Source organism: Scyliorhinus torazame, chromosome 24, assembly GCF_047496885.1.
Source record: "Scyliorhinus torazame isolate Kashiwa2021f chromosome 24, sScyTor2.1, whole genome shotgun sequence".
Classification (NCBI taxonomy): Eukaryota; Metazoa; Chordata; class Chondrichthyes; order Carcharhiniformes; family Scyliorhinidae; genus Scyliorhinus; species Scyliorhinus torazame.
The window spans coordinates 50888823-50960911 of record NC_092730.1 but is presented as its reverse complement, the minus strand read 5'-3'; the positions used below and the strand labels follow the sequence as shown (position 1 = coordinate 50960911).

The 72089-nt window shown below is 45.3% G+C and overlaps 7 non-coding genes across 7 annotated transcripts; 2 read left to right on the top strand and 5 right to left on the bottom strand.

Annotated features, from left to right (window-relative positions):
* Positions 1-2986: 2986 nt before the first annotated feature.
* Positions 2987-3068, bottom strand: trnas-gcu (transfer RNA serine (anticodon GCU)). Its single transcript has one exon. It is a non-coding gene; the product is annotated as a tRNA-Ser (tRNA).
* Positions 3069-11863: 8795 nt separating this feature from the next.
* Positions 11864-11945, bottom strand: trnas-uga (transfer RNA serine (anticodon UGA)). Its single transcript has one exon. It is a non-coding gene; the product is annotated as a tRNA-Ser (tRNA).
* Positions 11946-12643: 698 nt separating this feature from the next.
* trnak-cuu (transfer RNA lysine (anticodon CUU)) lies at positions 12644-12716 on the top strand. Its single transcript has one exon. It is a non-coding gene; the product is annotated as a tRNA-Lys (tRNA).
* Positions 12717-32414: 19698 nt separating this feature from the next.
* Positions 32415-32505, top strand: trnap-agg (transfer RNA proline (anticodon AGG)). Its single transcript is given in 2 exon segments — positions 32415-32450; positions 32470-32505. It is a non-coding gene; the product is annotated as a tRNA-Pro (tRNA).
* Positions 32506-36645: 4140 nt separating this feature from the next.
* trnas-uga (transfer RNA serine (anticodon UGA)) lies at positions 36646-36727 on the bottom strand. Its single transcript has one exon. It is a non-coding gene; the product is annotated as a tRNA-Ser (tRNA).
* A 23288-nt stretch (positions 36728-60015) lies between these two features.
* Positions 60016-60105, bottom strand: trnas-gcu (transfer RNA serine (anticodon GCU)). The gene has a single exon. It is a non-coding gene; the product is annotated as a tRNA-Ser (tRNA).
* Positions 60106-62116: 2011 nt separating this feature from the next.
* Positions 62117-62198, bottom strand: trnas-gcu (transfer RNA serine (anticodon GCU)). Its single transcript has one exon. It is a non-coding gene; the product is annotated as a tRNA-Ser (tRNA).
* Between the last annotated feature and the right edge of the window lie 9891 nt (positions 62199-72089).

The following is a 72089-nucleotide window of genomic DNA, read 5'->3' as shown; positions in this document are numbered from 1 at the left end:
ATATTGCCCCTCCTCTGGTCGGACAATCTACATATTGTGTTAGAAAAGCTTCCTGGACACACTGCACAAACACCACCCCATTCAAACTATTTTGATCTAAAGAGTTTCCACATAATGTTTGGGAAGTTGAAGTCACCCATGACTACTACCCTGTGACTTCTGCACCTTTCCAAAATCTGTTTCCCAATCTGTTCCTCCACATCTCTGCTACTATTGGGGGGCCTATAGAAAACTCCTAACAAGGTGACTGCTCCTTTCCTATTTCTGAATTCAACCCATGCTACCTCAGTAGGCTGATACTCCTCGAACTGCCTTTCTGCAGCTGTTATACTATCTCTAATTAACAATGCCACCCCCAACACCACCTCTTTTACAACCCTCCCTAATCTTATTGAAACATCTATAACCAGGGACCTCCAACAACCATTTACGCCCCTCTTCTATCCAAGTTTCCGTTATGGCCACCACATCGTAGTCCCGAGTACCGATCCATGCCATAAGTTCACCCACCTTATTCCTGATGCTTCTTGCGTTGAAGTATACACACTTCAACCCATCTCCGTGCCTTCAAGTACTCTCCTTTGTCAGTGTTCCCTTCCCCACTGCCTCATGACACGCTTTGGCGTCCTGAATATCGGCTACCTTAGTTGCTGGACTACAAATCCGGTTGTCATTACCCTGCTAAATTAGTTTAAACCCTCCCGAAGAGTACTAGAAAATCTCCCTCCCAGGATATTAGTGCCCCTCTGGTTCAGATGCAACCCGTCCTGCTTGTACAGGTCCCACCTTCCCCAGAATGCGCTCCAATTATCCAAATACCTGAAGTCCTCCCTCCTACACCATTCCTGCAGCCACGTGTTCAGCTGCACCCTCTCCCTGTTCCTAGCCTCGCTATCACGTGGCACCGGCAACAAACCAGAGATGACAACTCTGTCTGTCCTGGCTTTTAACTTCCACCCTAACTCCCTAAACTCATTTATTGCCTCCACACCCCTTTTCCTACCTATGTCGTTGGTACCAATTTGCACCACGACTTCTGGCTGCTCCCCCTCCCCCTTACGGATCCTGAAGACACGATCCGAGACATCCCTGGCCCTGGTACCCGGGAGGCAACATACCTTCTGCGAGTCTCGCTCGCGACCACAGAATCTCCTATCTATTCCACTAACCATTGAATCTCCTACAACTATTGCTTTTCTATTCTTCCCCCTTCCCTTCTGAGCCCCAGAGCCAGACTCAGTGCCAGAGACCTGGCCGCTAGGGCCTTCCCCCGTTTGGTCATCCCCGCCAACAGCGTCCAAAACGGTATACTTGTTTTGAAGGGGAACGGCCACGAGGAATCCCTGCACTGTCTGCTTTTTTTTTTCTTTCCCCTGACTCTAACCCAGCTATTCTTGTCCTGTACATTGGGTGTGGTTACCTCCATGTAACTCTTCTCTATCACCCCCTCTGCCTCTCGGATGATCCGAAGTTCATCCAGCTTCAGCTCCAGTTCCCTAACACGGTCTTTGAGGAGCTGGAGTTGGGTGCACTTCCCGCAGGTATAGTCAGCAGGGACACCGGTGGTATCGCTCACCACCCACATCCTACAGGAGGAGCATGCAACTGGCCTAGCCTCCATCCCCTCTTACCTTACAGAATATAGCTGCCCTGTGGACCAACTGGATCTCCGCCCTCCGACTCCCAGTCAGCTGCACTCTCTGTAAACTCCTGGCTCTCTTCCAACTCTTTGTGGAAATGTAGGAAAGAAAATGAAAGGAGCACCTTACTCCCTCCTCACCTATCTCCCTCAGTCACCAAACTCTCACTCTAGCACTCAAATGCACCAAATTCAGCACTTACTCAGTCACCAAACTCTCACTATAGCACTCAAATGCACCAAATTCAGCACTCAGTGCAAACAAAGTCTGCACTGTAGGGGATCACTTTTATACTGTGAATCTAGCCTCTAAAGGCTTGTGATTCTGTGGAATTCGCTACCCCAGAGTGCGGTGGATGCAGGTACAGTGAATAAATTTAAGGAGGAGGTCGAGAGATTTTTGTTGGTATTGAGTGGAAGAGTTATGGAGAACGGGTGGAGTTGCGGCCAGTATGGGATTAGCCAAGATCTCATGGAAGGTGTTAGGCTCAGGAGGCTAAATTGCCTTCTCCCGCTCCTAGGTGATGTGTTGTCGTGAGGACGTATTCTAACTGAGATCAATCGCCCTCTTCATCTGTAACACTGTAGGTAACAGATGAGGAACACATCAACCGTGATAGAATGGCGGGGCAGACTCGATGGGTCTAATGGCTTAATTCTGCTCCTATATTTTATGAACTTACGTTTTGCGCGACTTCGTGAGTTTCAAACTGAGGGGAAGGAACATTTTCCACTACGAATTTATGCGCAATTAGGGCAGGGAGTGAAAAGTAACTTTCTCAGCTTTTTATTATTTGGTTTCACCATGGACAGTGTTCGACTGTTCACCGCCCGCCAAGCCCTGAAACAAAAGCTAAAACTCACAGCCTTTTTTCTATATCCTCATGAAGTGGACGAAACAGAGATACAACAGACACGTTACAGACAAGAATAGGATTTGATTCCACGTGTGCAGAGTACAATGGATTATTGTGCATCACCTTAACCACGTGGTACAACCCCTTTACTTCATGTAACTTTAATATCTGATCTTGTCACAGATAAGTAGCCGAAGCACCCCACCAATGTACAATCAGGAGGACGTTCATCCACGAGAGGTGGCAGAAGGTAATAATGGGAGAAGTGAATTCGGTAACCTCGACTGCACAGTGGGTAGCCGAAGAAGAATTGGTGGCAATGTGGGGTTAAGCCCCAAACACGTCTGCCTCCGTTCGTACTTCCGTTCGTCCCTCCTCTAACCCAACTCGATGCAAGTGGCCTGACAACTTGGAATAGTTTGTCACATCAGTGATTGCAGATCCATCGTGTAAAATGAATCCCACTTCCGAGAAACAATGGGCGAAAAATCGACGAAGATAGGATTCGAACCCACGTGTGCAGAGCACAATGGATTAGCAGTCCATCGCCTTAACCACTCGGCCACCTCGTCGCACAATTTTTTACGGCAATACGTCTTAATTCGTTTTGCACCCATGAACTGATGGAAATTATTTGCCTCTTTCTATTCAACCAGGTGTTCAACAGTGGGAATTGCAGTGGTGGTGGTATAGTGGTGAGCATCACTTCTTTTGAAACCGTTGACTCCGTTTCGATTCCCGGCCATCGCAGTAGTAGTTGAATCGGATGTTTTTGCGCGACATCCTGAGTTTCAAACTGAGGAAGACTGGTCAACTGTTTCTCATTCAGAATTTATACGGATTATCTAAGTGAGGTGTTTAACTTGCGAAAAGGTGTAGATATTGTAGACGTGGAGTTGATGTTACCTGTTGTGGGTCAGTCTAAAACGAGAGGTCATCATCTTAGAATATGAGGCTGCAAATTTACAAAAGATTTAAAGAAAAACTACTTCTCCCAAAGGGTTTTAATTCTGTGGAATTCACTTCCTCAGAGTGTGGTGGATGTAGGGACAGTGAGAAAGTTAAGGAGGACTTAGAGAGACATTTATTGGTAATGAGTTGAAGGGTTCAGGAGAACGGGCAGGACGGTGGTTTTGAGGCCATTATGTTTGATCAGGCAAGATCACATGGAAGGTTTTACGCCCAAGAGGCTAAATTGCACATCCCAGCTCCAATGTTATGTGTTCTCGGGAGCGAGGTGTTCTGGCTGATATCTCAATCGACCTCTTGTTCCGTAACATTTCAGGTAGCAGATGATGAACATTTCAGTCATGATCGAATGGCGGGCAGACTCGATGGGTCGAATGGCGTAACACTGCTCACATATCTGAAGAATCTATCGTTTGCGCGGCTTCATGACTTTCTAACTGAGGGAAAGAAATAGTTTCCAGCTCAGAATGTGTGCGCAATTATGGGGGGGAGTGAATTAAGTAACTTTCTCGTCATTTTCTAAAGTGGTTTCAATATGCAAAGTGTTCGATTATTCACAACCCCAAGTCCCAAACACTAAAAATCACAGCATTTTTCCGTCACCCTCATGAAGTGGATCAAACAGAGACACAACAGATACGTTACAGATGAGGATTGGATTCGAACTCAAGTGCGCAGAGCACAAAGGTTTCTTGTGCATCCCCTTAACCACGTGGTACAACTCCTTACTTCATGGAACTTTAATGTCTGACCTTCTCACAGACAAGTGACCGAAGCAACCCTCCAGTGCACAAACAGGAGGATGTTCATCCAGGAGAGGTGGCAGAAGGTAATTATGGGAGAAGTCAACCCGGTATCCTCGACTGTACTGTGGATAGCCGAAGAAGAACTGGTGTCAAATAACGGTTAAGCCCCAAACCCGTCTGCCTTCGTTCCTCCGTCCTCTAACCCAACTCGCTGCAATCTGGCCTGACAACTTGGAATAGATTGTCACATCAGTGATTGCAGATCCATCTAGGAAAAATAAGGCCCACGTCCGAGAAAAGTGGATTTAAAATCAACGAGAATGGAATTCGAATACACGTATGTAGAGTACAATGGATTAGCAGCCCATCGCCTTAACCACTCGGCCACCTCGTCCCACAACTGCACATGTCAACAGGTTTTAATTCGTTTTGCATCCATGAACTGATGGAATGTATCTGCTTCCTTCTATTCACCTGGTGTTCAAAATTGGAAATGCAGCGATGGTGGGAGAGTGGTGAGCAAAGTTTTCTTCCAAGCAGTTGTCCCAGTTCGATTCCTGGTCATCGATCTAATAGTTGAATCGGATGTTATTGTGCGACATCGTGAGTTTTAAACTGAGGAAGACTGGTCCACAGTTTCTCACTCAGAATGTATGCGTAATTATCTAATTGAGATGTTCAAGGTACCAAAAGGTATGTAAAAAGTTGACATGGGGCTGTTGCTTCCTCTTGTGGGGCATTCTAAAACGAGAGGTCATGCTCTTAGAATAACAGATTGCAATTTTAAAAAAGAATTGAGGAAAAACTACTTATCCCAAAGGGTTTATGATTCCGTGGAATTCGGTACCACAGATTGCGTTGGATGGAGGGAGAGTGAGTAAGTTTAAGGAGGAGGTAGAGAGATTTTATTGGTAAGGAGTTCAAGGGATACGGAGAACGGGAAGACGGTGGAGTTGAGGCCAGGATGGGATCAGCCAACATCACATGGGAGGTGTTAGGCTCAGGAGGCTAAATTGCCGACTCCCGCTCCGAGGTCATGCGTTCTAGGGAGAAGGTGTTCCTGCTGATAACGCAATCGACCTCTTCGTCTGTAACATTGTAGGTCGCAGATGGGGAATGTATCAGCCATAATAGAATGGCTGGGCAGACTCGATGGGTCTAATGGCTGAAGACTGCTTCTTTATTTTATGAACTTACTTTTTGCGCGACTTTGTGAGTTTCAAACTGAGAGGACGGAACTGTTTCTAACTCAGAATTTATACGCAATTAGGTCAGGGAGTGAAATAAGTAGCTTTCTAACCTTTTTATAATGTGGTTTCAACATGGACAGTGTTCGTCGAATTCACCACCCGCCAAGCCCGTGAACCAAAGCAAAAAATCACAGCATTTGTACTTCATGCTCATGAAGTGGACCAAACAGAGACACAACAGACACATTACAGACGAGGATGGGATTTGAATCCACGTGTGCAGAGTACAATGGATTATTGTGCGTCTCCTTAACCACATGATACAACTCATTTACTTCAATGGAATTTTAATATGCGATCTTATTACAGGCAAGTAGCCAAAGAACCCCTCCAGTCTACAAACAGGCGGAAGTTCATTCTGGAGAGGTGGGTGAGGAGAATTATGGGAGACGTCATCCCGGTAACCTCAACTGTACTGTGGGTCGCCGAAGAACTGGTGTCACGGTGCGGTTCCATTGACAACGTATCCAGAGGCACATATAGTGACGAAGACTGACAGGTTCAGAATGTCTCTTACACTCTCACACATTACCCGAGAGTGACAGGAATCCCCCATTTACAAACGGGACCAGAGAAGGGCAGAGAGAATGCACGTCACTCCCACATACAACATGTTGACGGATTCAACACAACCAAAATATAAGAAAAGATCATCACCACATATTATCTTCTTCGAAATCCCGCCGTCCCAACTTTAATATAATAAAAACAATTTTTATCAGTTGTGTCTCACTCTAATCTGTGAACTTTGCTCTACCACAGTGTGTTGACAGCTACTGGCCACGACACAGAACCGCAACAGAGCGCGGGAGATTCACATGAACTGTCGGTGATAGAATGTGATCGGGTGGACGGAGAGGTGTTCGGAGTATGTAAAATTTAAACAATCTATATTCATGCATTTCCCAATGGAATTGGTGGAATTTGGAAGTGTTTATCTTGAGGATCAATTGAGCAGAGACTTTAAAGCATTTTATCTGTGGTTCCCTCTGTGTGAGCTATGCAACATTGTACTGTGTCATGCTGTCTCCTTCATTCCTAGGACGAGACTGCAAGAAGGATTCTGAAAGGTATTTGCTGCAAAGCAAACAGGAACGTGCGTGATGTTTACTTTTGCTGTGAGGTAGAATGTAAATAGCAGAGAATAGCCTCGATTCCTCGACCTCGGGCTAATGGCCCAGCACGCTTCCGCTGCGGCACTCTGCTCCTTAAACCAGGAGCTACAACATTACTGCCTGGCTGTAGCCACACAACTATTCACTTCCGCATTTGTTCTTTCAACAAGAATACACGTTTGAGCACACTGATTCTGGTCAGCATAGTTCAGTTAATTTACTTTCGTGCTGAACGGTTGTTCTGTGAAGGGGATGTGATTTATTCTGTGACGTTGTTCTGATGAGAAACTGGGGAATGACTGGAATCATCTTCATAGAAGGAAGTTCGGGACGGCAGTTTCACCTCTCTGGGAACATTGATCACGCTCTTACTGATTTCTTCAAGCTTTGCTTCAAGTCCGACCCCAGAGAAGACAACTACGAGCAAAGTGGCGCAGCGGACGTGTGCTGGATCCCAAACCCAGAGGTCGATGGATCTAAACCATCCTCTGCTATTTATATTCTCACTCACACGAAACGGAAACAAGTTGCTATATGTCAGCAGCACATCTGCCTTTTTCTTTATTAGTATCAAAGTTTTGCTTTCAGTCTGATCCGCTCTTTGGCACCGGTTCTTCAGCTACCCACAGTACAGTCGAGGAGACTAAGTTGAGTTCTCCCAGAACATTCTTCTGGCTCCTCTAGTGGATGAACGTTCACCTGATTGGACACTGGAGGGGTTCTTCGGCTACTTGTCCGTGAAAGCAGTACCGGAAGCAGCTGTGGAGAGAGATTGCAGTCGCCAGAATGCAACTCTCCATTTGTACACTTCACGTCGCTCAGATCTTAGACTCTCAATAGCTTCGTGTGAGGAAGAGGTAGAGCGGGAATTCGGTTCTTGTTGATTGGAGCAAACTGTTCAATGCAGCAATGAGAAGCTCCTTCACCCCCAGCGGGTTGGATAAGGATGGCACTCAGATAAGGGCTCTGGCTAGGGATTAAAAGTAGGGAAAGCATCTATTGTTTGAAATGAAATGACGATGAAGATAGAATTTATGTCGCTTTGCGAGTGGATCTTAGTTTGGACGACAGCCGAGTGGTCTAAGTTGCTGCGTTTAGATCGAAGTCTCTACTAGAGGCGTGGGTTTGACTCCCACAACTGATATTGCCTTTTTTCTCCGTGAGGTTAAATTTCTCCAGCAAGATTTTCAACATCAGGAAGATCCAATACCTCCCTTTCAGTGGAAAAGCGTTGGTCTCAGGACATGAGATTCTTGTTTAAATACGCACAGCAAGACCACACAGGCAAAAGCGCAGTTAATGCCTCGATAATCTGCTTCAGTGACTCTGGTTGAGGAATTAATATTGAGCACAGGACTCCGGGTAAAATTCGTCTTATCTTCTTGTAAATAGTCTGGCTGGTTGGAGTGATTACATCCGTCTGAGAGGGGAAGTTGGAAACTCGGTTTCTATTGTGATTTACTGCTGGATAAAACTTTATTTCCTTATTGGCCCCCTGTGAGGTATTACTGGATATCGTTATTTCTCTATATTGCCCCTCTGTTGGGTACTATTGGATAACGTTTCCAGTCCAGCTTTGACAAATGGTCACCTGGACTCGAAACGTTTGCTCTTTCCTCTCCCTACAGATGATGTCAGATCTGCTGAGACTTTAAGGCATTTTCTCTGTGGTTCCCTATGTGTGAGCTTTACAATGTTGTACTGCGTCATGCTGTCTCCTTCATTCTTGGGACTAATGTCGGGATGAGACTGCAAGAATGTTTCTGATAGGTATTTGCTGCAAAGCAAACAGGAACGTGTGTTATGTTTTCTTTTTGTGTCAGGGAGAATGTAAATAGCAGAGAACTACCTCGATTCCTCGACCTCGGGCTAATGGCCCAGCACGCTTCCGCTGCGGCACTCTGCTCCTTAAACCAGGAGCTACGATTTTACTGCCCTGCGGTAGCCACACAGGTATTCACTTCCTCATTTTTTTTCTTTCAACTAGAACACACGTTTGAGCACAGTAATTCTGGTCAGCATATTTCAGATAATTTACTTGCGTTCTGAATGTTGTTCTGTGAAGGTGATGTGATTTCTTGTGTGACGTTGTTCTGATGATAAAGTGGGGAGTGACTGGAATCACCTTCATAGAATGAAGTTCGGGGCGGCAGTTTCACCTCTCTGGGAACATTGATCACGCTGTTATTGATTTCTTCAAACATTGCCTCAAGTCCGACCCCGGACAGGGTCAAGCACGAGCAGCGTGGAGCAGCGGCCCATAACCCAGTGGTCGATGGATCGAAACCACTCTCTGCTATATATATTCTCAATCACACCAAACGAAAACAAGTCGCTATTAGTCAGCAGCACATCTACCTTTTTCTTTATTAGTATCAACGTTTTGCTTACAGTCTGATCCGCTCTTTGACACCTGTTCTTCAGCTACCCACAGTATAGTCGAGGTGACAAAGTTGACTTCTCCCAGAACACTCTTCTGGCGCCTCTCCTGGATGAACGTTCTCCTGTTTGGAAAAAGGAGGGATTCTTCGGCTACTTGTCTGTGAAAGCAGCACCGGGAGCAGCTGTGGAGAGAGAATGCAGTCGTCAGGAAGCAACTCTCCAATTGGATACTTCACGTCGCTCAGATCTTAGGCTTTCAATATCTTCGAGTGAGGAACAGGTAGAGCGGGAATTCGTTCCTGGTTGATTGGAGCAAACTGATCAATGCAGCAATGAGGAGCTCCTTAACCCTCAGCGGCCTGGACAAGGATGACACTCAGATACAGGACTCTGGCTGGTGTTCAAAAGTAGGATAAGCATATCTTGTTTGAAATGGAATGACGATGAAGATAGAATTTGAGCCGATGTGTGCACGGATCTTAGTTTCGGCGACAACGCATCAGGGTGACCGAGCGGTCAAAGGTTCAGGTCGCAGTCCCTTCTGGAAGCGTGGGTGCGAATCCCACTCCTGATATTGACCTTTCCCCCACGAGGTTAATTTTCTCCAGCGAGATTTTCAACCTCACGAATGTCCAATACCTTCCTTTCAATGATAAAGCGTTGGTCTCAGGACATGAGATTCCCGCTTAAATACGCACAGCAAGACCACACAGGCAAAAGCGCAGTTAATGACTCGATAATCTGCTTCAGTGACTTTGGTTGAGGAATTAATATTGATCCCAGGACTCCGGGTAAAATTCGTCTTCTCTTGGAAATAGTCAGGCAGGTTCGATTGTTCATATCCGCCCGAGAGGGGAAGATGGGAACTTAGTTTCTATTGTGATTTGTTGCTCGATAAAGCTTTATTTCCTTATATGCCCCATGTGAGTTATTAATGGATATCGTTATATATCTATATTGCCCCTTTGTGGGGTACTACTGGATATCGTATCCGGTCCAGCTTTGACAAAGTGTCATCTGGACTCGAAACGTTAACTCTTTTCTCTCCCGACAGATCTGGTCAGTCTTGCTGAGACTTGAAAGCATTTTCTCTGTGGTTCCCTCTGTGTGAGCTTTACAATGTTGTAATGTGTCATGCTGCCTGCTTTATCCTGGGTTTAATGTCGGGATGAGACTGCAAGAAAGTTTCTGATCGGTATTTGCTGCAAAGCAAACAGGAACGTGCGTTATTTTTACTTTACGTGTCAGGGAGGATGTAAATAGCAGAGAATAGCCTCGATTCCTCGACCTCGGGCTAATGACCCAACACGCATCCGCTGCGGCACTCTGCTCCTTAAACCAGGAGCTACAACATTACTGCCCTGCGGTAGCCACACAGCTATTCACTTCCTCATTTTTTCTTTCAACAAGAACACACGTTTGAGCACACTGATTCTGGTCAGCATAGTTCAGATAATTTACTTTCGTGCTGAATGGTTATTCTGTGAAGGGGATGTGATTTCTTCTGTGACGTTGTTCTGATGGGAAAGTGGGGAGTGACTGGAATCACCTTCATAAAATGAAGTTCGGGGCGGCAGTTTCATCTCTCCGGGAACATTGATTACTCTGTTACTGATTTCTTCAAGCTTTGCCTGTATTTATAGAACGAATACACAAACAATGAAGCGGGAGAATGTATTAAATCAGAGATTGGATATTCTTGTAACCAATACGGCTGTAATGGGAATCCTTCATTTTCCGATAAATCGGGATGAACAGATCGCTCAGTCGGAAATCAGATATCTGGGGATTTTAATGTGATTACTACAGTGATAATATTAACCATGTTAATGTTATTTTGCTCCAATTGAAACGTATCACGAATACCTCGTTAACTTGTTGCACAACTTGCTTTCAGCCAGGAGATGGCAGCAGTGCGCAATAGTTTGGGTCTCCTGATTGTGTCCACAGATCTCGATAGGAATGGAGCTGCTGCTTCCCGGGGAGCTGCCAAGCAAGAGGCACAGATACTGACCAACTGCACCCGCTCCAAATAGATTCCCCAAATTACTGAACAAAACAAAAACAAGCACAAATCATATTTTAAGAAACTATGACAGTGACTCTGAAAACAATACACCATGACCTCTGAAAGAATCGATTTGCTGTAACTAATTAAAGATGAACCGTTTCAATATCAGCCGTAATTCCTTACCAGTTCTCAGACAGGCACCGACTAGTTAGAAGTTTGCTTCACTTTTCAAGGTCTGGCTCAATTAAATCAATCACAGGCCCATGATCTGCTTTCCTCCTGTTCTCAGACACATCCACTTTGTACAAGGGCGCACTAACTGGTTTTCAGAGTAAGAGTCAGACTGCAGTCACTTCGTTCTCTCTCGATCCCTTTATCCCAGAACCACCTCACAACCAGGAATGGAACTTCTCACAGAGCCAAGAATGGAATAGTTTGTCGATTCTTCCACTGATTCAGGACCGCCCATCGCCAGGATGTATTCGTCCAAAAGAGTTGGGATGAAATAGGGCTGAGTTTCACTGTGTATCCAATCAGTCTCCGGAGAAGCACAAAAACAGTGAGTGAGGGAGAGAGAAAGAAACAAAGAAACAGATAGAGAGATAAAATATGTTCAATTTCTAACACGATCTTTTTACCCAAAAAAACATTCAGCTGAATGAAACCGAACCACGTTTCCATTCGCTGCCGTTGCTGCTTCTCCTTCCAAACGTTGCAGGAAACGTTATTATTTATTGATTGTTGTTTTGAGTGCGAGCTTCTTTATATTTCGTTCAGTTTCCAAAACAAATGCTGAACATCTGACTGACTCAAACCGTTCATTTACAAACATTCCAATTCATTCTCGAGTCAGTGGCTTGCGCGGGGAGTTCAGCAAACACTTCGAAACACAGTCGCTGCGAGCAGAGTTCGAACCAGCGTGGGGAAGCCCCACGGGATTTCAAGTCTAACGCCTTAACCACTCGGCCATCGCAGCTGCGTCTAGTGTGCCATTCATTAGTAATTTGGTCGATAGAATACATTCTAAAACCAGCCTGGAATCACTCCAGGAAGTTATTGCATTCAAACGATCAACGGGGCCCCGATGTTTATGTGAGGAGAGGTTGAATCTTCGTGGAAAATGACCATTGGATTTGGAGAGAGGCCTTGAGAGACTCGAAAACCTCAGCTCCCTAAACGCACAATTCCACCGATTAAATAGATTGTGGAACAACATCAGTTACATTGGAAATATATTAGAAATTCAAATGGAACAGGACCACACTTTACAGTCTGGAAGAAAATTTAAATGATGAAATCTAGAAATTACAGCACAGAAGGAGACCTGTGCAGGCCGAACGGTCACCTGATGACGCAACTAAAATGGTCACGTGTCGGGATTCCGGCAGTTCCCCGGATCGCGGTCAGAGCACAAGCCAGGAGGTGCTGCTCAATTATTAAGTCAGTTATTTTTTATTACATGTCATTGGTCGTCAGTCATTGAGAGACCAGCATTCCTACATGGTATCAGGAGTGGGCAGAACGTCTTCACCGCATCAACATGCTTGTATCACAGAATCGTAGAATATCCAGCTCAGAAGTAGGCCATTCGGCCCAACAAGTCAGCACTGACCTTCCGAATGAGCACCGCAGCAACTCTCTTCAAGAAGAGGTTTAATAGACAGTGCACCAGCAGCCCGGCTAGCTCAGTCGGTAGAGCATGGGACTCTTAATCCCAGGGTCGTGGGTTCGAGCCCCACGTTGGGCGCTTTCTTGTTATTATCTGAAAATATTGATGCTGAATGAACTGTCTTCATAACAGGAACACAAGGTTATGTCCCTTGACTGGGAATCCAGAGGTCGAAACGAACCTCGTGACAAAATTTAATAAATATGTAATTAAAATTTCGTCTCAGAAACGGCGCAGAAAGGTTCTGCTTCCGACGGATCTTACTTCCACAACTGGGAACACATTACACAACAGATAATGATTTGACACAACTACAGTGAAGATCTGTCACCGGCAGTGTCACGGTTCCATGGCAGAGAGCACGGCTACACAGCAGAGAGCTCAGTTACACAGCAAGATATAATTTTACAAACAGGGTCTCTCTGTGTGCAGCAGAAAACACATTTTCCTAAAAAAACAGTTTCTCCATCTCGGCACCTTTTCTGTGTGTGTGTCATTGTATGTGTGTCCTGATAGTCTCTTCGTGATTTTTTGTGTATCTTTCTCTGTCTGTTACAGCAGTGCTGCTGTTATGTATTAATCTCACTTTTCCCAAACAGTAATTGTGATTGATAGATACAGAAACATTTCCAAACTGACATTCAGTACCAATGTCTGATAGAGACTGAAACCCACCCTCACATACAGTCCCAGACATTGACTCATAATGAAGGAATCCTGCTCTCACAAACTATTGAGACTGAGGTGCAGAGTGTTCCCTCCACTCGCGAATACTACCTGTGATTTACAGAGACAGAACACATCTCAGTCAGGTGAGTAGCAGAGTTTGATGGGTACAACATGTATTCCACAATCACCTTCTCTGCGCCAGATAATCAGATGCAGACGACATGCGGCGTCTGTGTTGGTTTAACAAGGGTTTTACCCAAGAACAGGAACAGATTTACACAATATCAGGGTATAAGACGTAGGAGCAGAAGTATGCCATTCAGCCCATCGAATATGCTCCGCATTTCAATGAGATCATGCTTGATCTGATATATGACGTGTTATGGCCTTATACGGTGGCATATTATCACAGTGGTTACCTCACAGAGCCAGCGATCCGGGTTCAATTCCAGCTTTTGGTCACTGACTGTGTGGAGTTTGCACTTTCTCTCCGTGTCTGTGTGGGTTCCCTCCGGGTGCTGCGATTTCCTCGCACAGTCCAAATGTGTGCGCGTTAGGTAGACTGTCCATGCTAAATTGCCCCTTAGTGTTCAGAAAGTTGGGTGGTGTTACAGGGATGTGATGGAGACACAGAGGCTCTTTCAGAATATCGTTGCCGAGTCCATTGGAAGAATGGCCTCCTTTTACATTTTAATGATCTCATGATAATACTCATGTCCACTTTCCCGGCATTTTATCTCTAGATTTCACGATGAACCTTTAAAACCAGCAATCCCACCAAGCCTCAGGTAGCGGTAACTCCTCAATGGTCGTTAATTTCCCGGATGTCAGTCATTTGGCCAGTCTTGAGTGAAGTCACATCCTGGAAATGACATACATTGATCCAGTTCTAAAATAAATTAAGTCGCTCTAGTCCCTGATGACCATAGGCCCTTTGAGTCTAAGATCTGACTGGTGGTGATTTAACCTGAGGATCACCATACTTCAGGCGAGGATCAATAATAATAATACTAATAATCTCTTATTGTCACAAGTAGGCTTCAATCAAGTTACTGTGAAAAGCCCGGAGTCGCCACATTCCGGCGCCGGTTCGGGGAGGCTGGAACGGGAATTGTGAGATGGCGGGGTTTTCATGTTTCAAGTCGAGTATAACCGTGTGATCTCTATCTAATTAATTTGGTTTTGCTTCTGCTAATCTTGTCTCACAGTGAGGCAAACCTCACTGATTTGATAGACGAGTGATCGTTCTTCAGTCTTGTCATTGTCGGACCCGCTGAATATGGAGGCATATCCTGTGTGGCAGGATTTAGCTCCAACTCAAGCTATAAGTTTGTGGATGATACCACTGCGGTAGGTCGTATCGCAAACAATGACGAATCAGATGCAGGAGGTAGATAAATCACATGGTTGCATAGTGCACTGTCATGTGAGTGTACATTTAAGACATGTAAGTTTAAGCAATGCACATTTAAGAAAACAGTGATGTCAGAGAGTGGGTGGAGCTGGGCTTTAGGTCAGCCATTTTGCAGCTTTTTACTTTCAGTTTAAAAAGCAGTTTGTGTGTGTCTGTGTGTTTCCAGAGAGCTGCAAGTTTGAAAAGAGATTGGGAGTGTCTTCGTTTGCAGGGTGCTGGATCTCTGACATAAAAGACCATCTCTGGATCATTTGGGTGATTTAAACTGATAATTGTAAAGCCTTCAACCTGATGTGATTCTGTTTAAAGGTGTTAAGTCTCTTGGAAGTTTGAAGGAACATTTTAAGGAATTGTTTCTGTTGCGATATTTTCTGAGTTATCTTTGAAGTAAGGGGCGTTAAGAGATCCAATGTTTATTTAAGATGTTAAGTTGAGTTCATGGAATAAACAGTGCTTTGTGTTTAAAAGCCCACGAGTCCATAATTGTATAATAATAATACACCAAGGGAAAAAGCCGTGTGCCAGGAAAAGCAACAAATCCATTAAAGGGAGAGGTTGGTTGAACTCCATGATACATTTTGGGGTTCTGAAAACGCCTCACCCATAGAAATTGGGGGCTCGTCCAGGATAAAAGTCTATCTATTGGATTGGCTTTTGTGAACTTAAAGACAGTGAAGGATTGTTCCTTTTCCGGTGTGGTATTTTAGTTTACGTGGGGAGAGTGTTGTGAACAATGGTTCTTTCAGAGGCTCAGAAGTTTTTGTGGGTGGAGAATGTCACACGAAGTACTTTACGGGCAGAAACGAACAGCAGACTGTTAGATTTGGCAAGAACATTGCAGTTAACCTTACCTGACAAAATGCGAAAAGATGAAGTAATTATGGCGGTGGTTAAGCATTTAAAGTTGCATGCGATAGAGTTTGACTCATTGGAAATGGCAAAAATTCAGTTGCAAATTTAACAAATGGAACATGAGAAAGAATGAAAGCGGCTTGAATACGAGAGGGAGAGAGAGGAAAAAGAAAGAGAAAGAGAGAGAGAGAGGAAAAAGAAAAGTAGAGAGCAGAAAGGCGAAAAGAAAGAATAGTCCTAGCAGAAGAAAAAGAAAAAGAAATGGAAATACAGAGGAGGGAAAAAGATAAAGAGAGCGAGTTTGAACTTCAGAAAATGGCCATGAAACATGACAATCAGTTAACATTGGCAGACGTAAAGGGAAACGTACAGCTGGATGATAGTGATGAGGATAGTGTGAAAGCGCGTCATAGTCGAAGGCTTGGTGGGAAACTATTTAAATATGTCCAAGCACTGCCACGGTTTGACGAGAAGGAAGTGGAAGCCTTTTTCATTTCATTTCAGAAGGTAGCTAAACAAATGAAATGGCCACAGGACATGTGGGCGTTACTGATTCAAACAAAGCTGGTAGGTAGAGCTAGTGAAGTGTTTGCATCACGACCGGAGGTGGAATCTGGAACGTATGAGCAGGTGAAGAAACCCATCTTAAGGCAGCTGAGCGAGTGCCTGAAGCTTACAGACTAAGGTTTAGAAATTTAAGGAAAGAATTTGGTCAAACATACATGGAGTTTGAAAGGCTGAAAGAGAGTAATTTTGATAGGTGGATAAGGGCTTTGAAAATAGACCAAATGTATTAAGTTCTCAGAAAATTATACTTTTGGAGGAGTTTAAAAATTCAATTCCTGATGTAGTGAGAACTCATGTGGAAGAACAGAAGGTTAGAGCTGCGAAATTAGTATCGGAAATGGCAGATGATTATGAATACGTTCATAAATCAAAGATTGTTTTCCGACATCAGTTTCAGCCGATGAGGGATAGAAACTGGGGACATGAGAAATACTCAAGTGGTAAAGGTAAAGGTGATATGATGGGAGACAATAAAGGGAGTGTACCTCTGATTAAAAAAGAAATCCAGGAGGGTGGAAAAGAAATGAAAACTTTCAAATGTTTTCACTGTAATAAACTAGGCCATTAAAGTCACAGTGTTGGTGGTTGAAGACAAGCACTGAGAAGGGTGATGTGGTAAAACAGGATAAGACGGTGGGGTTTGTAAGAGTGGTAAAGGAAATCCCAAGGGACGCGAAGGAGGTGCAAACAATTGTGCAGCCTGTTCAAGAAGTAATTGTTAAGAAGGTGCCAGATGTATTTAAAGAATTTACTTGCGTGGGTAGAATTTACTTATGTGTATCAAGAGGAGCAGGTGAAGAAGTCACAATGTTTTGAGATACAGTGGCTAGTCAATCTTTAATGGTAAAAATGAGGAATTATGTAGTTTGGGAAGAATGTTGCCAGAAATGGTGGTGATATGTGGAATTCAGGGTGAGAGGAGTCGCGTTCCATTGTATAAGGTGAAGTTGGAAAGTCCAGTGAAGAATGGTGAAGAGGTAGTAGGAGTAATAGATAAACTATCTTGTCCAGGAATACAGTTTATCTTGGGTAATGATATACCTGCATCGCAGGTGGGAGTGATGCCTACTGTGGTTGATAAGGCAGTGGAAAATCAGTCAACTGAAGTGTTGAAGGACGAATATCCTGGGATTTTTCCGGTTTGTGTCGTAACAAGGTCGCAAAGTTACAGGTGAAGACAAGAGGAGAAATCAAAGAGTAAAGGTGAAGTTGAAGTGCAATTATCAGCAACAATTTTTGATCAGATGGTTGAAAAAGAACAAGAACAGGTGGAGGATGAGGCGGATATTTTTAGTTCAGGAATATTTGCGGAGTTATAACAGAAAGATGTAGAAATAAAACGGATATATCAGAAAGCATACACGGAAGAGGAATCTGAGAGTATACCAGTGTGTTATTACCGTAAACATGATGGCCTGATGAGAAAATGGAGACCTGTACATATGCAGGCGGATGAAAAGTGGGCAGAAGATCATCAAGTAGAATTGCCGATAGGGTATAGAAAGGAGGTGTTGCGAGTTGCACATGAGATACCAGTGGGAGGTCATTTGGAAATAAGGAAAACACAAGCTAAAATCCAAAATTGTTTTACTCGCCTGGACTACATAAAGATGTAGTTAGATTTTATAAATCATGTCGCACATGTCAAGTGATAGGGAAACCTCAAGCAATGATAAAACCAGCGCCCTTAACACCCATTCCAGCATTTAAGGAACCTTTTACAAGGGCCCTAATCGATTGTGTAGGACCGCTTTCTAAAACAAAAAGTCGGAATCAATATATTTTGACTGTAATGGATGTGTCTACTAGGTTTCCAGCGGCCATTCCAGTACGTAATATTACAGCTAAAAGGATTGTGGAGGAGTTACTTCATTTCTTTACTAGATATGGACTACCACCAGAAATTCAATCCGATCAAGGAACTAATTTTACTTCAAAGTTATTCAAAGAAGTTATGGATAGCTTAGGAATAAAACAATTTAAATCAACTGCGTCCCATCCAGAATCGCAGGGAGCGTCAGAAAGTTTGCATCAGACATTAAAGCCAATGTTGAGGCCGTATTGTCAAGATTAACCAGAGGATTGGGATAAATGAATCCCATTCGTATTGTTTGCAATTAGGGATGCACCTAATGAGTCTACCAAATTTAGTCCTTTAGTCCGCCTAATTTGATTAAGGAAAAATTGGTGGGTGCGAAATCGGAAATTACACTATTGGATTACGTGTCAAATTTTAGGAAACGATTAAATAGAGCAGGTGAATTGGCTAGACAACATTTGAAAGTTGTACAAAATGGAATGAAATGGTTAGCGGACAAGAAATCCAAAGTTCGTAGTTTTGCCAGTGGGGATAAAGTTGTTACCAGTTGCAGGGGAGCCATTAAAAGCTAGGTTTTGTGGACAGTATCAGATTGAAAGGAAATTAAATGAGGTGAATTAAGTGGTAAAAACACCAGATAGAAGGAAGACTCACCGAGTGTGTCATGTGAATATGCTTAAAAGGTACTTTGAAAGGGAAGGAGAGAAAAAGGAGGTTTTAATGGTTCTAACTCAAAGTGACGAACCAAATCCAGATGACTGTGAATTTGACATCCTCAAATTAAATTGGATAGTGAGGATGTTCTTAAAATTTGGTATGAATTGTTAAGTTACCTTCCAGAGGAAAAACGAACTGACCAGAGAGAGTTATTGAAATCACATGGGCAAGTTTGTAGTGATAAATTGGGGAGTATTAAAATGGCTATACATGATGTAGATGTAGGAAATGCTGTTCCTATAAAACAACATTCATATAGACTTAATCCTTTAAAATTGGCACAGGTTAACAAAGAGATTGAGAGTATGCTTAAAATGGCATAATTGAAGTGGGTAGCAGCCAATGGAGCTCACCCATAGTGATGGTACCTAAACCAGACGGTACCCAACGGTTGTATGTGGACTATAGAAAGATGAATGCAGTTACAAGAACTGACTCTTACCCTATCCCACGTTTGAATGATTGCATTGAGAAAGTAGGACAATCTGCTTTTATTTCCAACTTCCAGATATGGAAAGAACATTTAAAGCATCGTATGGAGTTCTTCGATCGACTTCAGGTGGCGGGGTTGGTAATGAAACTAGCCGAAAGTGAATTTGCAGGAGCCCGAGTCACTTTCCTTGAGGAGTTTCTGATACCCTCAAGAGGAAGGGAAATAATGCGATTTCTTAGAATGAGTGGATTTAATCGAACTTTAGTGCAAACGTTTTGTGGCGTGATTACTCCACTGATGGAATTGCTGAAGAAACGTAAAAATATTCAATGGACAGCGTACTTTCAACAGGCATTTGACTGCCTGAAAGCTGTGATCACCAATGTCCCTGTATTGGAGAATTGCAAAGGGCTATGTGGTCAGATTGAACTAAAGTATCTGATTCCACAGAGAAATGCAGAGTAGTAACGGAATGGATGGATCATTATCATAGAATTTACAGAGCAGAAGGAGGCCATTCAGCCCATCGAGTCTGCACCGGTTCTTGGAAAGAGCACCCTACCCAAGGTCAACACCGCCACCCTATCCCCATAACCCAGTAACCGCACGGGCAATTTTGGACACTAAGGGCAATTTATCATGGCCAATCCACCTAACGCGCACATCGTTGAACTGTGGGAGGAAACCAGAGCACCCGGAGAAAACCCACGCAGACACGGGGAGGATGTGCAGACTCCGCACAGACAGTGACCCAAGCCAGAATCGAACCTGGGACCCTGGAGCGGTGAAGCAATTGTGCTATCCACAAGGCTACCGTGCTGCCCCCGTGCAGAGATCTCGTGCAGAGATTTTGTTCAAAGAGACTGTCAATCGAGAAGGATTTCGGTTGGAGGAAGAATAACAAAGAAAAAATGGACTATATTATTATACCTGTTTGCATGTGTTGGTTTTTTTTAAGCGAAAGTGTATATTTACTGTGTATATTTCTTAGTGAATGGTGCAAAAGTGAAAAATGAAACCATCTTGAAATTGAAGTTTTTTTTTCTTGGGTGGAGTTGTCATGTAAGAGTACCTTTAAGACATGGATATTTGAGCAATGTACCTTTAAGAAAACAGTGATGCCAGAGAGTGGGTGGAGCTGGGCTTTAGGTCAGCCATTTTTCAGGTTTTTACTTTCAGTTTAAAAAGCACCTTGTGTGTGTCTGTGTGTTTCCAGGGAGCTGCAAGTTTGAAAAGAGCTTGGGAGTGTCTGTGTAAGCAGGGAGCTGGATCTCTGACATAAAAGACCATCTTTGGATCATTTGGGTGATTTAAACTGATGATTGTAAAGCCTTTATCCTGATGTGATTCTGTTTCAAGGTGTTAAGTCCCTTGGAAGTTTGAAGGAATAGTTTAAGGAATTATTTACTGTTGCAATATTTTCTGAGTTATCTTTGAAGTAAGCTGTGGTAAGAGATCCAATGTTTATTTAAGATGTTCAGTTGAGTTCATGGAATAAACAATGTTTTGTGTTTAAAAACCCACGTGTCCATAATTGTAATCCCACACCTAGGGAAAAAGCCATGTGCTAGGAAAAACAACAAATCCATTAAAGGGAGAGATCGGTTCGGAAAACGCCTCGCCCATAACAGTACCTAAAACAGCCTGTCTCTAAATATCGGAAAGACCAAGGAACTGATAATCGACGCCATGAAGCGTTGCACAACACACACACCCGTCTGCATCAATGGGTGCGAAGTGGAGATGGTCGATAGCTTTACAACTCTGGGGGTCGCCATCACCAACAGTCTGTCCTGGTCCACTCACGTTGATGCAACAATCTAGAAAGCCCAACATCCTTTCTACCTCCGAAGGAAGGACAAGAAATTCGTCATGTCTGCTTCGACTCTCACAAACTTGTACAGATGCGCCATAGAAAGCATCCTATCGGGCTGCATCACAGCTTGGTATGGCAACTGCTCGGTCCAACTTCGCAAGAAACTGCAATGTGGTGAACTCAGCCCAACCCATCACACAAGCATGCCACCCGAACAGTGATTCTGCCTACAACTCCCGCTGCCGCAGGACAGCAGACAACATTATCAGAGACCCCTCCCCCCCCCCCCCCCCCCCCCCCCCAGGTTTTGACTTTTTACAGACTATTTCATCAGCCAGAAGGCACTGAAGTCTGAAGACCCGCACATCCAGACATAGGAACAGCTTCTTCCCCACAGCTACTAGACTCCTCAACAACTCTCCCTCGGACTGATCTGTTCCGTGTAAGAACACTATTCACGCCGCCCTATGCTGCTCTTGCTCATGGATTTACTTTGTTTGTCCACTTGTTCCGCACTGTAACCAATCACTGTTTGTCGATGTACCATTTGGCAATGCACTGTGTCGATTACTCTTTTTTGCCCACTCTGTATGTAATGTGTATGTGCCTTGGTAGCAGAAAAATACTTTTCACTGTACTTCAGTACATGTGACAGTAAGTCAAATCAAAGTCGTTCCTCTCTCCCTACCCGATCAATTCATCTCAATCAGAACAAGACTGAATTTTGAATTCTCGCTTTTCCAACACAGCTCGATGCAATCCGGCCTCACAACCTGGAATGGATTTGCACGTCAGTGATTGCAGATCCATCATCGGAAAAAGAGTCCCACTTCCGAGAAAACAGCGTATGAAAAATCGACGAGGATGGGATTCGAACGCCGTTACAGAGCGCAATGGACTAGCAGTACATCGCCTTCACCACTCGGCCACCTCAACCGACAAGTGCATGCGTCGAAACGTCTTAATTCGTTTTGCATCCATGAACTGATGGAAAATATCCGCCCAGAGTCCAAAGATGTGCAGGTTAGGTGGATTGGCCATGATAAATTGCTCTTAGTGTCCAAAATTGCCCTGAGTGTTGGGTGGGGTTAGTGGGTTATGGGGATAGGGTGGGGGTGTTGACGTTAGGTAGGATGCTCTTTCCAAGAGCCGGTGCAGACTCGAAGGGCCGAATGGCCTCCTTCTGCACTGTAAATTCTATGATCTTTGACTCCAGCCCCGTGTTCAATGTTGGAAATGCAGTGTTTTTCAATAAAATGAATTCCCATCACTTTCAGGGACTTTTATGAATGGACTGATGTGAAACACTTCAATATTATTTCCAAGATGTTTCCACACAGTGTGAAAGGCCCCCGCTGAAAGACTGGAATCAACCAGCATTTGACAGCAAAAACAAACGCTCCCGGCTTCACAGAGGAATCCGTCGATCATCGGAACGCACATTTCACGATGGACATTTTCTGATCATTCAGTTACAGGTTTCTACTCCTGCCTGGCTTTATTCCCCAGGAAATAGGGATTATATTCTTTCAGCGAGTCGAGAAAGTATACTTGGAGCAGATTAATGATAAATTATTGTGGTACGATGAGACTATTGCTGGTTGAATGGTAAATTTTCCAGAAAGTGCCTTCATATTGTGGTTGATAGCAAATCGGCACCACATTTAAAAAAAACACAGCTTAACTCGTAAACTTAAATTAAACTAATTAATTAATTAGCGATGGCTGGTCAGGTGATGTGCTTGAGCTGCTTGATGTGGGAGCTGGCAGATCGCATTGCGAGCTGCAGCGACCACATCTGCAGTAAGTGTTGGCTGCTCGAAGAGTTCCGGCTCAGAGTTGATGAGCTGGAGTCTGAGCTTCAAACACTGAGGCACATCCGGGAGGGGGAGACTTAGCTGGACACTGTGTTTCAGGAGGCAGTCAGAGTAACTAGTTTAAATCCTGCCAGTGGCCAGGGACAGCAGGGTGTGACTGCAGGTCAGGCAGTTAAAGGGAACCAGCAGTAAGGAACTCAGGAGCCTCAGCCCTTGACCCTGTCCAACAGGTATGAGGCACTTGCTCCCTGTGTGGATGGCGAACAGGGCTGCAGGAAGGATGAGTCAGCTGACCAAGGCACCATGGTTCAGCAGGCCATTCAAGGGGAGGGAGTAAATAGGCAAGTTGTAGTTGCAGGGGATTCTATTATCAGGGGGATAGATAGTATCCTTTGTGAGCAGGATAAAGAGTCCCGCATGGTACGTTGCCTGGTATATCTGACCGGCTTGAAAGGATACTGGAGAGGGAGGGGAGGATCCAGTTGTTGTGGTCCATGTCGGTACCAACAACACAGGCAAGTCTAGAAAAGATGACCTGTTTAGAGATTATAAAGAGCTAGGATTCAAATTTAAAAACAGGTCCTCAAGGGTCATAATCTCCGGATTACTGCCCGAGCCACGTGCAAATTGGCATCGGGAGGCAAGAATAAGGGAAGTTAACACGTGGCTGAAAGACTGGTGTGGGAAAGAGGGGATCCTTTTCATGGGACACTGGTATCAGTTTTGGGACAGGGGGGACCTATACCGTTGGGATGGTCTCCACCTGAACCGAGCTGGGACCAGTGTTCTGGCGAAAAGAGTAAATAGGGTGGTCAATAGGACTTTCAACTAAAGATTGGGGGGGAAGGGAAAGTCAGGGAACCAAGAGGTGAAGTAATCAGTGGGAAGCGTAGCAGCTTAGGAATACAAAAAAGCACGAAAAGACAAAACTCAGGAGAGGTTACGATAGTCCCCATCCCACAAAATATGACACAGTGTATGGAAAGGCTCAGTAAGCCAAGGTCCACCACACTAAGAAAACTAAAAGGGACGGTCAATAGAGAATTAAAGGTGCTATATTTAAATGCGCGCAGTGTACGGAACAAGGTAGATGAGCTTGTGGCCCAGATTATGACTGGCAGGTATGATGTGGTAGGCATCACAGAGACGTGGTTGCAGGGGGTTCAGGACTAGCATTTAAACATCCAGCGATTCACAACCTATCGAAAAGACAGAGAGGTGGGCAGAGGGGGCGGGGTTGCCTTGTTAATTAGAAATGAAATTAAATCAATAGCACTAAACGACATAGGGTCAGATGATGTGGAGTCTGTGTGGGTAGAGTTGAGGAATCACAAAGGCAAAAAAAACATAATGGGAGATATGTACAGGCCTCCAAACAGTGGTCAGGACCGGGGGCACAAAATGCACCACGAAATAGAAAGTGCATGTCAGAAAGGCAAGTTCACAGTGATCATGGGGGACTTCAATATGCAGGTGGACTGGGTAAATAATGCTGCCAGTGGACCCAAGGAAAGGGAATTCATTGAATGTTTAAAGGAGGGCTTTTTGGAACAGCTTGTGATGGAGCCCACGAGGGAACAGGCCATACTGAACTTAGTGTTATGTAATGAGCCAGACTTGATTAAAGATCTTAAAGTAAGGGAGCACTTAGGAGGCAGTGATCAAAACATGGTAGAATTCAATCTCCAATTTGAAAGAAAGAAGGTAGAATCAGATGTAAAGGTGTTACAGTTAAATAAAGGTAACTACAGGGGCATGAGGGCGGAACTGACGAAAATCGACTTGGAGCAGAGCCTAGTGGGAATGACAGTAGAACAGCAATGGCAGGAGTTTCTGGGAGTAATTGAGGACACAGTACAGAGGTTCATCCCAAAGAAAAGAAAGATTATCAGAGGGGGGATTCGGCAGCCATGACTGACAAAGGGAGTTAGGGAATGCATCAAAGCAAAAGAGAAAGCCTATAATGTGGCAAAGAGTAGTGGGAAGTCAGAAGATTGGGAAGGCTACAAAAACAAAGAGAGGATAACAAAGAGAGAAATAAGGAAAGAGAGGATCAAATATGAAGGTAGGCTAGCCAGTAACATTAAGAATGATAGTAAAAGTTTCTTTAAATACAATAAAAACAAACGGGAGGCAAAAGTTGACATTGGGCCGCTCCAAAATGACACTGGCAATCGAGTGATGGGAGACAAGAAAATAGCTGAGGAACTAAATAAGTACTTTGCGTCAGTCTTCACTGTAGAAGACATGAGTAAAAGCCCAACAATTCCGGAGAGTCAGGGGGCAGAGTTGAATATGGTAGCCATCACAAAGGAGAAAGTGCCAGAGAAACTAAGAGGTCTAAAAATTGATAAATCACCGGGCCCAGATGGGCTACATCCCAGAGTTCTAAAGGAGATAGCTGAAGAAATAGTGGAGGCGTTAGTTATGATCTTTCAAAAGTCACTGGAGTCAGGGAAAGTCCCAGAGGATTGGAAAATCGCTGTTGTAACCCCCTGTTCAAGAAGGGAGCAAGGATAAAGATGGAGAACTATAGGCCAATTAGCCTAACCTCGGTTGTTGGCAAGATTCTAGAATCCATTGTTAAGGATGAGATTTCTAAATTCTTTGAAGTGCAGGGTCGGATTAGGACAAGTCAGCATGGATTTAGTAAGGGGAGGTCGTGCCTGACAAACCTGTTAGAGTTCTTTGGAGGGATAATACATAGGTTAGACCAAGGAGAGCCAATGGATGTTATCTATCTTGACTTCCAAAAGGCCTTTGATAAGGTGCCTCACGGGAGACTGCTGAGTAAAATAAGGGCCCATGGTATTCAAGGCAAGGTACTAACATGGATTGACGATTGGCTGTCAGGCAGAAGGCAGAGAGTTGGGATAAAAGGTTCTTTTTCGGAATGGCAACCGGTGACGAGTGGTGTCCCGCAGGGTTCAGTGTTGGGGCCACAGCTGTTCTCTTTATATATTAACGATCTAGATGACGGGATTGGGGGCATTCTGGCTAAGTTTGCCGATGATACAAAGATAGGTAGAGGGGCAGGTAGTATGGAGGAGGTGGGGAGGCTGCAGAAAGATTTAGACAGTTTAGGAGAGTGGTCCAAGAAATGGCTGATGAAATTCAACGTGGGCAAGTGCGAGGTCTTGCACTTTGGAAAAAAGAATAGAGGCATGGACTATTTTCTAAACGGTGACAAAATTCATAATGCTGAAGTGCAAAGGGACTTGGGAGTCCTAGTCCAGGATTCTCTAAAGATAAACTTGCAGGTTGAGTCCGTAATTAAGAAAGCAAATGCAATGTTGTCATTCATCTCAAGAGGCTTGGAATATAAAAGCAGGGATGTACTTCCGAAGCTTTATAAAGCATTAGTTAGGCCCCATTTAGAATGCTGTGAGCAATTTTGGGCACCACGCCTCAGGAAGGACATACTGGCACTGGAGCGGGTCCAGCGGAGATTCACACGGATGATCCCAGGAATGGTAGGCCTAACATACGATGAACGTCTGAGGATCCTGGGATTATATTCATTCGAGTTTCGGAGGTTGTTGGGAGATCTAATAGAAACTTACAAGATAATGAATGGCTTAGATAGGGTGGATGTAGGGAAGTTGTTTCCATTAGCAGGGGAGACTAGGACACGGGGGCACAGCCGTAGAATAAATGGGAGTCACTTTAGAACAGAGATGAGGAGAAATTTCTTCAGTCAGAGAGTGGTGGGTCTGTGGAATTCATTGCCACAGAGGGCGGTGGAGGCCGTGACGTTGAGTGTCTTTAAGACAGAAGTTGATAAATTCTTGATTTCTCGAGGAATTAAGGGCTGTGGAGAGAGAGCGGGTAAATGGAGTTGAAATCAACCATGATTGAATGGTGGAGTGGACTCGATGGGCCGAATGGCCTTACTTCCGCTCCTATTTCTTATGGTCTTATGGTCTTATATTTAGCGGATTCGTCCATGACAAGACTGAAGAACGATCACTCGTCTATCCAATCGGTGAGGTCTGCCTCAGCGTGAGACAATATTAACAGAGTGAGAACCAGGTTAATTAGATTCAGATCACACGGTTACAATAGAACTGAATCAGGAAAACCCCGCCTTCACAGCCTTGCCGCTCGCCTGAGGTATCGTGATCCTCAGGGTAAATCACCATCAGTCAGGTCTCACCGTCAACGGGGAAAGCAGCCTATGGTTATCATGGACTAAAACGACTTAATTTACTTTAGAACTGGATCAATTTATGATGTTTCCAGGATGCGACTTCCCTCAGACTGATCAAATGATTGGCAACCGGAAAATTAGCGCCCATTGAGGAGTTACTGGTCCCTGAGGCTTGGTTGGAGTATTGGTTTTAAAGGTTAATTATGAAATCTAGAGATGAAAAGCCGGGAAAGTGGGCATGAGGATCATCATGAAATCATTAAAATGTAAAAGGTGGCCATTCCGCCCATCGACTCTGCACCGACCCTCTGAAAGAGTCCCAATGCCCCAACCACATCCCTGTAACGCACTACCCAACTTTATAAACACAAAGGGGCAATTTAGCATGGGCATTCCACCTAACCCACACACATTTGGACGCGCGAGGAAATCGCAGCACCCGGAGGAAACCCATAGACACAGAAAAAAAGTGCAAACTCCATACAGTCAGTGACCAAAGGCTGGAATTGAACCCGGATCGCGGGCGCTGCGAGGTAGCCACTGTGACAACGTGCCACCGTATGAGGTCATAACACGTCATATATCAGATCAGGCATGATCTCATTGAAATACAGAGCACATTCAATAAGCTGAATGGTCTACTTCTGCTCCTCCGTCTTATACCCTGATATTGTGTAAATGTGTTCCGGTTCTTGTGTAAAACTCTTGTTAAAACAACACAGACACCGTATGTCGACTGCGTCTGGTTATCTGGCGCAGAGAAGGCGATTGTGGAATACATGTCGTACCCATCAAACTCTGCTACTCACCTGACTGAGATTTGTTCTGTATCTGTAAATCACAGGTAGTGTTCGCGAGTGGAGGGAACACTCTTCACCTCAGTCTCTGGAACAGGTTGTGAGAGCAGGATGCCTTCATTATGAGTCAATGTCTGGTACTTTTTGTGAGAGTGGAATTCAGTCTCTATCAGACATTGGTACTGAATGTCAGTGTGAAAATATTTCTGTATCTGTCAATCACAATTACTGTTTGGGAAAAGTGAGATGAATCCGTAACATCATCACGGCTGTGACAGACAGAGAAAGACACAGAGAAATGCAGGAAGAGACTATCAGGACACACACACAATGACACACAGAAAAGGTGCCGATATGAAGAAACTGTTTTTTTCGGAAAATGTGTTTTCTGCTGCACACAGAGAGGCCCTGTTTGTAAATGTATATCCTGCTGTGTAACTGTGCTCTCTGCTGTGTAACTGAGCTCTCTGCTGTGTAACCGTGCTCTCTGCTGTGTAACTGTGCTCTTTCTGTCGGAACCGTCACTCTGCTGGTGACAGATCTTCACTGTGGTTGCGTCAAATCGTTCCCAGTTGTGGAAATTGATCCGCCTGAAGCAGAACCTTTCTGCGCCATTACTGAGGCGAAATTTCAATTCCAGATTTGTTAAACCTTGTCACCAAGGGTTAGTTCAGACCTCTGGATTCCCAGTCCAGCGACATAACCTTGCCTTCTTGTTGTGAAGACAGTTCATTCAGCATCAATCTTTTCCGATAATAGTAAGGAAGCGCTCAACATGGGGCTCGAACCCACGACTCTGGGAGTAAGAGTTCCATGCTCGACCGACTGAGCTAGCCGAGGTGGTGCTGCATTGCCCATTAAACCTCTTCTTGTGGAGAGTGGCTGCGGTGCTCATTCGGAGGGTAAGTAATGACTTGTTGGGCCGAATGGCTTTCTGCGCTGGAGAATCTACGATTCTATGAAGCAAGGAGGTTGATGCGTTCAAATGCTTCTGCTATAATGTCCACTCCTGACACCATGTAGAAATGTTCGTCTTTGAATGACTGGAAACCAAGGAGTTGTAATTAAAAAAAATAATTGATTTAATAATTGAGCTGCTCCTCCTGGCTTGTGCTCTGACCGCGATCCGGGGAGAATTGCAGGAATCCAGACACGTGATCATTTTAGTTGCGTCATCACGTGACCATTCGGTCTCCACTGGTCTCCCTCGGTGCTCTAATTTCTAGATTCATCATTTTAATTTTCATCCAGACTGGGAAGTTTAGTGCTGCTGCATTTGAAAAGGAACATGAATTTCTAATATTTTTCCAATGTAACTGATGTTGTTACACAAACTATTTAATCAGTGGAATTGTGCGTTTAGGGAACTCAGATTTTCGAATATCTGAAGGCTTCTTTCCAAATCGAATGGTTATTTTCCCACAAGATTCAACCCCTCCTCACATAAACCCCGGGGCCGCTTTGATCGCTTGAATGCAATGACTTCCTGGAGTGATTCCAGGCCGGTTTTAGAATGTATTCTATCGACCAAATTACTGTTGAATGATGCAGCTGTGATAGCCGAGTGGGCAAGTCGTTGGACTTCAAATCCAATAGCGTTTCCCCCCCTCAAATTCGAAATGTTTGTTCAACTCCCCGGAAAAGCTGCCGGCTCGACAATGAATCGGAATTTCGGTTGGTTGTCTGTTAACGGTAGTAACATTTATCGAATTCAGTTTTTTAGAAAAACGTTCTTTTTGGAAACTAAACGAAACATAAAGATAAATAAGGAGTTCACACTCAAAGCAACAATCAATAAATAATAAAGTTTCTTGCAACGTTCGGAAGGAGAAGCAGCAACGGCAGCGAATGGAAACGTGGTTCGGTTTCATTCAGGTGAATGTATTTCTGTGTAAAAAGATCGTGGCAGAAATGGAACATTTAAAAAAAATATTTTCTTGTTCTCTTTCTGTTGTCTCTCTATATGTTTCTTTCTCTCTCCCTCACTCACTGTTTTTGTGCTTCTCCGGGGACTGATTGGATACACAGTGAAACTCAGCCCCATCTCATCCCAACTCTTTTGGACGAATACGTCCTGGTGATGGACGGTCGTGAATCAGTGGAAGAATCGACAAACTATTCCATTCTTGCTCTGTAAGAAGTTCCATTCCTGGTTGTGAGGTGGCTCTGGGATAAAGGGATCGAGAGAGAACGAGTCTGACTCTTACTCTTCAAATCATTTCGTGCGCACTTGTAGAAAGTGGATGTGTCTGAGAACAGGAGAAAAGCAGATCATGGGGGTGTGATTGATTTTACTGAGCCGGACCTAGAAAAGTGACGGAAACTTCGAAACAGTCAGCTTCTGTCTGAGAGCTGGTAAGGAATTACGGCTGACATTGAGGCAGTTCATAGTGAATTCCTACAGCAGATCGAATCTTGAAGCGGTGTTGGCATATTGTTTTCGTAGAGACTGACATAGTTTCTGAAAAGATCAGTTGTGCTTGTTTTTGTTTTGCCCAGTAGTTTGGGGAATCTATTTGGAGCGGGTGCAGTAGGTCAATATCTGTGCTTCTTGCTTGCCCAGCTCACCGGGCAGCAGCAGCTCCATTCCTCGCCAAATTAGTGGGCACAAACGACAAACCCACATTATTGTATCCCCGTGGAAGTTCGAACCCCGCTCGCAGCGGCTCTGCTCCGGAATATTTACTCGGCTCCATAAACAAACCACTGGCCACACAAATGATCGGCGCTCCCTTTGCCTCTCATTGATGGTTTTCACCCAATTTGGCTGTTTCGGGAATGAAAGTAAAAATTTATCGCGTCTGGTAATTAGTATTTTTAAATAAACTAAACTAAACATATGAAACAATACTTAATAAATGATAATTAACGAATATTAATCAATATTTAAAAAGTGTTTTGCAACGATTGGAAGGAAATGCCCATCCCATCAGGGCAGGATATGTTGGGAATGGACCGGAGTGAAACATTCCCAGACCATGTCCAACATGTTTCACTTCAGCATGAAAACTCCCTGCGGAAAGACTGAAACAGACACTCATTTGATCACATCATGATTAACATCACTCACACCTTAGCCATGAGGCCACTGATGAAGTCATGAATTTCGAACAGAAACTTCTAGCTAATTTCCGCATACATGAGTACGGCCTCAACCGGGACCTTGGATTCATGTCGCATTACATTTATCCCCCACCATCTGGCCTGGGCTTGCGAAATCCTACCAACTGTCCTAGTGTGAGCCAATTCACACCCCTCTAACAGGGCTAAATCGCTGGCTTTAAAAGCCGACTGAGTCAGATCGGAAGCATGGTTCAATTCCCGGATCAGCCTCCCCGAACAGGCGACGGAACGTGGCTTTTCACGGTAGCTTAATTTGAAACCTACTTGTGACAATAAGCGATTTTCATTTTCATTTTCATTTCATCTCTGGACCTGTAAAGACTTAATTACCTGCAAATGCTGGCATTCAAAGCATTGTCTTGCATTTTTGACTTTGTCTATATATATGTTTTCGGAACATACCTCTTCATTCACCTGAGGAACGAGCAGTGCTCCGAAAGCTAGTGTTTGAAACACACCTGTTGGACTTTAACCTGGTGTTGTCAGACTTGTTACTGTGCACAGCAGGGGCTGACAGATAAAGAGTCATTCACCACCCAAATGTCGATATGCACCTCCCCCAACACACGCGCATGCCCACTGCCACTGAAAGTTTTGTCATGATTCTGATATGCAGACGTTTTAACGGAAACTAGCAAACAACATAATGATTTTGTCCACTCAATAACAATATCAGAGATTGATCATTACAGATTTTCTTCGACCTTCACACAGATTTTCAGAGAATGAAAGATACTGAATGAATGACAGACTCTCATACAGTCCCAGAGACTCTCGCAAAGCGATTTAACTGAATCCCAAAGACAGATTGTTGCAGAAGATATGTAACAAGCCGAAGAATGATTGGTATATTACAAATATGGAATGAATCTGACTCTGCCATATAGTGTCAGGGACTGAAATATGCAGCAATTGTATTTCAAAATTGATCGCACTTAGCAGGGTGGCAGTGTCAAATAACCGGATGGTGCGAATCCTCAATGTGCAAATGGGACCTTGTCGCCACAAGGACTGTGTAATGGTCACTCTGAACGTCAAGACTATGGGAGACAGAGCTCCACAGACTGACTCCTACTTTCCACAGACCACCACTGACTGAATCATGGTGAATACCAAGAGCTGAATTATGTTGTCAACACTCACATAGAAATGGCACACAGAATAAAATGGCGAGATCGTGGAAAATGTGGACCGTTTTCCATGACCGGCAGCAACCACTGGAAAAAGGCAGCTCCATCAGACAGGATTCGCTCTCACCTCCAATGTGTCAGCTCAGCCTTCAGCAGATTGAGAAAGAGAATACTTGAAGAGCAGCTTCATGACAGAATCGTTCGGAGTGACCATTGCACAGTGCTTACTCAGCAACGGCAAAGACTGGTCCAGTATGTGTTTTATTCTGTTCGCAGTGGAGGCCAACAAACCAAAAATACTCCAATTTACCCAATGATCCCAGTACGAAAAGCAAGGGACAAAAATTGTTTATTTTGATTTTATTTCAACAACGAAACAAAATTGAACAAGAATTAAAAAGCGCATTGAGCTGATACAATAGGCTTCGGGACGCAATGATAAGCTGGTTTGAGTAATGGCTGTCTGTTGGTTGGCTCGTTGGTCTAGGGGTATGATTCTAGCTTAGGGATTTCCGTTAACGGTAAAATGCTAGAGCTCCCGGGTTCAAATCCCGGACGAGCCCTGTTTATGTTTAATCAGTACGATCCATGTGGTGTCATTGACTGAATTAGGGAGCAGGTTTGAGCTCCAGAGAATGTGTCAGTACAGAACACGTGAAGAATCGAACGCGACATTTAAAGACCGTTTCACCATGGTGTAGGACTCTGAATTTATCCTCAGATATCAAGAAAAACAAACGAATGCTTGCGCATCCAGGTAGTTGGCTGAATGCAATGTTTGTATGTAACCCCGCTAAACCTTTGATTTATTTGCTGAATCTCCGCCTTAAAAATAATCAATGTCCCGCTTCCGCCGCCTTCTGAGGCAGAGTTCCAAAGTCGCACAACTCTCTGTGAGAAATTTCTACATCTCCATCCGAAAAGGGCGACATCCTTGTTTTTAACTGCCCAGTAGTTCTGGTCTCACCCACAAGCAGTGACATCCTTTCCACCTCCACCTTGCCAAGACCATTCAAAATCTGATGTACTTCAATCAAATCAACTGTCACTCTTCACATCTCTATTGGAAACAAGTGCAGTCTGTCTAACCTTTCCTCATTAGAAAACCCGCTCATTCCTGGACCAATCGAGGAAACCTCCTCTGAACCGTATTTACCTAAATAAGGAAACCAAAACTGCACAGAATTAGCGAAATGTGTAGCTCCTGGAATAAAAGGGACAGCAGCAATATGGATATAAATGTGTTTGAATAATCAGAAACAGAATATAATGGCCAGTAGAGAGTTTTCGGACTGGAAGAAGGTTTGTAGTGTGCGACATGGGTTCCTACTGGAATATTTGCTTTCCCTGGTATATAACAATGTGCTAGATCATGGTGCAGAGGGAACAGTTTCAAAGTTTGATGATGGTACAAACTTGGAAATTTTCTGAATTGATACGTGGACAGTCTAGAACTTCAAACGACGAAAGATGATTTTCAGTCTGGAGACGTGTGAGATGACTGGTTTAGACTAGAAACCAGGCAGGGGCTGGTTTAGCACACTGGGGTAAATCGCTGGCCTTTAAAGCAGAACAAGGCAGGCCAACAGCACGGTTCAATTCCCGTGCCAGCCTCCCCGAACAGGCGCAGGAATGAGGCGACTAGGGGCTTTTCACAGTAACTTCATTTGAAGCCTACTTGTGACAATAAGCGGTTTTCATTCATTCATGATGCATTTTTTAAGGGAATGTAGAATCATAGAATTTACAGTGCAGAGGTGGCCATTCGTACCATGGAATCTGCACCAGCTCTTAAAATAGCACCCCACTGAAGTCCACCCTTTCCCTGTATCCCAGCAACCCCATCTAACCTAAGGGTAATTTAGCATGGCCAATCCACCTATACTGCACACCGCTGGAGTGTGGTAGGAAACTGGAGACCCGGAGGAAACCCACGCAGACACAGGGAGAACACAGACAGTGATCCAAGTGGGAATCGAACATGAGACCCGGCGCTGTGAAGCCACAGTGCTAACCACTATTCTACCGTGCTGTCCCTGAATCATGGTGAATACCAAGAGCTGAATAATGTTGTCAACACTCACATAGAAATGGCACACAGAATAAAATGGCGAGATCGTGGAAAATGTGGACCGTTTTCCATGACCGGAAGCCACCACTGGAAAAAGGCAGATCCAGCAGATAGGATTCGCCCTCACCTCCAATGTGTCAGCTCAGCCTGCGGCAGATTGAGAAAGAGAATACTTGAAGAGCAGCTTCATGACAGGATCGTTCGGAGTGACCATTGCACAGTGCTTACTCAGCAACGGCAAAGACTGGTCCCGTATGTGTTTTATTCTGTTCGCAGTGGAGGCCAACAAACCAAAAATAACCCAATTTACCCATGATCCCAGTACGAAAAGCAAGGGACAAAAATTGTTTCTTTTGATTTTATTTCAACAACGAAACTGCGAGGGCAGCATGGCGGCACAGTGGTCAGCACTACTGCCTCACGGCGCCGAGGTACCAGATTCGATCCCGGCTCTGGGTCACTGTGCGTGTGAAGTTTGAACATTCTCCCGTGTTTGCGTGGGTTTCGCCCCCAGAATCCAAAGATGTGCAAGCTAGGTGGATTGGCCACGCTAAATTGCCCCTTAATTGGGAAAAATTAATTGGGTACTCTAAATTATTTTAAAACAAGGTGAAGACTGCGGATCCCGCTCCTGCTGTTTAATACAGATCACTATACCTGGCACAGTGAGCAGAAAGAAATTCGTGTTGTTTGTGTGAATTTCATTCCAATTTAAAACGCTCCTGAATGAAAGTGTCTGTGTCACACGGCTCCCGATCAGCCAGGAGATGGCACCAGTCCACAATAAATGTATTTATGCAACATATTTCTGATGTTCTGTGTGTCATTACATTGGACTCTTACTCTGGTCTGAGACGTTACCTTGTCCTTGTGCCCTGATGCTGCCCTTTTCTTCCTGTTTCAGTAATAACTTTTTACTGGTATTAATTATGTAACTTACTTAGTGATTAAGTTATTCAGCCACTAGGAGTGTTTTAAGCTCATTTTGTAAACGGAACTTTGCGTGGCTCGTATTTTTGTCCCGTTTAACCCACCTATTTACTATTGTTGCAGACTGAGAACTTAGTTATTAATGTTGAAGATTGTCGTTTATTTAAATTAAGTTTCCACTCAAAACAAATTGATGCTGGTTATTACATAAGGAACCCATGGGTGATGAAAACAATTGGTGAATTTTATTTGAGGAGTGTCCACTCCTTTTCTGTCCTGACCTGCGGTATCTAATTAAATAATTCACCACTGTGATGGGCAGGAACTGAATCTGGGTCAAATGCTGGGACAGTCACCACTATACCACCACCTGTCACTGGGCAATGTTGCCCCCTCTGTATTTATAGAACGAATACACAAACAATGAAGCGGGTGAATGTATTAAATCAGGGATTCGATATTCTTGTAACCAATATGGCTGCAATGGGAATCTTTCATATTCCGATAGATCGGGTAGAGCTGGGTAGCTCAGTCAGAAATCAGATATCTGGGGATTTCAAGATGATTACTACAATGATAATATTTAACCATGTTAATGTTCTTTTGCTCCAATTGAAATGTGTTACGAATACAGCGTTACCGTGTTGTACAACTCGCGTTCAACCAGGAGATGGCAGCAGTGCGCAATAGTTTGGATAACCTGTTTATGTCCGCAGATCTCGACAGGAATGGAGCTGCTGCTGCACGGGCAGCTGGACAAGCAAGCGGCACAGATATTAACAAACTGCACCCGCTCCAAATAGATTCCCCAAATTATTGAACAAAACAAAAACAAGCACAAATCATATTTTAAGAAAGTATGACAGTGTCTCTGAAAACAATATACCAACACCTCATAAAGAATCGATTTGCCTAGACTAATTCAAAATCAACCGTTTCAATATCAGCCTTAATTCCTTGCCAGTTCTCAGACAGGCGCTGACGGGTTAGAAGATTGCATCACTTTTCAAGGTCCTGCTCAATAAAATCAATCACAGACCCATGATCTGCTTTTCTCCTGTTCTCAGACACATCCACTTTCTACAAGGGCGCACTAACTGGTTTTCAGAGCAAGAGTCAGACTGCAGTCACCTCGTTCTCTCTCGATCCCTTTATCTCAGAGCCACCTCACAACCAGGAATGGAACTTCTCACAGAGCCAAGAATGGAATAGGTTGTCGATTCTTCCACTGATTCAGGACCGTCCATCACCAGGACGTGTTGGTCCAAAAGAGTTGGGATGAGATGGGGCTGAGTTTCGCTGTGTATCCAATGAGTCCCCGGAGAAGCACAAAAACAATGAGTGAGGGAGAGTGAAAGAAACAAAGAAACAGATAGAGACAAAGGAAAGAGAACAAGAAAATATTTTAAAAATATGTTCCATTTCTGCCACGATCTTTTTACCCAGAAATACATTCAGCTGAATGAAACCAAACCACGTTTCCATTCGCTGCCGTTGCTGCTTCTCCTTCCGAACGTTGCAGGAAATATTATTATTTACTGATTGCTGTTTTGGGTGTGAGTTCCTTATTCATCTGAATATTTCGTTCAGTACCCCCCACAAAAATGTTAAAAACTGACTGAACTTGATTAACGTTCAAACCGCTTATTTACAAACAATCGGAAAACGTACTAATTTTCGAAGAAACAATTTGAATCACAGTCGCTGCGAGCAGGATTCGAACCTGCGCGGGGAGACCCCATTGGATTTCAAGTCCAACGCCTTAACCACTCGGCCATCGCAGCTGCGTTCAACGTATCATTTATTAGTTATTTGGTCGATGGAATACATTCTAAAACCAGCCTGGAATCACTCCAGGAAGTTATTCCATTCAAGCGACCAATAGTCCGCCGGTGCAGACACGGTGGGCCGAATGGCCTTCTTCTGCACTGTAAATTCAATGATAATCTATGATTAATCTAGGAAAAAGGTTCGGCACAACATCGTGGGCCGAAGGGCCTGTACTGTGCTGTATTTTTCTAAGTTCTGATAGTGTTTATGTGAGGGGGGGTTGATACTTCGTGGAAAATGGCCATTGGATTTGGAGAGAAGCCTTGAGAGACTCGAAAATCGCAACTCCCTAAACGCACAATTCCACTGATTTAATAGTTTGTGTAACAACATCAGTTACACTGGAAATATATTAGAAATTCAAATGGAACAGGACCACACTTCCCAGTCTGGAAGAAAATTAAAATGATGGAATCTAGAAATTACGGCACAGAAAGAGACCTGTGCAGGCCGAATGGTCACGTGATGACCTGATGACGCAAATAACATGATCACGTGTCTGGATTCGAGCAGGTCTCCCCGGATCGCGGTCAGAGCAGAAACCAGGAGCACCTGCTCAATTATTAATTTAATTATTTTTTATTACAAGACCTTGGTCGCCAGTCATTGAGAGACCAGCATTTCTACATGGTGTCAGGAGTGGGCAGTATGGCAGAAGGACTCCACCGCATCAACCTCCTTGTATCATCGAATCGTAAAATCTCCAGAACAGAAGGAGGCCATTCGACCCAACGAGTCAACACTGACCCTCCAAATGAGCACCGCCGCTAATCTGCAATAGGTAGTGCAGCATTCCGGCTAGCTCAGTCGGTAAAGCATGGTACTTTTAATTTCAGTATCGTGGGTTCGAGCCCCACGTTGGGCGCTTCCATATTAGTATCTTAAAATATTCATGCTGAATTAACTGTCTTCATAACAAAAACACAAGGTTCTGTCGCTTGACTGGGAATCCAGGGGTCGAAACTAACCCTTGGTGACACGATTGAATAAATCAGGAATTGAAATTTCGTCTCCGTAATGGCGCAGAAAGGTTCTGCTTCAGACGGATCGATTTCCACAACCGGGAACACATTTACACAACAGGGAATGATTTAACACAACCAAAGAACAAAGAAATGTACAGCACAGGAACAGGCCCTTCGGCCCTCCAAGCCCGTGAAGACCATGCTGCCCGACTAAACTACAATCTTCTACACTTCCTGGGTCCGTATCCCTCTATTCCCATCCTATTCATGTATTTGTCAAGATGCCCCTTAAATGTCACTAGCGTCCCTGCTTCCACCACCTCCTCCGGTAGCGAGTTCCAGGCACCCACTATCCTCTGCGTAAAAAACTTGCCTCGTACATCTACTCTAAACCTTGCCCCTCTCACCTTGAACCTAGTAATTGAACCGTCTACCCTGGGGAAAAGCCTCTGACTATCCACTCTGTCTGTGCCCCTCATAATTTTGTATACCTCTATCAGGTCTCCCCTCAACCTCCTTCGTTCCAGTGAGAACAAACCGAGTTTATTCAACCGCTCCTCATAGCTAATGCCCTCCATACCAGGCAACATTCTGGTAAATCTCTTCTGCACCCTCTCTAAAGCCTCCACATCTTTCTGGTAGTGTGGCGACCAGAATTGAACACTATACTCCAAGTGTGGCCTAACTAAGGTTCTATATAGCTGCAACATGACTTGCCAATTCTTATACTCAATGCCCCGGCCAATGAAGGCAAGCATGCCGTATGCCTTCTTGACTACCTTCTCCACCTGTGTTGCCCCTTTCAATGACCTGTAGACCTGTACTCCTAGATCTCTTTGACTTTCAATACTCTTGAGGGTTCTACCATTCACTGTATATTCCCTACCTGCATTAGACCTTCCAAAATGCATTACCTCACATTTGTCCGGATTAAACTCCGTCTGCCATCTCTCGGCCCAAGTCTCCAAACAATCTAAATCCTGCTGTATCCTCTGACAGTCCTCATCGCTATCCGCAATTCCACCAGCCTTTGTGTCGTCTGCAAACTTACTAAACAGACCAGTTACATTTTCCTCCAAATCATTTATATATACTTCAAAGAGCAAAGGTCCCAGCACTGATCCCTGTGGAACACCACTGGTCACAGCCCTCCAATTAGTGCAGTGCAGTGCAAATCTGTCAACTGAAGAGTCATTTTTCCACGATAGAGAGAACAGTCACACAGCAGAGAGCTCAGTTACACAGCTGAGAGCTCAGTTACACATCAGAGAGCACGGTTACACAGCAGGATATACATTTACAAACAGGGCCTCTCTGTGTGCAGCAGAAAACACATTTTCCTAAATACCCAATTTCTCCATCTCAGTATCTTGCTGGTTTGCACTGCACCTTTTCTGTGTGTCACTGTGTGTATCCTGATAGTCTCTTTCTGTGTGACTTTCTCTATCTGTTACAGCCATGCTGATGTTACGTATTCATCTCACGTTTCCCAAACAAGCATTGTGATTGATCAATACAGAATGATTTCCACACTGACATTCAGTACCAATGTCTGATAGAGACTGAATCCCACCCTCACATACAGTACCAGACTTTGACTGAGAGGGAAACCGAGAATGGGAGGCAGTGTCATACTGGACTCGGAACTGTAACTTCCTCTCTCCACAGATGTTGCCAGACCAGCCGAGTTATCCAACATTTTATATTTCTCTTTCAGGATTTTATGAAGAATCTCCATAGCGGCATTGCCCTTGTGCTCGACGCTTCTATTTATAAAGATTGGTCCCGGATGTCTATTGTTCTGTTCGCAGCGGAGGCCAACAAACCAGAAAGAACCAAATTGACCCAATGACCCCGATAAGAAAAGCAAGGGACAAAAAAGAGTTTCTTTCGATTTTACTTTAACAACCAAACCAAATTGAACAGGAATTAAGAAGCCCATTGAGTTGATAAAATACATTTTGCTTGGGAGGTAATGGTAAAATGGTGTCAGCGGCACGCTGACCACCGGCTGGCTCGTTGGTCTAGTGGTATGATTCTCGCTTAGGATCTTCAGCTGCCATAAAATGAGAGAGATCCCGGGTTCAGATTGCGGACTGTGCAAATAACTTTTTAAAATCTGTACGATCGATATGGTGCCATTGACTGAACTCGGGAGTAGTTTGGAGGAAAGGGAGGGAGGGAGCGAGGGTCATGCTTAGAGCTTAACCACTTCTTCACGCCAGTTCTTCAGCTGCCAACAGTACAGTCGAGGTGACCCAGTTGACCTCTTCCAGAATCCTCCTCTGCCGCTTCCACTGGATGAATTTCCTCATGTTTGTCCACTGGGGGGGTTCTTCGGCTACTTGTCTGTGAAAGCAGCACCGGAAGCAGCTGTGGAGACAGATTCCAATCTCCAGGATGCAACTCTCCAATTGGATACTTCACTTTGATCAGATCTTACACTCTCGTTTAGAGAATCATTGAATAGTTACAGATCAGGCGAAATCCATTTTGCCCACCGTGTCCACGTTGGTCGCCGAGAGCTGGCGGTAGTCCCGTGATAAAAACAGAAAATGCTGGAAAATCCCAGTAGGCCTGGCAGCATCTGTAGAGAGGGAAACAGAGTATGAGGAGCAGGGTCATACTTGACTCGGAACTGTAACTCTCTTTCTCTCTCCACAGATGTTGCCAGACCAGCCGAGTAATCCAACATTTTCCAATTCTCTTTCAGGATTTTATGAAGAATCTGCATTATGAAGAATGTGCTCGACGCTTCTATTTATAAAGACTGGCCCCGGATGTCTATTGTTCTGTTCGCAGTGGAGGCCAACAAACCAGAAATAACCAAATTGACCCAATGATCCCGATAAGATAAGCAAGGGACAAAAAATAGTTTATTTGGATTTTACTTTAACAACCAAACCAAACCAAATCAACAGGAATTAAGAAGCCCATTGAGTTAATAAAATAAGCTTCGGTTGGGAAGTAATGGTAAGATTGTTTCAGCGGGACGTTGATCACCTTTGGTGATTCTCGCTTTGGCGATTCTCTCGTAGGCAATTCTGCTGCGATAAAATTCCAGAGGTCCCGGGTTCCAATCCCGGACGGAACCTGCAAAGCACTTTTTAACATCTGTGCGATCGATATGGTGCCATTGACTGAACGCGGGAGCAGTTTTGAGGAAAGGTAGGGAGGGACGTGTTTGGCGCTTAACCGCTCCTTGACACCTGTTATTCGGCTGCCCACAGTACAGTCGAGGTGAATCAGTTGACCTCTTCCAGAATCCTCCTCTGCCGCCTCCACTGAATGAAGTTCCTCCTGTTTGTTCACTGGAGGCGTTCTTCACTGAGTTCTGAATTTGGTGCATTGGCGTGCTATAGTGAGAGTTTCGTGACTGAGGGTGTATAAGGGTTAATTTTGATCTAAAGTCTAGTCTTTCTTTTATTTAGTTAATTAATTTAAAAGTTCCTGTTTGGTTGAGAAGGTGAATTTTCAACGAGCTTTAAACAAAGGTTCTACTTGTCGGTACTTGCAGCTGGAGCTTATTAATTAGCTAATTGGATTGTGCCAGTCTCCAGAGGCTAGATTCACAGTATAAAAGTGATCCAGCTACAGTGCACACTTTGTTTGCTCTGAGTGATGAATTTGGTGCATTTGACTGCTACAGTGAGTATTTGGTGACTGAGGGAGTTAGGTGAGGAGGTAGTAATGTGCTCCTTTAATTTCATTTCAGCAAAGAGCGAGAACGGAACCAGGAGTTTATAGAGTGTGTAGCTGACTGGGAGCAGAGTCAGAGGCCGGAAGTCCAGTTGATCCACAGGGCAGCTATATTCTGTAAGGCAAGAAGGGTTGGAGGCTAGGGCAGTTACATGCTCATCCTGTAGGATGTGGGTGGTGAGGGATACCACCGGTGTCCACGCTGACTGTACCTGAGGGAAGTGCACCCAACTCTAGCTCCTCAGAGACCGTGTTAGGGAACTGGAGCTGGAGCTGGATGAACTTCGGATCATCCGCGAGGCAGAGGGGGTAATAGAGAATAGTTACAGGGAGGTAAGCACACCCAAGGTACAGGACAAGAGTAGCTGGATTACAGTCAGGGGAAAGAAAACAAACAGGCAGACAGTGCAGGGATCCCTCGTGGCCGTTCCTCTTCAAAACAAGTATACCGTTTTGGATGCTGTTGGGGGTGGGGGGGGATGACCTACCGGGGGAAGGCCTTAGCGGCCAGCTCTCTGGCACTGAGTCTGGGTCTGGGGCTCAGAAGGGAAGGGGAGAAGAGAAAAGCAATCGTAATAGGAGATTCAATGGTTAAGGGAATAGATAGGAGATTCTGTGGTCGCGAGCGAGACTCCCAGAAGGTATGTTGCCTTCCGGGTGCCTGTGCCAGGGATGTCTCGTATCGTGTCTTCAGGATCCTTAAGGGGGAGAGTGAGCAGCCAGAAGTCGTGGTGCACATTGCTATCAACGAGGTAGGTAGGAAAAAGGGTGTGGAGGTAATAAACGGAGTTAGGCTGGAAGTTAAAAGCCAGAACAGACAGGGTTGTCATCTCTGGTTTGTTGCCGGTGCAACGTGATAGCGAGGCTAGGAATAGGGAGAGAGTGCAGTTAAACACGTGGCTGCAGCAATGGTGTAGGAGGGAGGGCTTCAGGTATTTGGATAATTGGAGTGCATTCTGTGGGAGGTGGGACCTGTACAAGCAGGATGGGTTGGATCTGAACCAGAGGGGAACCAATTTCTTGGGAGGGAGGTTTTCTAGTAATCTTCGGGAGGGTATAAACTAGTTTGGCTGGGGAATGGGATCCGAATTTGTAGTCCAGCAACTAAGGTAGCCGATATTCAGGACGCCAAAGCGTGTAATGAGGCAGTGGGGAAGGGAACACTGACAAAGGAGAGTACTTGCAGGCACGGAGATGGGTTGAAGTGTGTATACCTCAACGCAAGAAGCATCAGGAATAAGGTGGGTGAACTTAAGGCATGGATCGGTACTTGGGACTACGATGTGGTGGCCATCACAGAAACCTGGATAGAAGAGGGGCAGAAATGGTTGTTGGAGGTCCCTGGTTATAGATGTTTGAATACGATTAGGGAGGGTGATAAAAGAGGTGGGGGGTGGCATTGCTAATTAGAGATAGTATAACAGCTGCAGACAGGCAGTTCGAGAAGGATCTGCCGACTGAGGTAGTATGGGTTGAAGTCAGAAATAGGAAAGGAGCGGTCACCTTGTTGGGAGTTTTCTGTGGGCCCAAATATTAGCAGAGATGTGGAGGAACAGATTGGGAAACAGATTTTGGAAAGGTGCAGAAATCACAGGGTAGTAGTCATGGGTGACTTCAACTTCCCAAACATTGAGTGGAAACTCTTTACAAAGAACTAAGAACAAAGAAAATTACAGCACAGGAACAGGCCCTGCGTCCCTCCCAGCCTGCGCCGATCCAGATCCTTCATCAAAACCTGTCGCCTATTTTCCAAGGATCTACTTCCCTCTGTCCCCGCCCGTTCATGTATCTGTCTAGATGCATCTTAAATGACGCTATCGTGTCCGCCTCTACCAGCTCCGCTGGCAAAGCGTTCCAAACACCCACCACCCTCTGCGTAAAATACTTTCCACGCACACCTCCCTTAAACTTTCCCCCTCTCACCTTGAAATCGTGACCCTTTGTAATTGACACCCCCACTCTTGGAAAAAGCTTGTTGCTATCCACCCTGTATATACCTCTCATAATTTTGTAGACCTCAATCAGGTCCCTCTTCAACCTCCGTCTTTCCAACGAAAACAATCCTAATCTACTCAACCTTTCTTCATAGCTAGCACCCTCCATACCAGGCAACATCCTGGTGAACCTCTTCTGCACCCTCTCTAAATCATCCACATCCTTCTGGTAATGTGGCGACCAGAACTGCACGCAGTATTCAAACTGTGGCCTAACCAAAGTTCTAGACAACTGTAACATGACCTGCCGAATCTTGTACTCAATACCCCGTCCGATGAAGGCAAGCATGCTGTATGCTTTTTTGACCACTCTATCGACCTGCGTTGCCACCTTCAGGGTACAATGGACCTGAACTCCCAGATCAGTCTGTACATCAATTTTCCCCAGGACTCTTCCATTAACCGTATAGTCCGCTCTTGAATTAGATCTTCCAAAATGCATCACCTCGCATTTGCATGGATTGAACTCCATCTGCCATTTCTCTGCCCAACTCTCCAATCTATTTATATTTTCCTGTATTCTCTGACAGTCCTCCACGCTATCTGCAACTCCACCAATCTTAATATCATCTACAAACTTGCTAATCAAACCACCTATTCCTTCGTCCAGATCATTTATGTATATCACAAACAACAGTGCTCCGAGCACGGATCCCTGTGGAACACCACTAGTCACCTTTCTCCGTTTTGAGACACTGCCTTCCACCACTACTCTCTGTCTCCTGTTGCCCAGCCAGTTCTTTATCCATCTAGCTAGTACACCCTGAACCCCATACGACTTCACTTTTTCCAGCAACCTGCCATGGGAAAGTTTATCAAACTCCTTACTGAAGTCCATATATATGACATCTACAGCCTTTCTCTCATCAATTAACGTTGTCACTTCCTCAAAGAATTCTATTAGGTTTGTAAGTTATGACCTTCCCTGCGCAAAACCATGCTGCCTATCACTAATAAGTCTATTTTCTTCCAAATGTGAATAGATCCTATCACGCAGTATCTTCTCCAACAGTTTGCCTACCACTGACGTCAAGCTCACAAGTCTATAATTCCCTCGATTATCTCTGCTACCCTGCTTAACCAAAAGGACAACATTAGCCATTCTCCAGTCCTCCGGGACCTCACCAGTGCTCAAGGATGCTGCAAAGATATCTGTTAAGGCCCCAGCTATATCTTCCCTCGCTTCACTCAGTAACCTGGGAGAGATCCCATCCGGACCTGGGGACTTGTCCACCTTAATGCCTTTTAGAATACCCAAACTTCCCCCTTCCTTATGCCGACTTGACCTAGAGTATTTAAACATCCATCCTTAGCCTCAACATCCGTCATGTCCCTCTCCTTGGTGAATACCGATGCAAAGTACTCATTAAGAATCTCACCCATTTCCTCTGGCTCCACGCATAAATTCCTTTTTTTTTTTTGAGTGGGCCAATCCTTTCTCTAGTTACCCTGTTGCTCCTTTCTACGAATAAAAGGCTTTGGGATTTTCCTTAACCCTGTTAGCCAAAGATATGTCATGACCACTTTTAGAACTCTTTATTGCGCGTTTGAGATATGTCCTACTTTCCCGATATTCCTCCAAAGCTTCATCAGATTTAAGTCGCCTAGATGAAAAAGGTATGCTTCCTTTTTCATCTTAGCAAGTCTCACAATTCCACCCGTCATCCATGGTTCCCTAATCTTGCCATTTCTATCCCTCAATTTCACAGGGACATGTCTGTCCTGCACTCGAATCAACCTTTCCTTAAAAGACTCCCACATTTCAAATGTGGATTTACCCTTAAAGACCTGCTCCCAATCCACATTCCCTAGCTCCTTCCGAATTTTGTTATACTTGGCCTTTCCCCAATTTAGCACTCTTTCTTTAGGACCACTCTCGTCTTTGTCCATGAGTAATCAAATAGTTTGGATGGGGTGGTGTTTGTGCAGTGTGTCCAGGAAGCTTTTCTAACACAGTATGTAGATCGTCCGACCAGTGGGGAGGGCATATTGGATTTGGTACTTGGTAATGAACCAGGGCAAGTGATAGATTTTTCAGAGGGGGAGCATTTTGGAGATAGTGACCACAATTCTGTGACTTTCACTTCAGTAATATAGAGGAATGGGTGCGTGCAACAGGGCAATGTTTACAATTGGGGGGAGGGTAAATACGATGTTGTCAGGCAAGCGTTGAAGTGCATAAGTTGGGAACATAGGCTGTCAGGAAAGGACAGTGAAATGTGGAACTTGTTCAAGGAACAGGTACTACGTGTCCTTGATATGTATGTCCCTGTCATGCAGGCAAGAGATGGTCGAGTGAGGAAACCATGGTTGACAAGCGAGGTTGAATGTCTTGTTAAGAGGAAGAACGAGACTAATGTAAGGCTGAGGAAACACGTTTCAGACACTGCGCTGGAGGGATACAAGATAACCAGGAGGGAACTGAAGAAAGGGATTAGGAGAGCTAAGAGAGCGCATAGAAAATCTTTGGCGGGTAAGATCAAGGAAAGCCCCAAGGCCTTTTACAGAGATATGAGAAATATGAGAATGACTAGAGCGAGGGTAGGTCCGATCAAGGACAAGAGCGGGAGATTGTGTATTGCGTCTGAAGAGAGAGCAGAGGTCTTGAACGAGTACTTTTCTTCAGTATTTACAAATGAGAGGGGCCATATTGTTGGAGAGGACAGTGTGAAACAGTAAGCTCGAGGAAATACTTGTTAGGAAGGAAGATGTGTTGGGCATTTGAAAACGTTGAGGATAGACAAGTCCCCCGGGCCTGACAGAATATATCCAAGAATTCTATGGGAAGCAAGAGATGAAATTGCAGAGCCGTCTGCAATGATCTTTTCGTCCTCACTGTCAACAGGGGTAGTACCAGGGGATTGGGGAGTGGCGAATGTCGTGCCCCTGTTAAAAAAAGGGAATAGGGATAACCCTGGAAATTACAGGCCAGTTAGTCTTACTTCGGTGGTCGGCAAACGAATGGAAAGGGCACTGACGGATAGGATTTCTGAGTATCTGGAAAGGCCCTGCTTGATTAGGGATAGTCAGCACGGATTTGTGTGCGGTAGGCCTTGCCTTACAAGTCTCATTGAATTATTTGAGGAGGTGACCAAGCATGTGGATGAAGGTGAAGCAGTGGACGTAGTGTACATGGCTTTGACTAAGGCATTTGATGAGGTTCCCCATGGTAGGCTTCTCCAGAAAGTAAGGAGGCATGGGATAGTGGGACATTTGGCCAGTTGGATAACGCACCGGGTAACCGATATAAGTCAGAGAGTGGTGGTGGATGGCAAATATTCAGCCTGGACCCCAGTTACCAGTGGCGTACCGCAGGGATCAGTTCTGGGTCCTCTGCTGTTTGTGATTTTCATTAATGACTTGGATGAGGAAATTGAAGGGTGGGTCAGTAAATTTGCAGACGATACGAAGAGTGGCGGAGTTGTGGATAGTGAGGAGGGCTATTGTCGGCTGCAAAGAGACATAGATAGGATGCAGAGCTGTGTGGGAAGTGGGATATAGGGTTAACGTTAGGGTTCTTGGCTATGTGGAGGAGCAGAGAGATCTTGGGGACTATGGTCATAGATCTTTGAAAGTTGCCACTCAAGTGGATAGAGCTGTGGAGAAAGCCAATGGTGTGCTAGCGTTCATTAACAGAGGGATTGAATTTAAGAGCCGTGTGGTGATGATGCAGCTGTACAAAACTTTGGTAAGGCCACATTTGGAGTACTGTGTACAGTTCTGGTCGCCTGATTTTAGGAAGGATGTGGAAGCTTTGGAAAAGGTGCAAAGGAGATTTAACAGGATGTTGCCTGGAATGGAGAGTAGGTCTTTCGAGGAAAAGTTGAGGGGGCTCAAGGATGAGGGGCGACGTGACTAAGGTTTATAAGATGATCAGGGGAATAGATAGAGTCGACAGAGACTTTTCCCCCGAATGGAACAAACCATTACAAGGGGACATAAATTTAAGGTGAACGGTGGAAGATAAAGGGGGGATGTCAGAGGTAGGTTCTTTACCCAGAGAGTAATGGGGGCATGGAATGCATTACCTGTGGAAGTAGTTGAGTCGGAAACATGAGGGACCTTCAAGTGGCTATTGGATAGGTACATGGATTACGGTATAATTATATAGTGTAGATTAATTTGATTCTAAGGGCAGCATGGTAGTATTGTGGGCAGCACAATTGCTTCACAGCTCCAGGGTCTCAGGTTCGATTCCGGCTTGGGTCACTGTCTGTGAGGAGTCTGCACATCCTCCCCGTGTGTGCGTGGGTTTTCTCTGGGTGCTCCGGTTTCCTCCCACAGTCCAAAGATGTGCAGGTTAAGACCATAAGACATAGGAGCGGAAGTAAGGCCATTCGGCCCATCGAGTCCACTCCACCATTCAATCATGTCTGATTTCAACTCCATTTACCCGCTCTCTCTCCACAGCCCTTAATTCCTCGAGAAATCAAGAATTTATCAACTTCTGTCTTAAAGACACTCAACGTCCCGGCCTCCACCGCCCTCTGTGGCAATGAATTCCACAGACCCACCACTCTCTGGCTGTAGTTAGGTGGATTGGCCATGATAAATTGCCCTTAGTGTCCAAAATTGCCTTTAGCGGTTAATGGGTTATGGGGATAGGGTGGAGGTGTTGACCTTGGGTAGGGTGCTCTTTCCGGAAGCCGGTGGGCCGGGTGGCCTCCTTCTGCACTGTTCTGCAAAATTCTATGATAATCCATGATCAATCTAGGATACAGGTTGGGCTACTTGGCTGTGAAAGCAGCACCGGACGCAGCAGGAGAGAGAGATTCCAGTCGCCAGGATGCAACTCTCCAATTGAGCACTTCACGTTGCTCAGATCTTACACACTCGTTTCGGGATTCATAGAATGCTGACAGGTCAGGGTGAGTCCATTCCGCCCACCGTGTCCACGTCGGTCGCCTCGAACTGGCGTGTAGTCCCGTGTTAAAAACAGAAAATGCTGGAAAATCTCAACAGGCCACCACTTCCCCATTGACCCGGAAGTATTGGATCTTCCTGGGGTTGAACGTTTATTTGAAGAAACGTAACCTGGTGGAAGAAGAGTGAATGCCAGAAGTGAGATTCGAACCCACGCCTCCAGAGAAGGCTGCGACCGTATGGCAGCGCCTTCGACCGCTCCGTCATTCGAACGCTTTGTGGCAAAACACATGCTCCGTGCACAAATCGATTTAAATTCTATCTTCATCGTAATTTATTTTCAAACTTGATGCGCTTTTCCTATTTTTGTGCCCCAACCAGAGTGCTGTATCTGAGTGCCATTGTTCTCCAAGCCGCTGGGGTTTAACGAGCTTCTCATTGCTGCATTGATCAATTTGCTCCAATCAACATTGACGGAACTGCCGCCTATCTGTTCCTCACGCGAAGGTATTGAGAGTCTAAAAGATCTGAGCGGGGTGAAGTATCCAATTCGACAGTTGCATCCTGGCGACTGGAATCTCTCTCCACAGATGCTTCTGGTGCTGCTTTCGCAGACAAGTAGCCAAAGAACCCCTTCAGCGTCCAAGCAGGAGGACATTCATCCAATAAAGGCGGCAGATGAGGATTCTGGGAGAGGTCAACTGAGTCACCTCGACAATCCAGCCAGACAGACTATTTACAACAAGAGAAGAGGAATTTTACCTGGCGCCCCGGGATCAATATTAATTCCTCAACCAGACTCACAGAGCAGATTATCCAGCCATTAACTGGGTTTTTGCCTGTGGTGTTTTGCTGTGCCTACTTCAGCAGGAATCTGACGTCCTGAGGCCACCACTTCACCATGGAATGGGAGATAATGGATATTCCTGGGGTTGAACATTTTGCTGGAGAAATGTAACCTCGTGAGGAAAAGCTAATGTCAGAAGTGTGATTCGAACCCACGCCTCCAGAGGAGCCAACAACTTTAAGGCAACGCGTTCGACCGCTCGGCCATCCTGACGCGCTACGGCAAACCATATGCTCCGTGCACAACTCGATTTAAATTCTACCTTAATCGTCTGCTATTTGCGATTTTTATCAATGACTTGGAGGGGGGAGCTGAAGGGTGGGTCAGTAAATTTGCTGATGACACCAAGATTGGTGGAGTAGTGGATGAGGAGGAGGGCTGTTGTACGCTGCAAAGAGACATTGATAGGATGCAGAGCTGGGCCAGAAAATGGCAGGTGGAGTTTAACCTTGATAAGTGCTAGGTGATTCATTTTGGTAGAAAAAAATTGAATGCGGATTACAGGGTCAACGGCAGGGTTCTGAGGAAGCTGGAGGAACAGAGAGATCTTGGGGTTCATGTCCACAGATCTCTGAAGGTTGCCACTCAAGTGGATAGGGCCGTGAAGAAGGCTTATAGTGTGTTAGCGTTTATGATCAGGGGACTTGAGTTTAAGAGCCGTGGGATTATGCTGCAACTACACATGACCCTGGTGAGACCACATTTGGAGTATTGTGTGCAGTTCTGGTCACCTCATTATAGGAAGGATGTGGAAGCATTGGAAAGGGGGTAAAGGAGATTTACCAGGATGCTGCCTGGTTTGCAGGATAGGTCTTATGAGGAAAGGTTGAGGGAGTTAGGGCTTTTCTCTTTGGAGCGGAGGAGGATGAACATAAGAACATAAGAACATACGAACTAGGGGCAGGAGTAGGCCATCTGGCCCCTCGAGCCTGCTCCACCATTCAATGAGATCATGGCTGATCTTTTGTGGACTCAGATCCCCTTTCCGGCCCGAACACCATAACCCTTAATCCCTTTATTCTTCAAACAATTATCAATCTTTATCTTAAAATCATTTAATGAATGAACCTCTACTGCTTCACTGGGGAAGGAATTCCATAGATTCACAACCCTTTGGGTGAAGAAGTTCCTCCTAAACTCAGTCCTAATTCTACTCACCCTTATTTTGAGGCTACGCCCCCTAGTTCTGCTTTCACCCGCCAGTGGAAACAACCTGCCCGCATCTGTCGTATCTATTCCCTTCATAATCTTATATGTTTCTATAAGATCCCCCCCTCATCCTTCTAAATTCCAACAAGTACAGTCCCAGTCTACTCAACCTCTCCTCGTAATCCAACCCCTTCAGCTCTGGGATTAACCTAGTGAATCTCCTCTGCACACCCTCCAGCGCCAGTACGTCCGTTCTCAAGTAAGGAGATCAAAACTGAACACAATACTCCAGGTGTGGCCTCACTAACACCTTATACAATTGCAGCAGAACCTCCCTAGTCTTAAACTCCATCCCTCGAGCAATGAAGGACAAAATTCCATTTGCCTTCTTAATCACCTGTTGCACCTGTAAACCAACTTTTTGCGACTCATGCACTAGCACACCCAGGTCTCTCTGCACAGCAGCATGTTTTAATATTTTATCATTTAAATAATAATGCCTTTTGCTGTTATTCCTACCAAAATGGATAACCTCACATTTGTCAACATTGTATTCCATCTGCCAGACACTAGCCCATTCACTTAGCCTATCCAAATCCCTCTGCAGACTTCCGGTATCCTCTGCACTTTTTGCTTTACCACTTATCTTAGTGTCGTCTGCAAACTTGGACACATTGCCCTTGGTCCCCAACTTCAAATCATGAGAGGTGACTTCATAGAAATTTATAAGATAATGAGGGGGATAGATAGAGTGGACGTTCATAGACTATTTCCTCGGGTAAATGTAGCTGTTACAAGGGGGCATAAATATAAGATTCAGGGTGGGAGATATAGGAGGGATGTCCGAGGTAGGTTCTTTACTCAGAGAGTGGTTAGGGTGTCGAATGGACTGCGTGCTGTGATAGTGGAGTCGGACAATTTAGGAACTTTCAAGCGGTTATTGGATAGGCACATGGAGCACACCAGGATGACAGGCAGTGGGATAGCCTGATCTTGGTTTCGGAAAATGCTCGGCAAAACATCGAGGGGCGAAGGGCCTGTTCTGTGCTGTACGGTTCTATGTTCTATGTCCTTTCATTTCAAACTAGATTTGCTTTTCCTATTTTTGAAGCCCAGCCAGAGTCGTGCATCTGAGTGCCAGCCTTCTCCAGGCCGCCGGGGGTTAAGGAGTTTCTCATTGCTGCACAGATCAGTTTGCTCCAATCTACAAGGACAGAACTGCCGCCGACCTGTTCATCACACGAGGATATTGAGAGTGTAAGATCTGAGCGGCGTGAAGGATCCAATTAGTCAGTTGTATCCTGATGACTGGGATCTCTCTCCACAGCTGCTTCTGGTGCTGTTTTCACAGACAAGTAGCCGAAGAACCCTTCAGTGTCCACACAGGAGGAGGTAAATCCAGGAAAAGCGTCAGAGAAGGATTCTGCGAGAGGTCAACTGAGTCACCTCGACAATCCAACCAGACATGCTTTTTGCAACAAGAGAGGGGGAATTTTATCCAGGGTCCTGGGTTCAATATTAATTCCTCAGCCAGTGTCACTGAGCAGGTCATCCAGTCACGAACTGGGCTTCGGCCTGTGGGGTCTTGATGTGCGAATTTAAGTAGAAATCTCTTGTCCGGAGACAACCGCTTCCCCAATGAATTGGCGTAATTGGAACTTCCTGGAGTTGAACATATTGCTGGAGAACTGTAACCTCGTGGAGGGAAACTTAATGTCAGAAGTGGGATTCAAAACCATTGTCTCCAGAGAAAACTGCGACCTTAACGCAGCGCCTTCGACTGATCAGCCATCCAGCCGCGTAGTGGCAAACGATACGCTTCTGGCACAAAACGATTTAAATTATATCTTCATCGTCATTTCTCTGCAAACTCGATGTGCTTTTCCTCTTTTTGAAACCCAGCCAGAGTCCTGTATCTGAGTGCCATACTTCTGCAAGCCGCTGGGGGTTAAGGAGCTTCCTATTGCTGCATTGATCCGTTTGCTCCAATCAACAATGACCGAACTGCCGCTCTACCTGTTCCCACACGAAGGTATTGAGAGTCTAATATCTGAGCGGCATGAAGGGTCCAATGAGATAGTTGCATCCTGGCGACTATAATCTCTCTCCACAGCTGCTTCAGGTGCAGCTTTCACAGAACTGACAGATGACTGCCTCTCAGCAAGTAGGGTGGGGGCAGCTTCAGCAAGTCATACACTACGCTAAACACTGCACCTTTAACTGAGAAGCAGCAGAATTTGACTTCCCACTTACCTTTCCTGATTTCCTCACTCACCAAATTACCAAGTTTCAATTCTCATTCTGGATGTGTCTCACTCACTCAGGATGTGTCTCCTTGAACTGCGCAAAATCAGATGTGCTTTTCCTATTTATCAACTCCAGCCAGAGTCCGGTATCTGAGTGCCATCCTTCTCCAAGCCGCTGGAGGTTAAGGAGCTTCTCATTGATACATTGATCCGTTTGCTGCAAACAACAAAGTCCGAACTGCCCCCTACCTGTTACTCACACGAAGGTATTGAGAGTCTAAAATCTGAGCGGCGTGAAGGATCCAATCAGACAGTTGCATCCTGGCGACTGGGATCTCTCTCCACAGCTGCCTCTGGTGCTGCTTTCACAGACAAGTAGCCGAAGAAGCCCTTCAGTGTCCACACAGGATGAGGTACATCCAGGAAAGGCGGCACAAGAGGATTCTGGGAGACGTCAACTGAGTCACCTCGGCAATCCAACCAGACAGGCTATTTAAATAATGAGAAGAGGAATTTTACACGGAGTCGTGGTATCAATATTAATTCCTCAAGCAGACTCACTGAGCAGGTCATCCAGTCATGAACTCGGCTTCTGCCTGTGGGGTCTTGCTGTGCGAATTTAAGTAGAAATCTCATGTCCTGAGGCCACCTCTTCCCCATTGAATGGGAGGTATTGGATCTTCTTTGGGCTGAACATTTTGCTGGAGAAACGTAACGTCGTGGAGGAAATGTTAATGCCAGAAGTTGGATTCGAACCCACGCCAACAGACGAGACTGCGATTTTAACGCTGCGACTTCGACGGCTCCAACATCCTGACGCGTTGCGGCAAAGATATGCTCCGTGCACAAATCGATTTAAATTCTATCTTCATCGTCATTTCTTTTCAAACTTGATGTGATTTTCCTAATTTTGAACCCCAGCCAGAGTCCTGTATCTCAATGCCATCCTTCTCCAAGCCGCTGGGGGTAAAGTAGATTCTCATTACTGCATTGATCAGTTTGCTCTAATCAACTAGGACCGAACTCCCGCTCGACCTGTTCCTCACACGAAGATATTGAGAGATTAAGATCTGAGCGACGTGAAGTATCCAATTGGAGAGTTGCAACCCGGCGACTGGAATCTCTCTCTACAGCTGCTTCCGGTGCTGCTGTCACAGAGAAGTTGCCGAAGAACCCCTCCAGTGTACAAACCGGAGGACGTTCATCCAGTAGAGGCGCCAGAAGAGTGTTCTGGGAGAAATCAACTTAGTCACCTCGACTGTACTGTGGGTAGCTGAAGAACAGGTGTCAAAGAACGGAACAGACTGAAAGCAAAACTTTGATGCAAATAAAGAAAAAGGCAGATATGCTGCTGGCAAACAATGACTTGTTTCCGTTTGATGTAAGAGAGAATATAAATGGCAGATGATGGTTTCGATCCATGGGGTTATGGGCACAGCACGCTTCCGCTGCGCCACTCTGCTCTTTGTTGTGTTCTTTCGGGGTCGGACTTGAGGCAAAGTTTGAAGAAATCAGTGACAGCGTGATCAATGTTCCCAGAGAGGTGAAACTGCCGCCCGAAATTCATTCTATGACGGTGATTCCAGACACTCCCCACTTTCCCATCTGAACAACGTCACAGAAGAAATCACATCACCTTCACAGAACAACCATTGAGCACGAAAGTAAATTATCTGACCTATGCTGACCAGAATCAGTTTGCTCAAACGTGTGTTCCTGTTGAAAGAATAAATGAGGAAGTGAATAGTTGTGTGGCTACCGCAGGGCAGTAATGTTGCAGCTCCTGGTTAAGGAGCAGAGTGCCGCAGCGGAAGCGTGCTGGGTCATTACCCCGAGGTCGAGGAATCGAGGCAATTTTCTGCAATTTACATTCTCCCTAACACCAAAAGTAAACATAACGCACGCTCCTGTTTGCTGTGCACCAAATACCCGTCAGAATGTTTCTTGCAGTCTCATCCCGTCATTTGTCCCAGGAATGAATGAGACAAAATGACACATTACAACATTGTAATGCTCACAAATATGGAACCACGGAGAAAACGTTTTAAAATCTCTGCCGGTCTGACAGCATCTGTAGGGTGACAAATGAGCTAACGCTTCGAGTCCAGGTGACGCTTTGTCAAAGCTGGACTGGAAACGTTATCCAGGAGAACGACACAGAGGGGCAACATAGATATATAACGATATCCAGTAATCCCTCACATGGGGCAATAAGGAAATAAACCGAGTTCCCATCTTCCTCTCTCGGACGGATGTGAACAATCCAACCAGCACGACTTTTGAAACAAGAGAAAACCAATTTTACTCGGAGCTCTGGGATCAATATTATTTCCTCAACTAGAGTCACTGAAGCAGATTATCGAGTCATTAACTGGGCTTTTGCCAATGGCGTCTTGCTGTGCGTATTTAAGCAGGAATCTCCTGTCCTGCGACCGACGCTTATCCATTGAATGGGAGATATTGGATCTTCCTCAGGTTGAAAATCTAGCTGGAGAAATTTTACCTGCGGGGGGAAAAGTCAATATCAGGAGTAGGATTCGGACCCAAGCCTCCAGAAGAGACTGCGACCTGAATGCAGAGCCTTAGAACGCTCGGCCTTCATAGAACATAGAACGATACAGTGCAGTACAGGCCCTTCGGCCCACGATGTTGCACCGACATGGGAAGTCAAAAAACAAAAGCCATCTAACCTACACTATGCCATTATTATCCATATGCTTATCCAATAAACGTTTAAATGCCCTCAATGTTGGTGAGTTCACTACTGTTGCAGGTAGGGCATTCCACGGCCTCACCACTCTTTGCGTAAAGAACCTACCTCTGACCTCTGTCCTATATCTATTACCCCTCAGTTTAAGGCTATGTCCCCTCGTGCTAGCCATTCCCATCCGTGGGAGAAGGCTCTCACTGTCCACCCTATCTAACCCCCTGATCATTTTGTACGCCTCTATTAAGTCTCCTCTTAACCTTCTTCTCTCTAACGAAAACAACCTCAAGTCCATCAGCCTGTCCTCGTAAGATTTTCCCTCCATACCAGGCAACATCCTGGTAAATCTCCTCTGCACCCGTTCCAAAGCGTCCGCGTCCTTCCTATAATGAGGTGACAAGAACTGTACGCAATACTCCAAATGGGGCCGTACCAGAGTTTTGTACAGCTGCAACATGACCTCATGACTCCGGAACTCAATCCCTCTACCAATAAAGGCCAACACTCCATAGGCCTTCTTCACAACCCTATCAACCTGGGTGGCCACTTTCAGGGATCTATGTACATGGACACCGAGATCCCTCTGCTCATCCACACTTCCAAGAATTTTACCATTAGCCAAATATTCCGCATTCCTGTTATTCCTTCCAAAGTGAATCACCTCACACTTCTCTACATTAAACTCCATTCGCCACCTCTCAGCCCAGCTCTGCAGCTTATCTATGTCACTCTGTATCCTGCAACATCCTTCCGCACTGTCGACAACACCACCGACTTTAGTGTCGTCTGCAAATTTGCTCACCGACCCTTCTGCGCCCTCCTCTAGGTCATTTATAAAAATGACAAACAGCAACGGCCCCAGAACAGATCCTTGTGGTACGCCACTTCTAACTGAACTCCATTCTGAACATTTCCCATCAACCACCACCATCTGGCTTCTTTCAGCTAGCTAATTTCTGATCCACATCTCTAAATCACCCTCAATCCCCAGCCTCCGTATTTTCTGCAATAGCCTACCGTGGGGAACCTTATCAAACACTTCCTGGCGCGTTGCCGTCGAAATGAAGATCCGTGCATGAATAGACTTAAATTCTGTCTTCATCGTCATTTCATTTCAAACAAGATACGCTTTTCCTACTTTTAAACCCCAGCCTGAGACCTGTAACTGAGTGCCATCCTTGTCCAAGCCGCTGGGGTTAAGCAGCTTCTCATTGCTGCATTCATCAGTTTGTTCTAATCACAAGGACTGAATTCCCGCTCTACCTGTTCCTCACACGAAGTTATTGAGAGTCTGAGATCTGAGCGACGTGAAGTATCCAATTGGAGACTTGCATTCTGGCGACTGGAATCTCTCCCCGCAGCCACTTCCGGTGCTGCTTTCACAGACAAGTTGCCGAAGAACCCCTCCAGTGTCCAAACAGGAGGACTTTCAGCAAGTCGAGGCGGCAGAAGAGTGTTCCGGGAAAAGTCAACTGAGTCACCTCGACTGTACTGAAGGTAGCTGAAGAACAGGTGTCAAAGAGCGGATCAGACTGAAAGCAAAACTTTGATACTAATAAAGAAAAAGGCAGATGTGCTGCTGATGAATTGCCACTTGTTTCCGTTTGGTGTGAGTGAGAATATAAACAGCAGAGGATGGTATTGATCCATCGACCTCTGGGCTATGGGCCTAGCACGCCCCCACGGCGCCACTCTGCTCGTGATTGACTCTCTTCGGGGTCGGACTTGAGGCAAAGTGTGATGAAATCAGTAACAGGTTGATCAATGTTCCCAGAGAGGTGAAACTGCCGCCCCGAACTTCCTTCTATGAAGGTGATTCCAGTCACTCCCCACTTTCCCATCAGAACAACATCACAGAAGAAATCACATCACCTTCACAGAACAACCATTCATCACGAAAGTAAAATATCTGAACTGTGCTGACCAAAAGCAGTTGAGTCGGGTTCGATTCCTGGCCTTCGCAGTAATCGTTGTATTGGATGTTCTTGCGCCACATCGTTAGTTTCAGACTGAGGAAGACTCGCCAACAGCTTTTCACTCAGAATTTATGCGCCATTATTTAATTGAGATGTATAAGATGTCGGAAGGTATGGATAAAGGAGACGTGGCGTTGATGCTTCCTCTTGTGGGTCATTCTAAAACCAGAGGTCATGATCTGAGTATAAGAGATCGCAAATTTAAAACCGATTTGAGGAAAAACTACGTGTCCCAAATGCTTGTGATTCTGTGGAATTCGCAACCCCACAGTGCGTTGGATGCAGGGAGAGTGAGTAATTGTAAGGAGGAGTTAGAGAGATTTTTATTGGTAAGGAGTTGAAGGTTTAGGAAGTGCGTGCAGGACGGTGGAGTTGAGGCCTCGATGGGATTTGCTAAGATCACATGGAAGGTGTTAGACTCAGGAGGCTAAATTGCCTACTCCCGCTCCTAGGTCATGTATTCTTGGGAGAAGGTGTTCTGGCTGATATCATAAACGATCTCTTGGTCTGTAACATTCTAAGTAGCAGCTGAGGAACCTTTCAGCCATGATGGAATGACGGGCAGATTCGATGGATCGACTGGCTTAATTTTGCTTCTATACCTGATGAACTTATCTTTTTGGCGCGACTTCATGCCTTTCAAACTGAAGGAAAGAAATCGTTTCCAACACAGAATTTATGCGCTATTAGGGCGGGGAGTGAATAAAGTCAATTCCTCGTCATTTTGTCATGTGGTTTGAATATGGAAAGTGTTCGAGTATTCACCACCTCCAAGCCCTTAAACAAAAGCTAAAAATCACAGCAATTTTACTTCACCCTCATGAAGTGGACCAGACAGAGACGCTACAGACACGTTACAGACGATGATGGGATACGGACCCACGAGCGCAGAGCACAAAGGGTTACGGTGCATCCCCTTAACCACGTGGTACAACTCCTTCACTTCATGGATCTTTAATATTTGATCTTCGCACAGACATGGAACCCCTCCAATGTACAAATAGAAGGAATTTCATCTGGGAGAGGTGGCAGAACTTAATTATAGGAGAGGTCAACACGGAAACATCGACTTTCCTGTGTTCGGCCGAAGACGAACAGGTGTCAACGGGTGGTTAAGCACCAACACGTCTGTCTTCGTTCCTCCCTCCACTAACCCAACTCGATGCAAAAGGCCTGAAAAATTGGAATAGATTGACACATCAGTTATTGCAGATCCATCATGGAAAAATTAGCCCACTTCCGAGAAACACTAGATGAAAATTTGACGAGGATGGGATTCGGACCCATGTTTTCAGAGCACAATGGACCAGCAGTCCATCGCCTTCACCATTCGGCCACCACATTACAGGCACGCATCCGCTAATACGTTTAAATTCGGTTCGCATCCATGAACTGATGGAAATTATCTGCCTCTTTCTATTCAACCTGGTGTCCAAAATTTGAAATGGAGCGATGGTGGTACAGTGATGAGCACAGCTGCCTTTCAAACAGTTGATCTGGGTGCGATTCCCAGCTATGGCAGTAATAGTTGTATTGAATGTTTTTGCACGACATCGTGAGTTTCAAACTGAGGAGTACTGGCGGACAGTTTTTCATTCAGAATTTATGCGCCATTATCTAATTGAGATGTATAAGATGTCGGAAGGTATGGATAAAGTAGACGTGGAGTTGATGCTTCCTCTTGTGGGGCATTCTAAAGCCAGAGGTCATGATCTTAGAATAAGAGATCGCAAATTTAAAACCGATTTGAGGAAAAACTACGTGTCCCAAATGCTTGCGATTCTGTGGAATTCGCAACCCCACAGTGCGTTGGATGCAGGGAGAGTGAGTAAATGTAAGGAGGAGTTAGAGAGATTTTTATTGGTAAGGAGTTGAAGGTTTATGGAGAGCGTGCAGGACGGTGGAGTTGAGGCCACGATGGGATCAGCTAAGATCACATGGAAGGTGTTAGACTCAGGAGGCTAAATTGCCTACTCCCGCTCCGAGGTCATGTATCCTTGGGACAGGGAATTCTGGCTGGTATCATAATCGATCTCTTGGTCTGTAATATTCTAAGTAGCAGCTGAGGAACCTTTCAGCCATGATGGAATGGCGGGCAGATTCGATGGGTCGACTGGCTTAATTTTGCTTCTATACCTGATGAACTTATCTGTTTGGCGCGACTTCATGCCTTTCAAACTGAGGGAAAGAAATAGTTTCCAACACAGAATTTATGCGCTATTAGGGCGGGGAGTGAATAAAGTCAATTCCTCGTCATTTTTTAATGTGGTTTGAATATGGCAAGTGTTCGAGTATTCACCACCTCCAGACCTTAAAGAAAAGTTAAAAATTACAGCATTTTTACTTCACCCTCATGAAATAGACCAAACAGAGACGCAACATACACGTTACAGAAGATGATGGGATGCGGACCCACGAGCGCAGAGCACCACGGGTTATTGTGTATCCCTTAACCTCGTGGTACAACTCCTTCACTTCATGGCACTTCAATATTTGATCTTCTCACATACAAGGAACCGAGGCACCCCTCCAATGCACAAACAGAAGGAATTCCACCTGGGAGAGGTGGGAGAACTTAATTATAGGAGAGGTCAACACGGAAACATCGACTCTACTGTGTTCGGCCGAAGAAGAACTGGTGTCAACCGGCGGTGAAGCCCCAACACGTCTGCCTCCGTTCCTCCCTCCACTAACCCAACTCGATGCAATCTGGCCTGAAAACCTGGAATAGATTGTCACATCAGTGATTGCAGATCCATCTTGGATAAATGAGCGACACTTCAGAGAACCAGTGGATGAAAATTCCACGAGGATGAGATTCGAACTCACGCGCGCAAAGCACAATGGATCAGCAGTCCATCGCCGTAACCACTGGGCCACCACGTCCCACGCACTCAGCCGCAAATACGTCTAAATGCGGTTCGCATCCATGAACTGATGGAAATTATCTGCCTCATTCTATTCAACCTGGTGTCCAAAACTTAAAATGGAGCGATGGCGGTACAGTGTTGAGCATAGCTGCTTACCAAACAGTTGACCGGGGATCTGTTCCCGGCCATCGCAGTAATAGTTGTATTGGATGTTTTTGCGCCACATAGAACATAGAAAAATACAGCACAGAACAGGCCCTTCGGACGACGATGTTGTGCCGAACCTTTGTCCTAGATTCATCATAGATTATCATAGCATTTACAGTGCAGAAGGAGGCCATTCGGCCCATTGAGTCTGCACCGGGTCTTGGAAAGAACACCTCCACCCAACACTAAGGGCAATTTTGGACACGAAGGGCAATTTATCGTGAGTTTCCAACTGAGGAACACTGGCCAACAGTTTTTCACTCAGAATTTATGCGCCATTATCTAATTGAGAAGGAAAAGATGTCAGAAGGTATGGATAAAGTGCGGAGCACAATGGATTAGCAGTTCATCGCCTTAACCACTCAGCCACCCCGTTCGCAAGCTCGCACGTCTATACGTCTTCGTTCATTTTGCACCCATGAACTGATGGATTATATCTGCCTCGTTCTATTCATCCTGGCGTTCAATATTGAAAATGCAACGATAGTGGCATAGTGGTGAGCATAGCTTCCTTCTCAGCAGTTGAACAGTGATCGATTTACCGCCATCGCAGTAATAGTTGTATTGGATGTTTTTGCGTGACACCGTGAGTTTCAAACCGAGGAAGACTGGCCAACAGTTTTTCACTCAGAATATATGCGCAATTATCTAATTGAGGGGTATAAGATGCCAAAAGGTATGGATAAGGTAGACGTGGAGTTGATGCTTCCTCTAGTGGGGCATTCTAAAACGCGAGGTCATAATAAGAGATCGCAAATTTAACAAAGATTTGAGGAAAAACTACTTCTCCCAAAGGCTTGTGATACTTGTGGAATTCGCAACCCCACAGTGCGTTGGATGCAGTGAGAGTGAGTAAATTTAAGGAGGAGTTAGAGAGATTTTCATTGGTAAGGCGTTTCAACTCCTTACCAATAAGGAGAGCGGGCAGGACGGTGGAGTTGCAGCCACGATGGGATCAGCCAAGATCACATGGAAGGTGTTAGGCTCAGGAGGCTAAATTGCCTACTTCCGCTCCGAGGTCATGTGTTCTCGGGAGGAGGTGCTCTGGCTGATATCGCAATCGACCTCTTCACCTGTAACATTGTAGATAGCAGATGAGGAACATATCAGCGATGATAGAATGGCGGGGCAGACTCGAAAGGTCTAATGGCTTAATTCTGCTCCTATATTTTATGAACTTATCTTTTGCGCGAATTCGTGAGTTTCACACTGAGGGAAAGAAACGGTTTCCAACTCAGAATTTATGGGCAATTATGGTAGAGAGTGATTTAAGTAACTTCCTCATCGTTTTTTAACGTTGTTTCAATATGGAAAGCGTTCTACTATTCACCACCCGCCAAGCCCTTAAACAAAAGCTAAATATCACAGCATTTTTATTTTATCCTCATGAAGTTGACCACTTTACAGACGAGGATGGGATTGGAATTCACGTGCGCAGAACACAATGGATTATTGTGCATCACCTTAACCACGTGGTATACCTCCTTTACTTCATGGAAATTTAATATGCGATCTTCACACAGACAAGCAGCCGAAGAACCCCTCCAGTGTACAAACACGAGAAGGTTCATCCAGGAGAGGTGGCTGAAGAGAATTCTGGGAGAAGTGAACCCGGTAACCTCGACTGTACTGTGGGTAACCGACGAAGAACTGGTGGCATTGAGCGGTTAAACCACAAACACGCTTGCCTCCATTCGTCCCTCCTCTCGCCCAACTCGATGCAATCCGGGATGACAACTTTGAATAGACTGTCACATCAGTGATTGCAGATCCATCTTTGAAAAATGAGTCCCACTTTCGAGAAACGGTGGATGAAAAATCGACGAGGATGGGATTCGAACCCACGCGTGCAAAGCACAATGGATTAGCAGTCCATCGCCTTAACCACTCGGCCACCCCGTCCCGCAAGCTCGCTTGTCTATACGTCTTAGTTCATTTTACACCCATGAACTGATGGATTATATCTGCCTCGTTCTATTCATCCTGGTGTTCAATATTGAAAATGCAGCGATAGTGGTATAGTGGTGAGCATCGCTGCATTCTCAGCAGTTGAACAGTGATCGATTTACCGCCATCGCAGTAATAGTTGTATCGGATGTTTTTGTGCGACACCGTGAGTTTCAAAACGAGGAAGACTAGCCAACAGTATTTCACTCAGAATATAAGCGCAAGTATCTAATTCAGGGGTATAAGATGCCAAAAGGTATGGATAAGGTAGACGTGGAGTTGATGCTTCCTCTAGTGGGGCATTCTAAAACGCGAGGTCATGACCTTAGAATAAGAGATTGCAAATTTAATAAAGACTTGAGGAAAAACTACTTCTCCCAAAGACTTGTGATTCTGTGGAATTCCCGACCCCAGAGTGGGTTGGATGCAGGGTGAGTGAGTAAATTTAAGGAGGAGTTAGATAGATTTTTAGCGGTAAGGAGTTTAAGGGTTATTGAGATCGGGTAGGACGGTAGAGTTGAGGCCAGGGTGGGTTCAGCCAAGATCACATGGAAGGTGTTAGGCTCAGGAGTCTAAATTACCTTTGGATCCTCGCTGTCTTCAGGGGATGTCCCGGAGGACTGGAGAATAGCCAATGTTGTTCCTCTGTTTAAGAAGGGTGGCAGGGATAATCCCGGGAACTACAGGCCGGTGAGCCTTACTTCAGTGGTAGGGAAATTACTGGAGAGAATTCTTCGAGACAGGATCTACTCCCATTTGGAAGCAAATGGACGTATTAGTGAGAGGCAGCACGGTTTTGTGAAGGGGAGGTCGTGTCTCACTAACTTGATCGAGTTTTTCGAGGAGGTCACTAAGATGATTGATGCAGGTAGGGCAGTAGATGTTGTCTATATGGACTTCAGTAAGGCCTTTGACAAGGTCCCTCATGGTAGACTAGTACAAAAGGTGAAGTCACACGGGATCAGGGGTGAACTGGCAAGGTGGATACAGAACTGGCTAGGCCATAGAAGGCAGAGGGTAGCAATGGAGGGATGCTTTTCTAATTGGAGGGCTGTGACCAGTGGTGTTCCACAGGGATCAGTGCTGGGACCTTTGCTCTTTGTAGTATATATAAATGATTTGGAGGAAAATGTAACTGGTCTGATTAGTAAGTTTGCAGACGACACAAAGGTTGGTGGAATTGCGGATAGCGATGAGGACTATCTGAGGATACAGCAGGATTTAGATTGTCTGGCGACTTGGGCGGAGAGATGGCAGATGGAGTTTAACCTGGACAAATGTGAGGTAATGCATTTTGGAAGGGCTAATGCAGGTAGGGAATATACAGTGAATGGTAGAACCCTCAAGAGTATTGAAAGTCAAAGAGATCTAGGAGTACAGGTCCACAGATCACTGAAAGGGGCTACACAGGTGGAGAAGGTAGTCAAGAAGGCATACGGCATGCTTGCCTTCATTGGCCGGGGCATTGAGTATAAGAATTGGCAAGTCATGTTGCAGCTGTATAGAACCTTAGTTAGGCCACACTTGGAGTATAGTGTTCAATTCTGGTCGCCACACTACCAGAAGGATGTGGAGGCTTTAGAGAGGGTGCAGAAGAGATTTACCAGAATGTTGCCTGGTATGGAGGGCATAAGCTATGAGGAGCGATTGAATAAACTCGGTTTGTTCTCACTGGAACGAAGGAGGTTGAGGGGCGACCTGATAGAGGTATACAAAATTATGAGGGGCATAGACAGAGTGGATAGTCAGAGGCTTTTCCCCAGGGTAGAGGGGTCAATTACTAGGGGGCATAGGTTTAAGGTGAGAGGGGCAAAGTTTAGAGTAGATGTACGAGGCAAGTTTTTTACGCAGAGGGTAGTGGGTGCCTGGAACTCACTACCGGAGGAGGTAGTGGAGGCAGGGACGATAGGGACATTTAAGGGGCATCTTGACAAATATATGAATAGGATGGGAATAGAAGGATACGGACCCAGGAAGTGTAGAAGATTGTAGTTTAGTCGGGCAGTATGGTCGGCACGGGCTTGGAGGGCCGAAGGGCCTGTTCCTGTGCTGTACATTTCTTTGTTCTTTGTTCTTTGTTTGTACCTCCTCCCGCTCCGAGGTCATGGGAGTAGGTGCTCTGGCTGATATCGCAATCGACCTCTTCATCTGTAACATTGTAGATAGCAGATAAGGAACGTATCAGCGATGATAGAATGGCAGGGCAGACTCTAAAGGTCTAATGGCTTAATTCAGCTCCTATATTTAATGAACTTACCTTTTGCGCGAATTCGTGAGTTTCGAACTGAGGGAAAGAAACGGTTCCGACTCAGCATGTATGCGCAATTAGGGCAGAGAGTGAATTAAGTAACTTCCTCATCGTTTTTGAATGTGGTTTCAATATGCAAGGTGTTCTACTATTCACCACCCGCCAAGCACTTCAACAATTGCTACATATCACCGCATTTTTATTTTATCCTCATAAAGTTGACCACGTTACAGACGAGGGTGGGATTGGAATCCACGTGCAATGGATTATTGTGCATCACCTTAACCACGTGGTCCAACTCCTTTACTTCATGGAAATGTAATATGCGATCTTCTCACAGATAAGTAGCCGAAGGACCCCTCCAGTGTACAAACAGTAGAAGGTTCATCCAGGAGAGGTGGCTGAAGAGAATTATGGGAGAAGTGAATATGGTAACCTGGACTGCGCAGTGAGTAACCGAAGAAGAACTGGTGGCGTTGAGCGGTTAAACCCCAAATACTGGCAGATACAATCACACAGTCACAAAAAGTGACATACACTGACAGGTACTAAGACACACTCACAGTTAGTGAAATATAGCGATACGCATAATCACACACTCAGAGACAGTCTCAGAAACAGATAGATGCAATCACACACTCAGACAGTAACAGATACTGACAGATACAATCACACACTCATAGACTGTAAGCAACGCTGACAGATACAATCAGACACTCACAAATAGTATCAAACATTGATAGATACAATGATAACGCACAGACAGTGACACACGCTGATAGATCCAATCACACACTCACAGTCACAGACACTGACAGATACAACCACACAATTAGAGAAAGCGACAGGCACTGAAAGATACAATCACACACCCACAGACACTGAAAGATGCAATCGCACTCTTCCGGACAGTCACAGACACGGAAAGACGCAATTGCACACTCACAGACAGCCGCAGACACTAAAAGATGGAATGGCACACTTACTGTAAAAGACACTGATAGATGCAATAGATCACCCACAGACTGTAACAGACGCTGATAGAGGCAATTACACACTCACAGACAGTAACAGACACTAGCAGGTCCAATAGTACACTCACTGATTGTAACAGGCACTGATAGATATAATCACAGACAGTAAGAGACACTGACAGATACAGTCGCACACGCAGTCAGTAACACATACTGGCAGATCTAATCACAACTCACAGACAGTAAGATACAGTCATCGATGCATTCACACACTCACAGACAGTAACGTAAACCGACAGATGAAATTACACATTCGTCGGCAACACTGCACACTGATAGATGCAATCACACACTCAGACAGTAACATACACTGACAGACACAATCAGACACTCACAAACTGTAATAGACACTTATAGATACAACACAAACTCACAGACAGGAACAGACACGGATAGCTGCAATCGCGCCGGCACAGACAGTAGCAGACACTTATTGATACTGTCTCACACTTACAGATAGAACGAGGCTGACAGATTCATCCACATACTCATATACCGAAACAAAGAATTGCAGGCCTATCACACGGTAAATGACAGGCTCACAGATAGAATCAGGCACTCACAGAGAGTAACAGAGGCTGGCATGCACAATCACACAATCAGACACAGTAACAGACACTGACAGATACAATCACACACGCACAGAGAGAAACAGATTGGCAGCAACAGAAACTGACATATATAATCACACACAGACAGCAAGAGAGACTGACAGATATAATAATCGAATAATAATCCACTTTTTTATTACCACATAGGTTTCCATTAACACAGCCATGAAGTTACAATGAAAAATCACTAGTCGCTGCACTGCGGCGCCTGTTTCCTCCTCTAAGGGGGAGAGCTGACTGGTGTTGATTTAACCTGAGAACCGCTGCACCTCGGGAGAGGGGTGAGTTTGAGAAGGTGGCCCTACCTGAACCAAATACCCAAGTTAGTCGCATTGGGGTAGTATTAAGTAAATTGGCACCACTCAATGGTCCACTCACACACTGTGACCTCATTGGCTGGGGGCCGGATAAAGTTCTAGAAAGGCAGGGGGAGGGGTATAACAATCAAATCCCGGTCCCCCGAACAGCGAAGACTCCATTCAGCAGAGCCGGTAGGAAGCAGCGTGTGAGGCCCACCCTGGCAACGAAGACGGCGAGGAAATCGAGGCTCAGAGAATGAGAGGAACAGACACAGTTTCTAATTCGGGAGGTATGAGAAATTAAGTCAAGTAGTGAAATACTTAACTTACTCAGCATTTTGTTTGAAGAGCGTAAACTTTGGATTCAATATAGAAGGAGTTCGATTATTCCAGGCACTCAAACATCATCTGCCATCTTGTTTCTGTGAATATATTAAACTCCATGAATTAAAAACTAAAAATCACAGCATTTTCAGTTCACCCTCATGAACTGGACCAAACAGAGACACAACAGATACTTTACAGACGACGATGGGAGCTGAAACCACGTGTACAGAGCAGAATGGATGATTGAGTATCGCTTTAACCACGTGGTACAAACATTTGATCACATCATGATGAACATCGCTCAGGCGCCTTAAGGATCAGGTCATGTGGAACTCATGACAAATCTAATTTGTTATCCATAGAATCCCTCAAATTCCGAAGAAGGTCATTCGGCCCATTAAGTCTGCACCGACCCTCCGAAACAGCCCTCTGTCCAGAACCCCACAAACACCCGCCCGCCCTATTCCCCTAACACCACGCATTGCCCATGGCCTATCCACCTAGCCTGCATAGCTTTAAAATGAGGTACGAATCCGCAGCACCCGGAAGATCCTCTTTCCGCAGAGACGGGGAGAATGTGGAAACTCCACACGGATAGCCACGCAAGACCGGAATCCAGCTATTACGAAACGCCAACTGACAGGCAGAATTGCTGTAACTCCACATGATTCGGACAAGTTGAGTGAGTGGGCAAATGAATGGCAGATGCAGTACAATTTGGATGAATGTTAGGTTCGCAACTTTGGTAGCAAAAACAAGAAGGTAGATTATTATGTGGATGGCAATAAATTAGGAAATGTGAATGTGCCACGAGACCTGGGTGTCCCTGTGCACCAGTCGCTGAAGATAAACGTGCAGGTGCAGCAGGCGGTAAAGAAGGCAAGTGGTACGTTGGCTTTCATCGCGACAGCATTTCAGTGCAGGAGCAAGGATGTCTTGTTACAATTATATAAGATGTGGAGATGCCTGCGTTGGACTGCAGTGAGCACAGCAAGATATCTTACAACACCAGGTTAAAGTCCAACAGGTTTGTTTCAAATCACTAGCTTTCAGAGCATTGCTCCGTCCTCAGGTGAATGAAGAAGTAGGTTCCAGGAACATATATACCGACAAAGTCAAAGATGCAAAACGATACTTAGAATGCATGCACTTGCAGGGGTGATCCCAGATTTAAGAGGGGTGTGAATTGCCCAAGCCAGGATAGTTGGTAGGATGATTTTGCAAGCTCAGGCCAGATGGTGGGTGGTGGTGAATGTAATGCGACAAGGATCAAAGGTCCCGGTTGAGGCCGTAGCAATGAGTGTGCAACTTGGCTACAAGTTTCTGCTCGGGCATTCTGCGTTGTCGCGCGACCTGAATGCTGCCTTGGAGAATGCTTACCCAAAGATCAGAGCCTGAATGCCCTTGACAGCTGAAGTGTTCCCCGACTGGAAGGGAACATTCCTGCCTGACGATTGTCGCGCCATGTCCGATCATCCGTTGTCCAAGCATCTACATGGTCTCGCCAATATACCACGCTTCGGGACAAATTTTCCTGCAGCGTATGAGGTAGACAACATTGGTCAACTCGAACGAGTATGTACCACGTACCTGGTGGGTGGTGTTCTCATGTTTAATGGTGGTACCCATGTCGATGATCTGGCACATCTTGACAAGATTGGCATGGCAGAGAAGGGTGGTGGCGTGGTCGTTGTTCTGAAGTCTGGGTAGTTTGCTGCAAACAATGGTTTGTTTGACGTTGCGCGGTTGTTTGAAGGCAAGTTGTGGAGGTGTGGGGATGACCTTGGCAAGATGTTCGTCTTCGTCGATGACGTGTTGTAGGCTGGAAAGAAGATTTCCTAGTTTCTCCGCTCCAGGGAAGTACTGGACGACGAACGGTACTCTGTCGGTTGTGTCCCGTTTTAGTCATCTGAGGAGGTCCGTGCGGTCTTTTGCTGTGGTGCGTTGGAACTGTTGATCGATGAGTCGAACGCCATATTCCGTTCGTACGAAGCCATCTTTCAGCGTCTCAACTCTCATTTTCTGCTTCACTCCATTGTTCTGGAGTGATGTTCCTCGGATGTCGGAAGAACCATCACCACGTAATACAGAAGGATCACATTTGAATTCAGAGCAGAAAACTGCGTGAATCACATTCTGTACACGAATCCTATTATTTATTTGTGATAAAGAAGTAGGTTTAGTAAAATTAAAGTCACAATAAATGGGTTCAAGGGCGGGCTGTTCGTGGACAGTTTGCAGAATTTGACGAATATTTATTGTCAGAGATCTCAGAGCAATTGATATTTGACGCGATTAAGGAGATTAACATTGAATGAAGCATGTCCTTATCTATAAACATGTCAAAAATGTACTGCCGCATTTTGAATTCCGGTGCTGCATCTTAATGTATTTCGGCATTCTGATGGTTATGTAGATCTGTACTCTGCATTTAGAGTGAATCGTATTTAATCGGGGTGGGTTTTAATCAGCCTTTGTAGCCATCTGGGATGGCCACTTACAACGAGGGACAGAGAAACTCGCAAAGCCTAAAACGGACAAGGCAAGACTCAGCCAGGCTCAGAGCCTGAGATGTATATTTGCAAGCAAGAAGTCCAGACGGTATCGAAACTCCGACCAATTAGCGTTTTGATGGGGCCGATGAGCATTTGATGGCCCATTTTCACGTAAACAAAGGACTGGTACTCCAGAGACCGTACAGTCCCAGACATTTCGGCGCCACTCCCTGTTCAGGGGAAGCTAAAGCAATTCCGCTTGGCACACCTTCAGCCATCCAGATCCTCGTCCATCTATTGGTTAGGAATCGAACAGAGTGATCAGGGATCACCCAATTAGTGGGGTCCAAACTGAAGGACCGCCCAAAAGAGCGCGAAAACCCCCAAGTATAAGAAGAAGAGTTCGCCATGTGTTCGACCTCTTTTGGACCTGGCGCCCTGGCAACGACCATCTCCAATCGCAGCAACACCAGAAGCAAGTCCAAGTTCAACGCTCGCTACCAGACAGATGAGCCTAGCTGAGCAGCACTTACTTCTCCAGACTCGATAGATCCAGAATCGGACAGCGGCCACTGTTCCTCTGACAAAAGCCGGGTGCCTGAAGTTAAGTACAGGTTGTCTTAGTCGATAGGTGTAGTTAACTAGTAGTGTTTATATTGCATGACTAATTGTGTGTAAATAAAGTATCCTTGACCTTGATCTAACTGACTGGTGTTTGGCTCTTTGATCAATAGCCGGTTGAACCTTGTGGTGGTATAATTTGATACCTGGCGACTCTGAGCATTAGAACATAGATACCAAAAGAAAGGAGGGCAAACTCACTGATTGCCATGATTGGAACAGAGCCACAGAAAAAGACAGGGGGAAAAAAGGCAACAGTCATTGGCGACACCTGACGGGAATTGACCCAAACGTGACCGTGTCACTCCGGGAGAACCCACAAAAGTGTTTGAATTAGATATCCAAATTGGCAAAGTAAAAGAAACCACAAGCGAAACCAATATCGATCAAACATCCAAAATGCAGGAGTGTGTAATCTGCATGCGTACTAACAAAGTGATATAAGGTAAACTCGATAGGTTTTGTTGCGTGAAACTCTCGGGAGTTGCGTAAACCGGAAAATAGCTTGAGCCTTACCCGTATTGGCACCACCGCTTTATTCCCCCTTGTTCCAAATTTCCGGTAGAGACAGAAGTAATTGTTGGGATTGCCATGAAGGCAATGGAACGCGTTATGCATCCACAGGCACCCGAGGGTGCAGCGAGCAACAGATCAGAACAGTGTCCCGTATGGGAAGAAGAGCTTAGGAGATACCTAAAGGGGAAAGGATGGCCCCTATGGTCGGAATTTTGCGCAACTGAGGAAAGAGTTCCTGGCAGCATAGGACAGACTTGGTGGGACAGCCTGACAGAGATCCACAAGAAACGTTTAAGTGAGGTTCGTAAGCCGATGGCAATCGTGTCCTGTCTGGCAATTGCGTGTCACGGAGGAGGTCGTGAGGGCACTCCGTAAGCGGCTTGAGGAGAAGGAGAGATGTCGAGAGGGAGAAATTAGTGCAAGCGAGAGATTAAATGTGCAGCTGCGGTACCAGCTAGCGGCGAAGGACAATGAGATGGATGATGTCAAGAAGACACACCAATCCTGTCTCGCCCACCGTAGCAGCTTCCAAATTCACTATGATAAGGCCTACCAGGACACGCAACGTGATGTGATGGTAAGAGAAGGAACAGCGAACCAGTTAGAACAATTGAGGAAACAGTGCTATGATTTGTAGGCAGCCCTCCGAGGAGTCCACAGTTCCACCACGGGACAGAGGCAGAGTTTGGTGGGTCATGCCAAGTGCAGGCAGCAAATTGCAAAATTGCAATCCCTGCTATCTGTTCAAAATGGGTTCAGAGACACCTTTGGCCCACAGCTAGGTCAGGAAGACGGCCCTGATTGGCAGGAACTCAGTGAAACGGCCCAACGGTACATGAGTGAGACCGAAAATCAAAATAGAGCCCCCCCCCCCCCCCCAGGCTCCGAAAAGAAAAGCACCCGCACCACCGACTGCGCAGGCAGCACCCAACACAATGAACCCCATCACCATGCAGCGCAGGGTCACCACGGAAGACTAACCCGATTTTCTATAGACAACCCCATTAACCATCACCCAGTTAAGAGATGCCGACGATAAGATTGAGACTTTCCACCGCACATCAGACATACACCACCTTTTCGAGCTAGTGAAGCAACAGACCCTCATGTATAGTTTAGATGAGAATGAGGAGGTAACGCTCATAGTTATGTGCCTCGACCCGTCAGTTAGTTCAGCCCTTCCCAACTCACAAACGGTAGGAGGTAGTAGCCTCCAAGACATGAAAACAGCCATTTTAGACGCCATTGACTATAATAGAGGAGATGCGGTAGAAGGACTCAACCGGTGCAGACAGAAAAAGGGAGAGCATCCAACAGCTTTTGCTGAACACCTTTGGATTCACTTTACTGCTGTATTTGCTGAGTTAGCCCGCGCCCGTTCATCAGCAGACGATACGGTCAAATGGAACCATACACTAGTATCCCATGCCACAGAAGCAGGACAGAAGATGTGCCAGTTACGACCCCTCAGACCCGGCACACAATGAAGTGTGGGTTCTGAAACGCATATCGAGAGCTCGGGAACAGTCTGTACAGAGAACGACAGAGCAGGAGAGAGTGGGCGCCACAATTAACCCAGTAAGGGCACACCAAGACCCCGCATGGGTAAATTAAGGTCGAAGTAGCGCGCAGCATGCTAAAGCATAGGAATGTTATAATTGCGGACACGAAGGACATTTTGCCGGAGAATGCAAT